Source organism: Suncus etruscus, chromosome 6 (genome assembly GCF_024139225.1).
Source record: "Suncus etruscus isolate mSunEtr1 chromosome 6, mSunEtr1.pri.cur, whole genome shotgun sequence".
Classification (NCBI taxonomy): domain Eukaryota; kingdom Metazoa; phylum Chordata; class Mammalia; order Eulipotyphla; family Soricidae; genus Suncus; species Suncus etruscus.
In genome coordinates this window covers 30,576,494-30,648,582 of record NC_064853.1, presented here as the reverse complement: position 1 = coordinate 30,648,582, position 72,089 = coordinate 30,576,494, and the positions used below count along the sequence as shown (strand labels likewise).

The 72,089-nt window shown below is 39.9% G+C and overlaps 2 protein-coding genes and 1 pseudogene across 2 annotated transcripts; all 3 read right to left on the bottom strand.

The window, feature by feature from the left end:
• Positions 1 to 11,749: 11,749 nt before the first annotated feature.
• LOC126011411 (cytochrome P450 4A11-like) lies at positions 11,750 to 22,333 on the bottom strand. Its single transcript, XM_049775181.1, has 12 exons — positions 22,073 to 22,333; positions 18,716 to 18,857; positions 17,948 to 17,992; positions 17,444 to 17,571; positions 17,045 to 17,166; positions 16,584 to 16,738; positions 16,081 to 16,187; positions 15,651 to 15,841; positions 15,432 to 15,565; positions 12,636 to 12,700; positions 12,435 to 12,511; positions 11,750 to 11,934 (listed from the first exon to the last, which is right to left on the bottom strand). The coding sequence occupies exons 1-12, from the start codon at positions 22,265 to 22,267 to the stop codon at positions 11,766 to 11,768; spliced, it is 1,530 nt and encodes a 509-aa protein (XP_049631138.1). The 5' UTR covers positions 22,268 to 22,333; the 3' UTR covers positions 11,750 to 11,765.
• A 16,134-nt stretch (positions 22,334 to 38,467) lies between these two features.
• LOC126011674 (pyridoxal phosphate phosphatase PHOSPHO2-like) lies at positions 38,468 to 42,141 on the bottom strand (annotated as a pseudogene).
• Positions 42,142 to 48,802: 6,661 nt separating this feature from the next.
• On the bottom strand, positions 48,803 to 60,213 carry LOC126011413 (cytochrome P450 4A11-like). Its single transcript, XM_049775183.1, has 12 exons — positions 59,983 to 60,213; positions 56,901 to 57,042; positions 56,167 to 56,211; positions 55,397 to 55,524; positions 54,100 to 54,221; positions 53,639 to 53,793; positions 53,135 to 53,241; positions 52,661 to 52,851; positions 52,441 to 52,574; positions 49,710 to 49,774; positions 49,519 to 49,595; positions 48,803 to 48,986 (listed from the first exon to the last, which is right to left on the bottom strand). Exons 1-12 carry the CDS (start codon positions 60,175 to 60,177, stop codon positions 48,818 to 48,820), a joined length of 1,530 nt encoding a protein of 509 aa, XP_049631140.1. The 5' UTR covers positions 60,178 to 60,213; the 3' UTR covers positions 48,803 to 48,817.
• Between the last annotated feature and the right edge of the window lie 11,876 nt (positions 60,214 to 72,089).

Sequence of the window (72,089 nt, the reverse complement as noted above, 5' to 3'; positions counted from 1 at the left end):
TCTGCCCAGAATCAAACCCATTGTATCTGGGCGGTGGGGAGGTCCCACTATGCCTGTGTGTAACATATAAGGGCATTCTCCTGGGTAAATTGTAATGTCCACTGGGCAAGTTATATCAAGCCCAGCACTGCCCACAGTGGCATGTGTTAATTCATTAATTGAGATTAATCTTCTTAGGCTGGGCTGGGGAGAATTATGGTTTGATGTCTTTGTCCCTGTTTTGTAAGGGCCTGGGGATTGGCCCTGTAGGCATTTCCCTGTTTTCTAATTGTAGATCCTGGAGGAACTGAATTTAACAAAAGACGGCAATTCCTTTTAATATGCCCTTGTTTTCCACAATGGTAACAGGCAAATTGTCTCCTAGGGTTTGTATTAAAACCTCTTCCTATGTTATTATTAGGGGGATTTCCAGATCTACAGTCTTTTGCCCAGTGGTAACCCTTATTACATTTTGGGCAGAGACCTGGTTTTCTGGCAAGTTTTTGTCCCTTTTGGTAAAGAGGTATAGTTCCTTTAGTAATTGCAAAGGTTTGCACCTGATCTGAATTTGCTAATGAATGGGGTATATCATAAACATTCCTACAAGTATATAAAAATTCATTTAAATCAGCTTTTTCCTGCAACAGAGCCAATACCAATTTGCAAGCTGAATTAGCATTATGATAAGCCAAACATTTTTCTAGAAATTTCTTCACCTCATCATTTTTAGCTTGTATTTTTAAAGCATCTTTGAGTTTAGCCACAAATTCTACATAAGGCTCTTGGGGACCTTGGATGATTCTTAAAAAGGTTCCCTCACTAGTACTGTTAGTATCAATTCTTTCCCATGCAGATAATACAATGTCCTTAATTATTTTTGAGATTTCCTTTGGTAAAGCCGCTTGTGTCTGTATATCTGAATATTGATTTTCTCCCATTAATAATTCATATGAGAGATTAACCCCTGCCACTCGTTTTTTGGTTTCATCTGGACTATATAGTTTGGATTTCACACCCTCTGCATATAACATTTCCCATTCAGTTCGCTGCTTAGATGGTAGGCATATTTCAGCAAGTTTTTTAAAGTCATGCAGAGTCCAAATTGATTTTCGACACCACATGCTTAGTACCTCCTGACAATATGGAGAGGTAGCCCCAAATTCTTCACATGCTTTCTTAAACCGTTCCACATCCTCCATTTCAAGAGGTTCATAATTTGAAACATATACTGTTTGAAATGGAGTTGAGGCTGGATTAGCAGAAGTACCTTGCACAGGACTCTGATGCCTGAGGTGTGGAATACTAGAATGTGGTTCATTGTCTGAGTTGGCACTAATATGTGAGTCCATACTGTGAACAGAATCAGGACACTCTTGTGGACTTAGCACTGGAGGCTGGTCATCAGTGTCAAGATCTTGATTTGGATTATGAGTATCTAAATTACGTGTCCGAGTTGATTTTTTTACCGGCAAAAATACCTATACTTTTGCTACCAGTGTTAGATTTATCAGCCTGTATCTTAGTCTGAATTTTCGTAGGAAAAAATTTTTTTATTGTCCATACTGGTCATCACTTTACAATTTCCACATTGTCTATTTCCTAACCACCAGCCAATGCCTATGCATATGATAGTCATATTAGCCAACACAGAAATTCCACAAACTATGACTAATGGAGACCACTCAAGCAATGCAAATATTGAAGTAGAAATTTTTGATTGAATTGTAAGCAGCAACTATCCAACGACAATGATATTTACTAATATCAAACCAAGTGGTTTATATCCAAGCAGAGTAATGCACTTGAGTAATGCCAAACCGATGTATTTAATAACAGATGGCATAGTGAGCGTGAGTATCCATAATAACCAGCCAACGACCTCCAGAGGTAATTTCCAATAAAACATGTCACTTACAGTTCCAGAGGGTCCAGATTCACCTGTTCCGGGCGCCAAATGTGGGGGAAGGTCAAACCCCTTGTTGATGGTCTGCAAGTCTAAGAACGACTCCCAGAAAGATAAATTGAATCCCATTCTTCTGTCCCCCTTTTTGGAGGAGACTTTGATAATAATATCCGGAGTAAATAATCAACGAATGCAAAAGATTAGGGGACCAAAGGTTCAGCAAAAGGAGTTTTTTGTCAGTTGCAGCCAGCTCCAAAAAGCAAACCGAACAAGGATGCTCCCTTGAATGTAATTTCCCTTTTTGATCTTGCTGTTTTCAGAATTCTGTCTCTATCTGTGGGATTCATCATTGTGACTAGGATGTGTCTTGGGGTATTTTTTCTGGGGTCTCTTTTGGTTGGTACTCTTCGAGCATGCAGGATTTGATCACATATATACTTTAACTCTGGAAGTTTCTATTTAATGATGTTCTTTTTTTTTTTTTTTTTTTTTTTTTTGGTTTTTGGGACACACCCGGCGGTGCTCAGGGGTTACTCCTGGCTGTCTGCTCAGAAATAGCTCCTGGCAGGCACGGGGGACCATATGGGACACCGGGATTCGAACCAACTACCTTTGGTCCTGGATCGGCTGCTTGCAAGGCAAACGCCGCTGTGCTATCTCTCTGGGCCCATAATGATGTTCTTGACCGTTGATTCTTCCTGGAAATTTTCTTTCTGGATCTCTGGGACTCTGATGATTCTTAAGTTGTTTCTGTTGAGCTTATCATAGACTTCTATTTCCATCTCTTCCCATTCTTTAACTAATTTTTCCTTTGTCTGTTCATTTGCTTTAAGTTTTTTTTTCCAATCTCTCCTGCTGTATGGAATTGTTATTTATTTCATCTTCCACAGCACCAAGTCTATTCTCAGCTTCTGATACTCTGTCCCAGAGCTTATCCACTTTGTCATTCACTTTGTTTACTGAGTTTTTCAGGCCTGTTAGTTGACATGTTATTTCAGTTTGGAGTTTTGTGATTTCTGTCTTCATATTTTCTTGGTTCTTATTAGTGTTCTGTTCAACTCGATCCATGGTTTCTTTGAGTTCGTTGAGCATCTTCCATATTGCTAATCTAAGGTCCTTATCTGAGAGATTGATTAGTTGGTTGGTCATTATCTGGTTATCAGAATTATCATCTTCATTCTCTATGTCTGAGGCTGGCCTGCGTTGTTTCCCCATTGTCACACTTGTATTGTGGGTTTTTCTACGTGTTGTGATGGTATTCATTGGCTAAATGATGCAGGCTCACTCCTCTGGCTCCGCCCTTTCTGGATGGGTGAACTTGCCTCCAAGGGAGGGGAGTCCTCTGTGGATGAAGCCTCACATAGGATCAAATCTTAGGCCCGAGCACGCAGCAGAGAAGATAGTCTGGAGAGAAATGCTGGGCTTCAGTAATCCAGCACAGTTCTTAGTGTAATTTTTTTTCTTCTTGTTGTGATGGTGTTCTTTTCTTAGAAAGAGCGCATGGTCTCTTGAGCTGGAGGCTAGCTCTAGCTGGCATGGGGTTGGAGGAGAACCCATGTGGAAAGCCTTCTCCCTATCTAGGGTGCGCTGGGATCCTTGATAGGCTTCCAGCCTTCCCCTCTTCTGCCCCCGGCCTCCAGGCCTTCTGGGGTGGCAGCCCAGGCCGCCAGACAAGGTGGTGTTGGGGGGTCCCTCCTGGATGGGGTCCCAAGCTTTCCCCGCCCTTTCCTCAGCTCTAGGGAGGGAAGGGCACAGGGGGTATGGCGGGCAGCTCCTGGCTTCCGGCTCTCTCTCGATCCTCTCTTGAGCTGGAGGCTAGCTCTAGCTGGCATGGGGTTGGGGGAGACCCCATGTGGAAGGCCTTCTCCCTATCTGGGGTGTGCTGGGAGCCTTGATAGGCTGGGGTGGCAGCCCAGGCGGCCAGACAAGGTGGGTGTCAGGGGGTCTCTCCTGGATGGGGTCCCAAACTTTCCTCGCCCTTCCCTCAGCACCTACTTTTCATCATCAGCACAGAGACCAGATTAGGCTGATTTTTGAAGTCATAAAGCTTGAGTTTTAATTCTGGTTGTATATTTTTCTCTCTTAGTCTTAAGTTTCTTCCTTATAGTTGTGTTTATAATACTGACAATAACAAACACTAATACTTTATATGTCTTAAGTACTCCATAAATAAATTTATTGTTTTGTGTTACTTTATAAAAAATTATTTTTTAATTCTTGTACTCTGTGCAAATACTAAAATAAAAAGAGTTCATCTACCTTCTGGCTCACCCTAATTGTAAATGGTACATTCAGCATTCAAGTCCAGGCAGTCAGCTCTGGAGATCTGGTTGCTGACTATGACTATAAAGATGATTGTTGGTTGATAGGTTTAGGCTTCTAGCCATACATATATGTCCCCAAACTTTTTGGGCATCTTATCCTGTTTACACCGTTTTGCCCTTGTATCCAAGGAGTAGAAGTATTTCAGGGTATCATCATCACATGCTGGCATAAACAAGCCACCTAGTTTTTGAGAGAAAGTGTTAATTAAGCCATTTATGTAAAGAGTTTGAAAATATTTTAATGATATAAGAAAGGTTCGGCCCCAAGACCTCTAATCATTCACTTTACCAGATAAAACTGTGTGGGTGGTTGTTGTGAGCCAATTCTGTTGCAGTCTTCAGCACCTGCAAACAGATCCTTCGTGAAGTTCGGGAAAAAATTCCACGGGGAGAGAGTGGGTACACGAAATGGCGAATGACGGAACAATATTGTAGAAATGAAAATGAGACCACACAGAATGTATGGGGACTTACGTCTGAAAAGACGAAGACAAATTTATTTTTTGAGCTGGCTGACTTTTAAAGGTTTGAGGCTTGGAAAGCAGGGTGCAAATTCTTGACATCTAAGGAACTGGGAAAAGAATGAAGGACCCTGGCTTAAATTAGCATATGAAAGAACCGATACTGAAGGTGAAAAGAAGTTTTGTTTTGGGTTCGCTTTGTTTTGGGTAAGCAGAAGGGAAACAGGTAATTTTCAGGGAAGTGGGAAGAGAGAGAAATGTTTTAGAGTTTTGGGGGAAAACTGAAAATTACCTTGTTTTGAGTAAACAGGGGAAAACTGAAAATTGCTTTACTATGAGACAAATTTTGGGAAAAACCTGATCTTGGCGCCAAAGTAGCAAAAATTACAGGGAGCTGTTAAGTGGGAGACTTTTGGCGGGATTTGTACTGTCCTCCTTTGTTAGAAAGAATTTACTAAGGCCTGATTTTTAATATAGGTTAAAAATAGAGAGATAGTTACAGCCACTTTTGGAATTATGGCCAAACAATCCACGCAAAGGGTCAACTGATTTTGACTGCTCTAAGCGGGCCTTTTTGGCAAATAATTCCTTTTCAGGAGAGCACTATACCATCTGGTGTGTGCCCCTCCTGAGTGGAATGTGGCAAGTGGTCGTGCGAGAGCACCAGCTATCCTGAGGGAAACTTCAGAGGGAACCAGCTACTAGATGGTTTGATTAGGCTTTCACTCCTATACCCAGGTCGGATGATTGATTTGCACATCAGGACCGCTACGGACCTCCACCACAGTTTCCTCTGGCTTCGCCCTGCCCAGACATAGTTCACCATATTTTGGGTCCTTCCTGTTCAGCTCCACTTCTTTGCTCAGCTCATGTTGACATGGCTGACAGAGGTGTCATCCCTCCATTTCAACTGCCACATCCTCAAGGCTAAGTCCTATGATAGCCTATTGTCACCCTTCTGCCACTGCACCTCTTACCCCCCAGATCCCAATCACCATCAGTGTTTTATTCAGAGATACTTCAGTGCCCAGAACCCAGAAAGCAGCAGGAACAGGAGCAGCCAACAACCTTCTCACAACAGAGTGAAAAAAGAAGAATTAACAAAGCCAGTGCTGCTTCCTGACACTGAATTATTGGAGAGAGGAATGATCATTCAAGCTGAATTTCATTCTCTTAGCCAGGACATGGCTCATAGAAAAAGGCTTAAGACATAATTTTTAAACTGAACAAAATCAACAGAATTGAAAAATAATTTCAGGGTTAAATAAAATTAAGAACTGAATCATGAAACCAAATCCTTGGTTTTCCCTTTTCTTTTCCTGCAGCCACATGTCCAGTAGTAGAAACCTGAAGAAAACTCAAACTTGAAAGAAACAAAACCTAGAGATAATTCTGAAAGAACAGTTTATTTAAAGCATTGTTTGTAGACATAGACTCTTCTGAATGGCTAAAAACAAAGAGAAAGATGAATTCCTTAAACCAATAAGGAAGAAAAAAGACCTCAAGCACAAATCAAGGAAAATAAGAATCAAACCAGATCTCCCATTTGAAACTATTCAAGCAAAAAGACAGTGGAATGACATGTTTAAACTATTGAATGAAAGAAACTTATAACCTAGAGTCCACTACCCGGCAAAACTCTCATTCATATTGAAGGGAAGACTAAAAATATTCTCAGACAAAGAACAACTCACACTCTTTGTGCTAATCAAACAATCTCTAAATGAACTACTCAGAGATGAATTACAAAATCCAAACATGCAGTTGTAAAAACAACAGTCCTACACAATTAAAATGACACAAAAACCCTCTCTGTCAATAATGTCCTTAAATGTCAATGGACTAAACTCCTCCATTAAAAGACACAGAGAAAATGGTTGGATCAGAAAACAAAAACCTGAGGTGAATCATCCCTCCCACAGATAGTGAAATTAGCTGATTTCTCCTGTGTGTCAGAAGCATGGCAAGCATGTTGTACCTTTTCTGCTTTCATGTGGCCTGAGAATTTAATTCTCTTCGGCATTCTTCCTGAGGGATCGCCTTCTTCAGAGGTGAGTCGTCCAGCCCACAAAGGGTAAAGCCAGAGGAGTGTGACTGCTCCACTTCACTTCGCAACAGCAGCGTGCATCTTCTAGCTAATGAATGTCACCATAACACATAGAAAAATCAACAATACAAGCATGACAATGGGGAAACAACATAAGCCAACACCAGGCATAGAGAATGAAGATGACCTGAAAATAGCCAACTACCTAGTTAGTCTCTTGGATATGGAATTTAGAGAAAAAATATGGAAGATGTTCACAGAACTCAAAGAAAGCGTAGATCGAGTTGAATGGAACACTAATAAGAATCAAGAAGATATGAAGATAGAAATCAGAAATCTCCAAACTGAAATAACAGGTCTGAAAAACTCAGTACACGAATTGAAAAACCTTAATAGAAAGCCTCTCCAACAGGGTAACAGTAGCTGAGGACAGAATCAGTGAGCTGGAAAATAAGATGAATAACAACTCTATACAGCACAAGAGATTAGGAAAAAGCCTTAAAGTGAATGATCAGACAATGGAAAAATTACTCAAAGAATGAGAACACATAATAATAGAAATTTTTGATAAGGTCAACAGAAACAACATAAGAATTATTGGAGTCCAGGAGACACAGGAAGAAAATCCCCAGGAAGAATCAACAGTCATCATGATAGAAAAACTATCAGAGCTAAATAGTGCATGCAACCAAATCTTATATGCCCAAAAAGTACCAGCTAAAAGAGGCCCAAGGAAAAGCACCCCAAAACCCAAACTAGTCACAATGATGAGTCCTACAGATAGGGATAGAAAATTAAAAGCAGCTAGATCTGAAAGGGAAATTACATTCAAAGGAGCATCCTTAAAATTTACAGACCTGTCACAAGAAACCCTCAAGGCCAGAAGGTAGTGGTGGGATATAGTGACAAAACTCAATAAAATAAATGCTTTGCCTAGAGTATAACACCTAGCCCAACTCACATTCAAGTTTGAAGGAAGGATACATAGCTTCACGGATAAAGAACAGCTCAGAAACTTTGCAGACTCAAAACAAGCCTTAAAAGAAAAACTGAAAGGTCTACTTTAAGACAAGAATGACCAACAGACACACCAAACTTCTACACAAAGATGGCACTAAATTCCAGGACAATTATCTCTCTCAATGTCAATGGACTAAATGCAGCAGTTAAGAGACACAGAGTGGCAGAATGGATCAAAATACTGAATCCAACTTTCTACTGCCTACAAGACTCACCTGAATAGTCAGAACAAACATAGACTCAAAATCAAAGGCTGGAGGAAAACCATCCAAGCAAACAACACCCTTAAAAAAGTTAGAGTGCCATACTCATATCAGATGACACAACTTTAGACTCAGAAAAGTTATAAGGGACAAAGATGGACATTACATACTATCAAGGGATATGTACAACAGGAAGAAATCACACACCTAAACATATACGAACACAATGAGAGACCAGCAAAGTATTTAATACAATTATTGACATCTGAAAAAGGATATTAATAGCAACACAATAATTGTGGGAGACCTAAACACTGTATGAAATGAAAACAAATGAAAATAAAGACACAAATGTAGCAAAATAGCAAAAACTGTCCTAAGAGGAAAATGTATAGCTTTGCAAACACTTATCAGGAAGAAAGAAGAGGCTTACATGAATAGCTTACTGACACAGCTTATAAAATTAGAAAATGATCAACAAACGGAACCAAAAATAGGTAGGCAGAAGGAAATAACAAAGTTTAGAACAGAAATCAATGATGTGGAAATCCATAAAACAATTAGAAAGATCAACGGAAGCAAGATTTGGTTCTTTGAAAAAAAATAAACAAGATTGATAGACCACTGGCAAAACTCACAAAGAAAGAGAGAGAAACTTGATAACCTGTATTCAAATTGAAAAGGGGGAGATCACTACACACATTTTAGAGATTCAAAGGCTATTCAGAGACTACTTGAGAAACTCTATGCCATGAAACATGAGAACCTGGAAGAAATGGGTAAATTCTTGGACTCTTATAACCTTCCAGAGTTGAATAAGGATGAGGTAGCAGATCTAAACAGCCACATCAATATTGAGGAAATTAAAATGGTGAACAAAAATCTTTCCCAAAACAAAAGCCCAGGCCCAGATGGGTTCACTAATGAATTTTTTTTTCAAACCTTTCAAGAGGAACTTCTACCAATCCTTTTCAGGATCTTTTATAAAATTGAAGAAATAGGAACACTTCCTAACAGTTTCTATGAAGCCAACATCACCATGATACCAAAACCAGACAGAGATGCTGCCAAAAAAGAAAATTACAGACCAACATCCCTGATGAATACAGATGCAAAGATACTCAACAAAATTCTGGCAAATAGAATTCAATACGTCATCAAGAAGGTCATTCACTATGACCAAGTCAATTTCATCCCAGGAATGCAAGGATGGTTTAACATCTGTAAATCAATCAGCATAACACACCATATCAAGAAAAATAAAAATAGGGGCCAGAGAGATAGCAAGGAGGTAAGGCGTTTGCCTTTAATGCAGAAGGTCATCGGTTCGAATCCCGGCATCCCATATGGTCCCCCGTGCCTGCCAGGATCAATTTCTGAGCATGAAGCCAGGAGTAACCCCTGAGCACTGCCGGGTGTGACCCAAAAACCACCAAAAAAAAAAAAAGAAAGAAAAAGAAAAACCACACGATCATATCAATAGATGCAGAGAAAGCACTGATAAGGTCCAAAACTCATTCTTGATTTTAAAAAACCCTCATCAAAATGGGAATGAAAGAAACTTTTGTCAATATCGTCAAGACTATCTACCACAAGTCAATGGTAAATATTATTATCAATGAAAATAAAGTAAAACCCTTTCCCCTAAAATATGGTACAGGACAAGGTTGCCATTGCTCTCTCCACTTCTATTTAACATAGTACTGGAATACTAATACTATAGCAATTGGGCAAGAAAAAGATATCAAGGGCATCCAGATAGGTACGGAATAAGTCAATTTCTCACTCTTTGCAGATGACATGATACTATATTTAGAAAACCCTAAAGACTATGCCAAAAAGCTTCTAGAAACAATAAATTCATATAGCAAAGTGGCAGTCTACAAAATTAACACGCAAAAGCCAATGGCCTTCTTATACACCAATAATGATAGAGAAGAAATGGACATTAAAAAACAATTCCATTCACATTAGTGTCACACAAATACAAATATCTTGGAGTCAACTTGACTAAAGACATGAAGGATCTATACAAAAAAAATACAAAAATCTGCTTCAAGAAATAAGAAAGGAACAAGAAAATGGAGACACATGCTCATGGATTGGCAGGATTAATATAATTAAAATGGCAATACTCCCCAAAGCATTGTACAGATTTAATGCAATCTCTCTCAAGACACCCATGACATTCTTCAAAGAAGTGGATCAAACACTCCTGAAATTCATTTGCAACAATAAACATCCACGAATAGCTAAAGCAATCCTTGGGAAAAGGAATATGGGAGGCATTACTTTCCCCAATTTTAAACAGTATTACAAAGCAATAGTTATCAAAATAGCATGATACTAAAATAAAGACAAATCCTCAGATCAGGGAAATAGACTTGAGTATTCAGAGAATGTACCCCAGACATACAATCAACTAATCTTTGATAAAGGGACAAGAAATCCAAAATGGAGCCTCTTCAACAAGTGATGTTGGCACAGCTGGTTAGCCACTTACAAAAAAGTGAATTCATACTCCCATCTAACACCATGCACAAAGATTAAATCCAAATAAATTAAATATCTTGATATGAGGCCTGAAACTATAAGGTATATAGAACAACAGGTGGTTAAAACACTTTATGACATTGAGGCTAAAGGCATCTTCAAGGAGGAAACAGCACTCTTCAAACAAGTGGAAGCAGAGATAAACAGATGGGAATGTATTAAGCTGAGAAGCTTCTGCACGTCAAAGGAAATAGTGCCTAAGATACAAAAGCCACCCACAGAATGGGACAAACTACTTACCCAATAATCATCAGACAAGGGGCTAATATCCAAAATATACAAGGTACTGAAATAACTTAATAAGAATAAAACATATCTCCATCAAAAAATGGGGAGAATAAATGTACAGACACTTCCTCAAAGAAGAAATACAAATGGCCAAGAGACACATAAAAATTGTTCCACATCACTAATCATCAGGGAGATGTAAATCAAAACAATGAGATACCATATCATGCCACAGAGACTGGCACACAACATAAAGAACAAGAACAATCATTGCTGGTGGGGATGTGGAGAGAAAGGAAAGACATTCCTGTAATAATCCCAGAGACAATAAAGTTAAGTGCTGGAAGGACTGGCTTACAATATACAGCTCACCACAAAGAGTGGTGAATGCTGGTAAGGAAATAAATACACGAACAACTAGCATGACAATGTTAATGAATGAAAGAAGTATAATGCTTGTATTGAATACAGGCAGGGGTGGGGGAGGAGGGAGATTGGGGGCATTGGTGGTAGGAATGTTGCACTGGTGAAGGGGGATGTTCTGTCTATGACTGAAACCCAACTACAATCATGCTTGTAATTATGGTGCTTAAGTAAAGATTTTATTTTTTTAAAAAAATGAAAAAGAAAAATTCTAGAGGGTAGAAAAGGCTATCTCCTTGCCCTCCACTATCACCTAAAAGTATTCCTTTAAGCCATTCCCATGTGGATTTCTGGATCCTAAATTGTAGGAGTATAGATTGGTTTCACTGTAAGACTATACATTTGAATAATTTGGTACAGCACCAAAAGAGACTTATAGAATGACAGGCAGGCAGGCAGAAAAATTGTAAATGCCAAGAGAGTGGTGGGACAGGCAGGTGGACAGTAGTTCCATGAGTAGTGAGAAAATGAGAGTACAAAGGCAGGGAAACAGTCAAACACATAGGGAATGGGAACAGTGAGAGCATGCAGTTTGAAAAGATCTCAAGAAAGACAATAAGTGGACAAGAGTAGAGCAAGAGTAGGTGGCAGTAGACTGGGTGGTAGGCATTCCTGTCACCATACTTAGGTGAGTTTCTTGAGGTACAGGTGGATTCCATTCTTTGAATTCAGCACAAGTTTGGCATTGGGAATGGGAACTCTGGAGGGGTCAGGAGCCAGTTCAAAGCGGAGCAAGGTCAGTGCCACAGCCACCTTCATCTCATTCATGGCAAACTGCTTCCCAATGCAGTTTCTATGAGAAAGAATAACCATGTGAGAAAGAATCTCAGAGCCAGTTCTGAACAGTCAGTCATCAGGCCTGATTTTTTGGGACCTGAAACCAGGGCCTCCAAGTTCTCTGGTTCTCCCCTGCCCTTCCCTGGCAGCCTCCTGGAAGTGGCTAGTGGAAGCCTAGAGGAAAGACACCATAGGTATAAATTCTCCCCAAAATATCCTGAGAGCTTCCTGTAGGGCTCCCAGTGTAATTGCGACACACCCAACATCACTGATCTCTGATGAGTGGGCACAAGCCACCTGAGGCTCTGAGGAAAAAAGCAATTAACTGGAGGTTGATCTGAAAGGGGAAATGCCAAAATACATGGGTTAGTTCTGCTGCTGCCAGACTGCTTTGCCTGTTCAGTGGTCACTGTCAAAAAAATTATTGGTGCCAATTCAGGGACACATATACATAGGAGGTCATCTGCATGTGGGTACACTCAGTGATGTTCCTCCAACCAACTCTGAAAAGCTCACCTGGAGCCCCCTGAGAAGGGCAGGAATGCATGGCTGTGCCGAGAAGCACTTGGAGCAAACCGGGAAGGATCAAACACCTGCAGAGAAGCACAGAAACAGACAAGGGGGTCAAGACATCTGCAGTCTAAGAGGGACAAGCCCCAACAGAGGAAAGAGTGAGAGTGAGGAGACCTTGGCCAGCCCGCTGTTCCCACATCATACCTCTGGGTCAGGCCACACTTTTGGGTTATGATGAAGTGCATAAAAGGAGAGCACCACTGAGAGACCTAGGGGCAGGGGAGAGAGAGAAGGCTGAGTATATCCCCTACCATGGGCCCCAGTCTTCCAGCCTGTAGTTGCATGTGCCCTTAAGTGCCATGTGTTACCTTGTGACATCTCTGCCTGGCAGATCCTATGTAAGATGGGAAGTGAGAGTAAGGCAGTCTGGGGAATCCCCTGTGTTCGGATCAGGAGGAGACAGGATCAGGAGAAGGGAGCAAGCTTTTCTTTTGGAAAACTCAAGCAACATTCACTTTTCAGATTATTCCCTAAGCCTTTAGGGACCAAGCATTAATTCACTTTTTCCTCAGAAGAGCCTCGAAGAAGGACAAATCTTCATTCTGTTGAGGCTGCTGAGCTCAGAGGAGGCTGAACAACTTGCCACCTAACTCACAGCTTGTTTGGCAATGGAGGGTTCAGCCCCATGTATGTGTGTGTTAGGTGGGAGTGGAAAGGGGAAAGGTACCTCCTTTTATTAGAGGGATCTCAGGTCTGTCCCTCCCTTTATCTTTCTCTGTCCACCCAGATCTTTCATATTAGGAAACAAATATTTTGGAGCTGAATTCCTGAGGCTACACTTAGAGGCCAGAACTTGTTTTGATTGAGCTTTCCTGGGATAGGAGCTGTGATGGCATTTATAGACATTATCTTCACTGAAGTTTTGGTTTCTTGAGGGGAAGCAGCCCACAGAGACTGGGCCCTTAGACCATCTAGCAAATTCCTGCTCCCTCCTTGCCTTGGGGTCCAAAAGAAGAGGACCACATGCCACATCAGGAAAAAGATACTTTGAGTTATTTGATGCAGTCCTGTGGGGAATGCTATTACGAGCTCTGTGCTTGTGTTGGTTACTCAGTGCTGTGTTTAGAGGACCATGTGGTATCAGGGTTTGAACTTAGGTTTTCCCCATGCAAAGCAAGCAACATAACCCCTATGCTATATCTGGTCTTAGAAACTTTTCTACATATTATTTCTTTTCTCTTTTTAAGTTTTATAATTACTTTATTTAAGCACGATGGTTACAAAGTTGTTCACGATTGAGTTTCTGTCATAGAATATACACCACCCTTCACCAGTGCACTTTTCTCACCACCAATGTCCCCCATTTCCCTCCCACCTGCCTGCCTCTGGGGCAAGTATTTTACTCCCCCTGTTCCTTTTCAACACTGTACTTTGCACGATTGTTAATGAAGGGTACCATATACATCATTTTATTCCATTTCAATACCCAATTCTCTTTTTTTTTTTTTTTTTTTTTTTTGTTTTTTTGGGCCACACCTGTTTGACACTCAGGGGTTACTCCTGGCTATGCACTCAGAAATCGCCCCTGGCTTGGGGGTCCATATGGGACACCGGGGGATCGAACTGCTGTCCATCCTACGCTAGCGCTTGCAAGGCAGACACGTTACCTCTAGCGCCACCTTCCTGGCCCCAACACCCAATTCTTTTATTTATTTTTTCTTTTTTTTTTTATGGGAGAGGCAAATCTGGTGACACTCAGAGGGTTACTCCTGGCTATGTGCTCAGAAATCACTTCTGGCTTGGGGACCATATGGGATGCCAGGGGATTGAACCATGGTCAGTCATAGGTCAGCATGAGCAAGGCAAATGCCCTACTCCTGTGCCACCACTCTGCCCCAAACAGCACCTATTTTTTTGTCCAGAGTGATCAATTCCAACTATCATTGTCATAAAGGACCCTTCTCTACCCTAACTGCATTCACTGCTCTTTGTGGCAAGCTTCCTACCATTGACTGGTCTTCCTGCCTTCATCTCAATTGTCTTTGGATATTATTACCATACTATCTTTTATTTTTTCTTATATCCCATCAGTGATATTATTCTCTGACTATCCCTCTCCCTGACTCATTTCATTTAGTATAAAAATATCCATATCCATCCATGTGTTAGCAAATTTCATCACTTCATTTTTCTTAACAGCTGTGCAGTATTACATTGTGTAGATGTACCACAGTTTCTTTATCTATTCATCTGTTCTTGGGCTCTTGGGTTGTTTCCTGATTTTGGTTATTGTAAACAGTACTGCAATGAACTTAGACGTGCAGAGGGCTTTTCTATATTGTGTTCCTAGGGTGATATTGTTGGATAGTACGGAAGCTCAATTTCTTTGTGGTTTTTTTGTTTGTTTGGTTGGTTTTTGGGCACATCTGGCAGGTTAGGGGACACTATGGGATGCTGGGAATCATATAGGTCCATCCCAGGTTAGCCTCATGCAAGGTAAAGGTCCTACTTCTGTATTATTACTTAGCCCCTCAATTTCTATTTTTGAGGAATATCCATACAAATGGTTTTAAAAAATAAAACCATAGAAATGGTTTTAAAGTTGAATTGCTGAGGCCACACTTAGAGGCAGGTATTTGTTGATTAAATTTTTGTGGGATAAGTACTTTGGCAGTGTTTTATAGACTTATCCTAATTATAGAGAATTGATAATTTTTGGTGGTGGTCCTTTGGTTGTGAGCATTATGACAGTGCTCAAGATCTATTTTGGCCTTTTTCTCAAGCTTTCCAAGAGGCTTGGGAAATGATACCTAGTAAACCCTAACCCTACTTCTAACCTTGTGCAAGGCAAGTGCCCTATCTACTGAACTATATTTCTGGCACCTGAAGTATTTATTCTCGAGGGAAAGCACCCCAAAGAGTTCAGGACTGTCGTTGGCCCTGTGGCCTGCTCCTCTTTTAGTAAACAGCAGCGTAGTGACCATGCCAGGTTTAGCTTACCTTTGGGTAAGGAGCGCCCATCAGGGAAGGTGACTGGTGTGCTGAGCTCTCTGCTCACACTGGGCACTGGAGGGTACATTCGCATTGCCTCCTTGATGCACATGGTGGTGTAGGGCATCTTGTCCATGTGGTTCCTGAGTAGAGGCCCAGACCGAGGGTGAGCGAAGCTGCTCAGGCTCTTCTTCTGATTGGCCAGTTTCCTCCAGGCCTGGCACTTACCAGGTGATGGAGGTGCCATCTCCCAGAAGGCTTTGCAACTCCTCCCTGCACAGCTGCTGGTGCTCAGGGTTTAAGGCCAGAGCATAAAGGATCCAGGAGATGCCACTGGCTGTGGTGTCATGACCTTCAAACATGAAAGTGTCCACTTCTGCCCTCAGGTCCTTGTCAGACAGGCTGCTCCCCTTCTCTGTCTGCAGGCATGAGAGAGAGAGAGAGAAAGAGTCAGCATCCTCCTTTGGTCATATGGGCACAGCTGCAGTCCCCTCCACCCTCATTTCATTATGATTACCCTCCTTCATACTCACCCCATTTACACTTACCATTCTTTAAACTCTTCCCTGTAACACTCAACTCCTCTCTCCACACTTTTTCCTTCCACAGTTACAACCTTATTCAACCGCTCTACCCTCACCCTTCCACACACACACACCTTGGCAAAGAGCAGGATGTCCAGGAAATCCAGGTATCTCTTCTTCTTAATCTTTTCTAGCTCGCCCTCATTCTGCAGTTGTGTCTTCCTCTGCTGGATCACGTGGTCTATCAAGAAAGAATGCTCAGACACAGCTAAGAAGTATAGGGGCCCATGTCAAAGTCCATAATAGCCCCAGCTACACATCCCTCAAGAGTATGGGTATAGTGGACCAGAGGAATGTGGGAGTGAGGGTACACAGTAAGCAGGAACTCCATGATGCTTGTTCAGGTCTCCCCACAGTGCTGAATCCGGGGACATTGCTGAGCCCTGCTAGGGGAAGGATTCTTTCAATACTCCCTGATGAGGAAATACTTGTAATATCCTTATAGACCAGCACTTTAGACCCTCACATCCTCTTTCCTGAGTGGCCAGCAAGGTTACAGCTGTACCAAGGACATCTCTGTGGATCCCTTAGATATCACCGATGACAGAGGGGAGCATTCCAGATGTGGGAGTCTCACCTGTGTGCTCGTGGGCAACCTCACAAACCTTGGAGTTACTACGACCATTAAAGGACAGGCTGTATAGGAAGTCATTCTGGTGGAAGGCATTCCTCACTCGGGAATAGAAGAAGCCCTTCAGTTTCTCGATGGCCTGAATATAGGACTGGAACTTCCTGCAGGGAGATAGGGCAGAGTGATATGAGAGGATTCTGGCATTGGAGTGGGGATCTGGATATAGGCTTTCACAAACAACAGGGAGAGATTTTTTTTCTGTCTGTGCTGAGGAACTTGTATTTTAGACAAGACTTGAGAAGCCAGGGATCAGGTTCAGGAACTAGAATCACACTGTGGTCTTTTTCCCTGACCAAGACTCCCGAGAGCCTCTCTGTTTGTACTGGTTCATATACAAACTGCCCTGCTGGCCTCAAAGTTAGGTCCAGACCTGGGCAGAGCAGGTCCTGAATGTGGTAGCCATTGACCTGTCAGTCTGCATGCTGCTGCGATGGCTGAAGGCACACTTCATGATGGTGTCCAGTGTCATCAAGGAGATAGATTCAACGATCTCAATGGGGTCACTTCCATGGAACTTTGCCCATTTGTCCTGAAGGAGGGAAATAGTTTTTGTGCCCCCAGAAGGTCTCAACTGACAGGCTATGTCTTTCCTGTCTCTAAATATTATGATGGCTCTTTTCTATTTTTCTAAAACAGCTAAGTTTTGGTAAAATGTGTGCATATAATATCTTCTAGGTAATGTGATAATTATTTACTGAAAATGTCTACTAAATAATTGTACTTTTTACAGTTTTCTTTGTACTGTGTGTGAGGGTAGACTCTGAACTGTGATTGAAGGTGAGCAGGTAAGAGAAGGACAGACTTACCAGCATCACTCGCACAGAGTCAGCTGTAATTCCCACATAGGGCTTGAGGATGTCATAGTGGAAGGCTGGAGTCAGCATGCGCCGGTGCTGGAACCAGGTCTGCCCATTCAATAGGAGCAAACCATAACCTGGAACAGCCAGTGGTGTGCACATGGATAGAAGAGATGTGATTAGAAGGACTAGGGACACTTTGGACAAAACCAAGACTGGCACATCATGAGGGATAAAGGCTCAAATAATATTGTGTGTCAGTTCAGACAAGAACTTGAACAAAAATTGGGCTAAGATGTTGGAGAGGATTGAACATGATGTGGAAAAACTAAACTCGCAGAATGCTAAGGTACCTTAGAAATGTGATGATTTTATTAGAAGATGGAAATTAGATTTGATTTAGAAAAATGGGTGCTGTCAAGGTACATAACATCTGCTGTTGTCTTGAGTCAGAGAGAGTTCTAACATCTGACCAGTGAGAAGCTTCTATTTCTAAAAGTTAGATGCACTTACCAATCCAGGGAGCAATGAATCTATAGGGAATAGTAGACTTAGGATCTGAAAGGTAAGGAAAAATATTATAAGTTACCTAAGGTACCAGCTAAGCAGGAGTTCCAGACAGAGTTGGGGTTCAGACTAGAGGTTTGTGCACTCCCAATGACTAGGCTACAATGTCTTAGGCTACACCCAGTACCCCTAATGCTTCTTCCCTGGTGCCTGTAGTGCCTGGAACTCAGACTCCATTTAATATCAGAACACTCTGGACAAGAGGTGACTCAGAAAAAGCATATCCTCTCCTCAATTCCCCCACCCCAAATAAAAACACAACATTGTGGTTTTCATATAAGTTGTGGTGGCTTTGCCATCATGACTAATTATGTCCTAATTTTCAGATCAAGGTTCCTAATTTATATAATAAATGATGTCACTTTGGTTAAACAAGAAAGGAAAGAAAATAGTAAACTGCCACTCAAATTATATTATATTTAAGTAATGTTGTTGGTTTAGGCAGCCTAGGATTATGGTTTAGAAGGTTCAGGCTCTATTTACTGATCCTCTACTATTTTCTGGAATTCCAGGTTATGAACACACGTGATTTTGCTAGTACACTTGCCTGTAATCAGGGTTATTCCTGTTGGTTTGGGGATTATATGGTGCAGGGATCAAACCAGAATTAGCAATGTTCAAGTCAACATTAACCCCCTTACTATCTCTTCAACCCCAGGCACCTATGTAAGAGAAACTACATTAGTTGTGAAAAGAGGATTTGCTCTCTCTCACCTGATCGCCCCAGAATCACCTTCATGTAGTCAGGGTCATAGATAATAAACTGGACCCTTGTGCCCCATAGCCAGCGAGGAGAGGCACACGGAAACTTCTCTATCCTTTTCAATATCTGTGACAGCTCTTCCTCCTCTGAGAACTGTCAAAGATAAACCAAAGAAAAATGTATAGTTCTCTATAACTGTAGGGAGAATAGTGAAATGAACCACAAAGGAGATAGTTTTGTATCGATCAGAAGAACATAACAGTACAGCTGCTTCTTTATGACTCGGGTCAATACTTGATGGTTGTTCAAGGCTTAACATATTGAATCTTCTTGTTGGGGACAAAATTGGGTAGACATATACCTTAGTAACTGACTTTCTGGTATACAAAAGTTTGGAAGCCATAACTACAGCATTTGCACGAACAATTTGACCCCTTGAATCACCTGGGAAGCAGTTTTGTCATAATTTATGTTTACTTAGAGGTAAGGTAGATAATGAAAAAAATCAACTTTGCAATTAGTTTTGTTTTACCATTCTGGTTATTATTTGTTTGAAATACTATCAAGCATACGTCTAAGGGAAAACTGTATGAAATATATAGGGAATAGACAAAACAAGCCTTTGTAAGTCTTACCTTCTGGTACATGGCCTCAGTTCAAGCCCTGCCAGTTCTTAAGGAACTTTTATTCTCCTCCTAACTGGCAGGCAAGAAAATTGGGGGGATGCCTCGGAATCAGTTTAGGGAATGAGAATCCTTTTAGGGCTTGAAGTTTAGGAACAGGAGTTCTTGTCTTTGGGATACGGGCTTCAGTTTCTTTTCAGCAGGCTGTTGATTTGATTTGTATACTTTAATTTACTCTGTAATTTGCATTTGGGAATATTGCATTTGAAGGTACAGAGAAGAAGAATTTTCAGATCTTTTAACTAGAATAAAAGGAGCCATTTCCTTAGGTCATGAAGCCTAAGTTTCAGTATCGAGTGCATGAGGCCAGCAATTGTGCAGACCAGACCAGAGCAGCTGAACACAGAGCTGTGCTCTTCACCATGTTCCTCATTCATGCTTGCAAAAGGAAACCTGATCTCAAAACCTGTGTTTTCCTATGTACTCAGGATATAGGAAGCATAACACCTGTCTAAAACAAATCATTGCCACCTTTGAATTCTTTACTTGGCTTATCACTGTTCCATATTAGAGATTATTCATGAGTTAGTTCCACACTTCTATAGGTTCATTCTAGTTAAAGTGTTTACTTAATGTTTATTTGGTGTCCAAAGCTGGTATTGCTCAGGGATCACTCCTAGTGGTGATGGGGCGGGGGGGGGGGCATATGTGGTGCTGAATATTAAATCAGGGCCAACTATGGGCAAGGCTTAACACCTATACTATCTCCAACTTTAAGTGATAACATTCATGGGAGTTTTTCCTCAAATGAAAGCAGCACATAAGCTGGCTCCACCCAGCGAAAATGGAGAACAACTCTTCAGAACTATGTGTAGGGTTCAGGGGTCATATTTAAGAGTGCACAGGTATAATTTGGGTTGTAAGGAATTAAACTGGGGTTGACCAATGGAAAGCAAGAGCTTTAGCCCCTTGACTATCCTCTCTGATTTTGAATAGATGAATTTCTTTTGTTTTATCCACACAGCAGTGATTATCTCCAATAACATGGTTCTCCTGAGTGCTGTGATCCCAAAGAAGTTAGCAAATCCAGTAAATCTGGGAAGCTGTCATGGTAACTCTGGCTTACATTCAGTTGCACAGAAGCACAAAAAAGCCAGCAGGACTGTTGACTGGCATCTGAAGTCAAGGGGTTTTTTTTGGGGGGGGGGGGCCACACCCGGTAACGCTCAGGGGTTACTCCTGGCTATGTGCTCAGGAGTTGCTCCTGGCTTGGGGGACCATATGGGACACTGGGGGATCGAACCGCAGTCCGTCCAAGGCTAGCGCAGGCAAGGCAGGCACCTTACCTTTAGCGCCACCGCCCTGCCCCTGGCATCTGAAGTCAAGGGTAGTTGTGCGAAGCTGAACCAACCCTCACTTGATGGAAACTGATGCTGGCTCTGAGTGGACACAGTCTGAGTAGAGTTGGGTTAGCAATGTGACGCAGTGTTAAATGGCATGCTCTGCATATATGACACCAGCTCAATTCCCAGAAACACACACAGTGAAAATCATACACACCCAAATAAAAGCAGGGGGTCATGCTAAGTGAGAAGAATAAAGACACATGATGGTACAGAAAGAAGCAAAGCAGGGACAAGTGAAGCCATAAACAATCCTTGGACTCAGTTCACAGAATTTAGGTGAGGGCAGGAAGTGCATCTCCTGTTTCAAAGACAGAGTCTGGTGAAAGAACCCTTGGAAGGAAACATTTTATTATACTGTATAATCAAATATTAGTCCTCCTCATCCAGGATAGTACTGGTACCTATCACTCATGTGTGGTCATAGTTTGGACAAAGAAACAGAAAATTCCTCAATTCCGTTGAAAGCCTCTATAAAGACTCTGCCCATTTTCAGCTTATTTAATTTTTTACCCCATTCTATTGCTTTTCTTTCCTTCAAACAAAACCACATAACTCAAACTATCTAGCTCTGCCTGTCAAATAGATGGGGGGAAACAAAGGAGGGTTCCAGGGCCAAAAAGATATATGATCACTAGTAGAAAGCTAGACACAGAGGGGACCACTAACTCTAGCAGCCTGGGGGGGTGAGAGTGGGGGATATGGGTTGCAGGAAGGGAATGGGGGTGGAGGGAGGACAAATTTAGTGATGGGAATTCCCCTGATTCAAAGACAATATGTACCTAAAATACTACTGTGAAAGATATGTAAGCCAATATGGTCAAAATAAAAATTAAAAAAAAAAGATGAAATAAAAAAAAAAGAAAGAAAGAAAACTCCTCAATCCTTAGTACTGTCAAACAGGACTAGTGGGTTCCCTGGCCTGTTAAGGCTCTGTTTTTGTTATTTGATACTTCCTTACACTGGGAACTCCACAATGCAGCAGTGACCGGTTTGATCTGGTATAGAGGATGGATTGAGTGACTGGTCAAGGAAGCATCAGAAGCCCTGTTGTGTGGAAACAGCTGAGGTTGCCCAACATGAGGAGGAGACTCAGGAAAACACAGCTGTTGCCTGGAAAGTACAGAACTACTAGTCTAATCCAGGAGGAAGAGTCCAGTGGACCTGAGCCACCAGCCCGTTTCCTGGAAGGAAGAAACTCTCTGGACCGAAGTGATGAGACCTAAAAAGTGAGCTGGCTTTCCCCCCTGAAACCCTGATCAAAACTTTCCCAATAGTTCACTGACTACCACCTTTTGAAGCCATCCCTGCCCTCCCACTATTCCTCTCTGCTCCTTCTTACCTCCTTGGAGTGCCCAAAGAACCAGTGGGAAGGAGGCGATGGGAACTGCTGGACAGCTTTGAGCAGCCACTGCCTGTGCAGGTAGAGCTGGACAGCCTTGATCAGCAGCAGCACCAGGCCAAGCAGAGAGACCACTTGCAGGAACCCAGAGATACTGCCCAGGGGCCTGGTGATGCTCAGCACAGAGACACCCATAATGCTGTGACTGTAGGCTGGCTGGGTCAGCCCGACTCTCCCTGACTGTCTCTGACCACTCAGCCCACTTCAGTCTCATGGCAAGGTGACCACACCTACCTTGGGGAGGTGACTGCAGGGGTCAAAGCTTACAGGCTGGCAAAGGTAATTTTGTCTTATTGTCAGGACTGGGAACTGGGGTCAAGAGAGGGAGCTAGAGAAGAGCCTCCTTAAGGAGGCTTATGTGCCATTCTGAGCGATTCTTATGTGCCATTCCATAAGAATGGCACAACACTTTTGTGCTGGGCATGGTACAGTGCAAGGGAAGTATAAACAGTAATATTGGTTCTGTTGCAAATTGTTGTACTCAGCAACAAAATTGGAAGATCGGGGCCGGAGAGTTAGCACAGAGGCGTTTGACTCGCAAGCAACGGACCCAGGACCTAAGGTGGTTGGTTCGAATCCCGGCGTTCCATATTGTCCCCCGTGCCTGCCAGGAGCTATTTCTGAGAAGATAGCCAGGAGTAACCTGAGTGCCGCCGGGTGTGGTCCAAAAAACAAAAATAAACAAACAAAAACAAACAAAATTGGAAGATCTAACTGAGGAAAGATTGGAGGAGCTTTTCCAGTTGCAGTGACAATTGCCTGCACTCTCCTGACCCCTCTCCTGTCACTCAGCAGCTATTCTTTGAACCTCACTGTATGCTCCCCATTCTTTAATTATAACTGTAAGCAAAAACATTAAGGAATCCCGAATTCAAGAAATCCACAGTCTCATGACCAAAAATTTTGTAGGTATGTATGGTTTCATTATTACCTGCATTTCAGAGATGAGAAGTTACTTAAAAAGAAAGGAAAATAGTCATTGATATTCGTATGTGGACAAATCATTCACAATTACTACCATTTCTATGAAAAACAATATTACAGGGGCCAGATAGATCACACAGATCACATTAGAGAAATTGGTTTGCCTAAATAATCAGAGACTGATAATAAAGAGTACTGGTGTTTGTTTTTGATAAACATAGCATCTTTGTTTTCTAGGTATATCACATAAAGGTAAAAAAAAAAAAAGGCCTTATACAATTTGCTAACAACAGCAGAATAAAGGGTTTGGAGAGATAATACAGCAGGCAAGGCATTTGCTTTGCACATGACCAAACTGAGTTCAATCTCCTGTACCACATATGGTCCCATGAGCCCAACCAGCAGTGATTCTTGAGAGCAAAGTCAGGACTAAGTCCTGAGCACTGCCAAGTGTGGCCCCAAAAACAAACAAAAAAAGGTAGAATAAAGTCCGAAAACTTAGTCTTGTGAGAAAAAAAAATTAAATTTAAGGTTTGCCTTAAATTATTAAATATTAAATATTAAATATTAAATTATTAAATATTAAATTATCACTTATTTATTAAATATTATAATTATATATATAATTATATATATAATTTTTATATATATAAAAAATTAAATTTAAGGTTTGCCTTAAATTATTAAATATTAAATATTAAATATTAAATTATTAAATATTAAATTATCACTTATTTATTAAATATTATAATTATATATTATAATACTTATAATATTAAATATTAAATTATTAAATATTAAATTATCACTTATTTAGAGCTTATCTTTAAGATTCTTAGGGTATTATTATTCTACAATATTAGTCAGTTTGATTACACACAAAATTTCTTTTCTAAGATTCCTTTTCCATAAATTTTCTATGACTTCCCATTTAAAAATCTCACTTTTGTTCTAGGTCTTTAAATGCCAGCCTTATTAAACAACCAGCCTTACTTTAGGACATGATAGCTTTCTTTTCCATCAATAAAAACATGTCTCCATTCCTTACTCCTTTTTTTTTTTACCAAGGACACACATTTTATTTTCTTTGCATAAAGAAATATTTCTGTTGGCTTTCCTTAATTGATATAGTAATTATAATTCTTAACCCTTGAAAATTTTAATTTCTAGTGAAAACTGAAGCAATTAGAACTGTCTGTTATATCAGTCTTCTATTTGGGGGAAGGGGTGCTCCCAAGCACTCCTCTGAGGCCTGAGTCCTCTTCCAGCTATTCTCAACTAATTGGTTCAGCAGTTCAATGTGAGGGCCTAAGGATGTTGTGGTTCTGGCCCTGTGGGAATGGGAATTATGTGGAACACCTAGTGGTCCTTGGAGGCCTCTAGGACTGCACCCAGTGATGCTTGAAATAGCATGTAGTGCTAGGGATCAAACCTGGGTTGACCACATGCAAGACATGTATTGTAGTGGCCAAATCGATAGCACAGCGGTAGGGCTTTTGCCTTACACACAGCTGACCCAGGACAGACCTGGGATCAATTTCTTGCATCCCATGTGGCAGGGGTCCTCAAACTTTTTAAACAGGAGGCCAGTTCACTGTCCCTCAGACCATTGGAGGGTCTGACTATAGTAAAAACAAAACTTATGAACGAATTCTTTTTTTTTTAGTTGAACACCTTGATTATATACATGTTTGTGTTTGGGTTTCAGTCATGTAAAGAACACCACCCATCACCAGTGCAACATTCCCATCACCAATGTCCCAAATCTCCCTCCTCCCCACCCGACCCCTGCCTGTACTCTAAACAGGCTCTCCATTTTATGAATGAATTCTTATGCACACTGCATATATCTTATTTTGCAATGAAGAAACAAAACAGATACAAATACAATATGTGGCCAGCGGGCCATAGTTTGAGGACCACTGCATGTGGTCACCTGAACCAGGAATGATTTCTGAGCGCATAACCAGGTAACCCTTAGCATTACCGGGTGTGGCCAAACAAAATAAAACAAAACAAACAAACAAACAAACAAAAATGGTATTTTAAACCTCATACTATTTCTTATCCCCTTCTCTCCTGATCGTAGTTCTGAAAGTTCTGCCTCCTGGTTCAGTCCCAAGTAAGCTGGAAAGATTGATCACTTTTCAAAGATTGATCACTTCCAAAAACCAAAAAGGTTACTTGTCTGTTTAAATTCAATGATCATAATGCTATTTTCAAAACTATTTAGATTAGTTTCTATGTATCTGAAAGTTTTAGGAATTGTCAATTTATATTAAAAGTTTACTTTTTTAAAACGATTAAATAGAACTCTTACAAATTAATTTTAGCAACACCATCTAGGATGGAAAAATCATCACATTTATAATATACTTGCATATAGAAACAGACAAAAAACAGTTCTTTAAAGTTTTTGTTTTATGAAGGAATCAGGTACAAAAATTCGTGTGGGCTAGATTAGGAACAAGGAATCATTGTGTTCTGACTCACCTATTTGAGAAATACATGTTCCTTATCTAGGAAAGTTTGAGGTCTCTTCCATCCCACTCCATTAACCCCTATAGTCTTTAGTAGAGGTAGAGGTTTGCTGGGTGTTTTATTCCACTGATATGTTTTGTTTGATATGATGTGCCAAGTGATATATGCTGTGATTTGGAGTCTAGACTGTTCTTTTCATGCTTGTCTTGATTTGCTGTGATATATAAGCTCTTTTTTTTTTTTTCCTGTTCATTAGGAACGCCAAAAGTGACAAGTATTATAGATCTGGAAAGTTGCTCTGGCTCCAAAGCTTAACTTAAGCTGTTAAAATGTTGAGTTTTCCCTTTGTTTCATTTTATGACAAGTGAACTTTGGATCGATTTGAGTAACAACAACAACATTTATTGACTTGTTGGATTACCACTAAGTTAAAAGATCTCTCAGCTGATTAATGGGTCTGTGAGGGGAAATAGAAGTTTTTCATCTAAATTATTGAGAAAGAGATTAAATGGGTTTAAAGGGTAAAAAAAGAAAGTAAGAATACCATTGCTATATGTTTAACAATTGTGATCTGATCAGATCTTACTGCTTTCATGTTTATGAGGAACTCTTTTTTATTTATTTATTTATTTTGGTTTTTCAGGCCACACCCATTTGATGCTCAGGGGTTACTCCTGGCTAAGCACTCAGAAATTGCCCCTGGCTTGGGGGGACCATATGGGACGCAGGGGGATCGAACCCGCGGTCACAATCTTTCCTTGGCTAGCGCTTGCAAGGCAGACACCTTACCTCTAGCGCCACCTCGCCAGCCCCTATGAGGAACTCTTGAATCATGAAAATTATGTTAAATTTAAAACCACAGACTTAAAGAAAAGAAAATGAAATGGGTGATTAGATTTAAGCATTATGTGAAGTAAGACAAGAGATCTTGCTATCTTCTGTGCACCTAAAATATCCTTTCTGCCCTTCATGAAAGAAAAATTATGATAATGTGTTAAGGGTCTTTTAATTTTATTCAGTTTTTTATTTTTAGGCTACACCAAATTTTCTCAGGACTTGCTCCTGGCTCTGTGTTTAGGATAGGGTTGGAGTATTGTATAGGGTGATGGGAATCAAACTGATCTCAGTCAAATGCAAGACAAGTTTCTTGACCCACTGTACTATCTCTCTGACTCCAAGGTATATTTTTTATTATCTGGAATAAACATATAGTATCTTGATCTCAAAAACTACACACATTCATGCATTCTCTTTAGAATTAGTATTCTTTCTTTTTTCTCTCTCTAATTCCTTTTATTTTTTTAACATAATTTTTATTTTGATCATAGTGGCTTACATATTGTTGACAATAATATTTTAGGTACATATTTACATAAAATCAGGGGGGATTCCTATCACCGGTTTGTCTTCCCTACTCCTCCGTTTTTGTCCTACCTTCCATATCCTCTTCCCTCACCCCCAGGGCTGCTAGAATATGTGGTCCCCTCTGTACCTATCCTGTTTCTTCGTAGTCTTACACCTGTTTGGTCCTGATGCCTCCTTTATTTCCCCCTCTAATTGGGGGGCAGGACTAGCTAGTTCAAGTTATGTGGTTTTGTTTGAAGAGGAGAAAAATGATAAACTGGGGTAAAAGTCTAATACGCCGGGAATAAGCAGAATTCTTCTAGAGGCTCTCGCCATTAGTATTCTTTCTTAATAAAACTCTTTTACTTTACTATTTTTACTTTTATTTTTTACTTTACTATTTTACTTGATTGTCTTTTCTGTGACAAAAGACAAAGAGTTCAAATTTTGTTGAGGCAAGGGTTGATTTTTCTTTTCCTGCAAAAAGCTTAACTCTGTCCTCAGAGCAATGACTTCCTAAAAATTTGAGTGGTAGAGACCAGTTTCTATGCTGTGCTGATCAAGCAGATGTTGACCTACACAATATGACTGGTGTCTTTATAAACAAAAGGGGGAGATTTGGATACACTGATGGTCATTTATAGAGATATAACAATATGTAGAAACACAGGGAGAGGTTATTTTTTTAAATTTTTTTTAATGTTTTTGGTTTGGGGGCCACACCTGGTGGCTCTCAGAGGTAATTTCTGGCTCTGCATTCAGAAATCATCCCTGACAGGCTCTGGGGAGTATATGGAATAACAGGAATCAAACTCTGGTTTGTCCCAAGTCAGCCAAGTGCAAGGTAAACACTCTACTGCTAGGCTATTGCTCAAGCCTGAGAAGGTTATATTTGGGGGAGGAAGGGACATCCAGCAATGCTCAGAGATTACTCTTGGCTCTGCACTCAGGAATTACTCCTAGTGATATAGGGGACCATATGGAATACTGGGGATCCAGCCTGGAGCAGCCACATGTAAGGCAAATACTTTACCCACTCTATTATCTCTCCAGCCCCAAAATTATTCTTTTCTAGTCAAAAGAACTGCCTAGGGTCCGGAGAGATAGCATGGAGGCAGGGTGTTTGCCTTGCATGCAGAAGGACAGTGGTTTGAATCCCAACATACCATATGATCCCCCGAACATGCCAGGAACAATTTCTGAGCATAGAGCCAGGAGTAGCCCCTGAGCGCTGCTGGGTGTGACACCTTCTCCAAAAAAAAAAGGGGGGGGGGAACAGCCTAGAATTGAATATTCACAGTTTTTGGAAAGAACACACTTATCAAAAATCTAGAAGATTTTGTACCTTCATCTCCAGACACTATTGACACTAGATTTCTGTTGATTTAACCACTGTTTGTGATATTCTGTTATGGTAATCCTCACAAACTAATACAATTATGTAATGCTTAGAGCACACCTATAATTTAAAGGGATTATTACTTAACTTGTTACTAAAGAATGAGGAAATCCACATTGAAAGATATACCCAGAAGTGATGCATTTGAACTAAAGCCTACTGGCCCCATACTTTCCTTTTCTGGGATTGCCAAAATCTCTGGATATCTCCATTATCATGTTTCAACTCAGTGGGTTCAACTGCTGGCACTGTGTTGGTAAAACTTCCATTTAATATCTGTTTTCTCTCTTTCTTTTTTTAAAAATAATTTTTATGACCAATGTGGGTTACAAACTTTCACAGTTATATTTATGGTTCCCAGTGACAGTAAATGAGGGCCATTCCCCACCAACAGTGTTGTCTTCCTTCTATCTCTGTTCCCAGTATTCATCCCTCTTTGCCCCCTGAACTGCTACTGTAACAGATCTCCTTTGTAGATTGGGTGTCGATTTTGTTGTCGTTGACTTTGGGTTTGGTGTTTAGGTCTGATTTCTTCTTTTTATTTCCATTCAATGTTCATGCAACTGTTTGCTCCTGGTACCATCCACTTTCCCCCTCTCAATTTGTGAGGTAGAACCAGATGCTTCAAGTTCTGTGGTTTTGTTGAAAATAGAAAAAGAAAAAAAGAAATCTGGGAGAAGTCTGCCTAGAAGCTGTAAATATCAATTTAAAAGGAGAGTAGAAATTAAAAACAAAACAAGCAATGACAAAAAACTCAACAGCAACAAAAACCAACATCAAAACAACAACAAGAAAGTAAAAGAAAAGAAAAGAAAAAAAGTAAGGTTTTGTGGTTCTTTTTTATTTTGCAGAGGCACAGTAAGTACTGGGGAAATTAGAAAGGGAATTCCCTTGGCCTAAGAGACACGGGGTTTCTCCACCCTTGAAGCATATTGTCTTGGGAACAACTACAAGCTTTGGACATGCTCATTGCCGAACCCCAAGGTTTTTTTTATGGTGCCAGGAAACGTTCTGCTCAGTTGTGGATTACAAAATCATTCATCTTAAGTTAAAGATCTTGATATTTGCACAGGTCATAGGACTAAGTCTATGGTTTCTTTATGGGTCTAACAGTTATGCTCCATCACGGTTGTTATGATCAGTCTTCCGTAATTAATGATCTCAGTTTTGCACAGATCCTAGGATGAAGCCTAGAAAAGAGTTTTTCCTTATGGTTCCAGAAGTTCTGCTCAGTCGCCATTGTCAAAGTCAGACCTCTAGAATTAGAGATCTTGTTTTTTGTACAAATCCTAGGCCAACGCCTAGTCTAGTGTCTTTGTTATTGGTCTCAGGCAAAGTTCTGCCTGCTCGTGGTTGTCAAAGTCAGTCTTCTGTAATTAGTGATCTTGGTTTTTGCCCAGATCAAAGGATGAAGTATCTTCTGATTTTGTCTTACTGTTAGGTGATGAGGTAGGGCACCTGCTCTTAGATCAAGTTGTTGCTGTTTCCTTGTCGTCAGGATGTTGTATCAACCTGGAGCAAAGTTGGTGCCGAGTGGTATTTGGGACTCCCTGGTGGGAGGTTGGTTCCTGGTGCTGTTGCAGGAAACTGTGTCAATTCTATGGTTGGGATCAGGAGTTCTGGGTTGGACGGTTGCTGTCCATCATATGGAGTCTAAGTTGAGTCACCATGACACATGTTCAGGGTGGGAGGTGCCCCTGTACTATAAAATTTATGGTGTGGGTGGAGGAATATGGGGTTCATTGGTGGTGGGAATGTTACACTGATGAAGGGGGTGTTCTTTTTGTGACTAAAACCCAATTAAAGTCATGTTTGTAATCATGGTATTTAAATAAAACTAAAAAATATTGTTTTGGGTTTTTTTGGTGGTGGTGGTGGTGGTGGTGGTGGTGGTGGTGGTGATGGTGGTGGGGGATGAAAATTATGGGTTCTTATCCCTAGAAGATAAGAGCTTATTTATGTGCATAAGATTTCCCCTATTTTATTTATTTATTTATTTATTATTTATTTATTTATTTTTGGCTTTTTAGTCACACCCAGCAGCGTTGGCTCTGCACTCAGAAGTTGCTCCTGGCAGGCTCAGGGACCATATGAGATGCTGGGATTCGAACCAGGGTTCATCCTGTATTGGCCACATGCAAATGCTTACTGTTGTGCTATCACTTTATCTCTGATTTCCCCTTTTTTAGTAGGCCTATGCAAAAGGGAATGGTGCCATAGTATATTGCTGATGCATTTGGGGGTAAGAATGACAGGCTATACAATCTCTGTGCCCTGGTTTTGACCTTAGCTTTTATTCCAAGCAAGACTTTTTTTTCTAGAATTTCATACCGAGCAGAACCCAAAACAGCAAAATTTTAAAAATTTATATATGGGGGCCAGAGCAATAGTGCAGTGGTAGGGCATTTGCCTTGCATGCAGCTGACCCAGGAAGGACCTGGGTTCAATGCCTGGCGTGGCATATGGTCTCCCAAGTCAGGAGCTATTTCTGAGCTCAAGGCAGGAATAACCCCTGAGCGTCACCAGGTGTGGCCCAACCCCCCCCCCCCGCAAAAGTTATATACGGGTATATAGAAATTTTAAAAAATAAACAAATAAAAATTAAAAACTAAAATAATTTAAAGAAAATGGATGGAGGAGGCCACCTTACATTTGGAAATAAATACACTAAGAGGTATAAATATTCAGGTATTAAACATACAAAGAAAATATAGATGTCCCCTTTAAGTCTTTTGAGATATTCTTTGGTGGGGGCACATTTTTGTTTCACATCATGGTTTTGAGAAATCATTTGCAGTAGTAAGGGATAGTGTCCTTGAGCTGAGGGTCTTTCTGGATTTGAATCAGTTAAAATGCAACAGTCCACATTTGGGGATGAGAAGAAGGGTCACATAAAATGAATAAGCAGGGGTGATTGTTGCAGCTTTTTGTCAGGGGACTAGATATGGGACTGAGAGGGTGTCCTTTCACTTTGGGAGCTGGGCAGTGGCTTATTGGGGCAGATGGTCGGTCTTGGTACCTAATGAGTTAAGAACTGAGGATAAAGAGGGTTAAATATAGAAGGATAACAAATCAGGATTGGGTGGCAAGAGGATATGAGTTCTGAAGGGGGGAGGGATAATATAGAAGAGGGGCTATATACAATATAGGCATGGATTGTTTGCAGTATAGGTTGGGCAGATAAAGAGGAGTCTATTGTATACAAACTAATGTTCACTTGTAGACAGACACTAGAGATCTATTCATAAGTTGTAGGAGGCCTTATCCTCACAGGATGGGTCTGAGCACTTAAAAATTATTGAATTAAGAAAAGATAAATAGATAGCTAAAATTTAGATTAGGAGAGAAAGAAAAATTAAGAGGGAAAAATAAAGAAGAAATAATTTTAAAAAATATTGGGCTGGTGCTTTGGAGTGGGAAGATTTTCCAATTTCTAGGAGCTTCATCAATGACGGGGTGAACTTTGCTAAATGAAGCTTTCAGGGTTAGATTGTGGCTGGAGCATTTTAAGGTAAGTGTTAAGTTTCACATCTAGAGTACTAAGCAATATGGTAGTGATCATATGTAATGAGACACTTTTAAGAGGTGTTTACCCTATGTAGTCTCATCTGCCATGTCCTGTGCATCAAGGTTTTTTTTCCTAAAAAGAAATTGTCAGCATGGGCTTTATGATATAAAAGTAACATGTTGTATAGAAGGAGGAGGAGGAGAAGAGGAGGAGAAGAATAAGAAGAAAAGATAAAAACGGGGAAAGGGAAAGGGATAATAGTAATCTGCATAAATGTACTTGATGAGTGGGACCTGTAACATAAGTCTGTGGTGCGCAGTTGTCTGTTCCAGTGGTCTCAATGGTCGTATGCTTTAGGTCCTAATAGAAGACATAAGCAAAAGGAAATGGCTAAATTAGAGCATTTTATCAAGACATTGTCATAATGAGCATATGTGGCACTAGGTTGCAAAATGAGGGTGCCCACCCTATATCTTCAAGAACCACTGTGGACAAAGAAACTGGAGTTATTTAATACCTAATAAAATTAAGGCATTAAAACATATTGATAGTAAGAACTGCAGCAGGAGTCCCTGGCTTCCACTCATATTCTGCACCTGGCTCTTTGGATAAATACATTAGAACATTATTATAGGCCTTTATAGTGAGGGGTTGATTGAACATCTGTTTGCTCCATTGTTGTCTCTTTCTTTATGGTGTAAAAGATAGTCGATGTTTTGTGTTTTCCCCTTTCTGCTTGATTTGATTGCTTCTCCTCACTATACCCTGGTACCTAAGGCATGTTGTGTTTTTTCATGGAGTATTGTATGTATATATGGTATACATTCTAGGTACCTCAAATAAGTGTTATCATTCTGTATTTATCATTCTTTTTCTGGCTTACTTTATTTAACATAATATTTTCTAATTCCATCCATGTTGCTGCAAAATCCATGATTGTATTGTTTCTTACTGCTATGTAGTATTCCATTGTGTATCATTTCTTACTACTCTGCAGTATTTCATTGTGTATAAGTACCACATCTTCGTGATCCACTCATCTGTTGTTGAACATCTAGATTGATTCCAAATCTTGGCAATTGTGCTGGGTGCTGCAATGAATAGTGGTGTGCATACATATTTTTGGATGAATGTCTTTCTATCTTGGGTTAGATATACCCAGGAGTGCAATTGCTGGGTCATATGGCAGCTCAATTCTGAGTTTACTGAACACCCGCCATACTGTTTTCCAGAGAGGTTGAACCAGGCAGCATTCCCACCTACAGAGAATGAGAGTCGCTTTCTTGCCACATCCCCACTAACAGAGATTGGACCCAGTATTTTTGGTTTTTGTTATTGCTGTTTTATCTTCTTTTCCTGTTTTTTTTTGTTTTTGTTTGTTTGTTTGGGCCACACCCATTTGACACTCGGGGATTATTCCTGGATATGCACTCAGAAATCATCCCTGGCTTGGGGGGACTATATGGAATGCCGGGGGATTGAACCTCGGTCTGTCATAGGCTAGCACTTGCAAGGCAGATGCCTTACCTCTAGCCCCATCTCTCTGACCCCAGACGCATTATTTTTGATGTGTGCCATCCTCACTGGTGTAAGGGGGTACTTCTTAGTTGTCTTGATTTAAATTTCCCTAATGATGAGTTATGGTGAACAAATTTTCATGTATCTATTAACCATCTGTTGGTATTCCTCAGAGAAGTATCTATTCATTTCTTCTCCCCATTTTTCTATGGATTTATTAGGTTTTGTGACACTAATCTTTCTGACTGCTTTGTATATCCTAGATATCAACCCTTTATCTGATATGTTGAGTTCAAATTTTTTTCCCATTCCATTAGCTGTCTTCTAGTTTTAACCAGTGTTTCTTTGGCCATACAGAAACTTTTTAGTTTGATGTAGTCCCATTTATTTAGGTTTGATGCTATAGCTCTTGCTATTGGCATTCTATCATGAAAGACTTTTTTGAGGTATAAGTCTTAAAGTGTTCTGCCTGTTTTTTCCTCAATAAACTTTATAAATTCAGTTCTGATTTCAAGATTTTTAATTCATTTTGAGTTGACTTTTATGTAAGGTGTGAGGTATGAATCAATCTTTAGTTTCTTACAGGTGGTTATCCAGTTATTCCAAAACAATGTTTTAAAGAGAATGTCTTTGTTCCATTTCAAGTTCTTGGCTTCTTTGTCAAATATTAGTTAACTGTATATTTAGGGGGTATGTCACTGGATATTCTATTCTGACCCATTGGTCTGAGATTCTATCATTGTTCTAGTACCATGCTGTTTTGCTGTTTTGATCATTATGGCTTTATAGTAAAGCTTCAGGTTAGGTAAAGAAATGCCACCCAGTTTGTTGTTTTCAGTATAGATTTGGCTAGTCTGGGTCTCTTGTGGTTCCATATGAATTTTTTAATTATTTTATTGATTGTTCTAATTCCTTAAAAAAAATGATGGCTGAATTTGGATAGGGATTGCATTGAATCTCTATAGTAGTTTAGGTAAGATGGTCATTTTGATGATGCTGATTCTTCCTACCCATGAGCATGAAATGTTCTTTCAATTTCTTAGGTCCTCTTTAATTTCTTTATGAAGTGTTTTGAAGTTTTCATGATATAGGCCCTTCACTTCTCTTGTTAGGTTGATTCCTAGGTACTTGATATTTTTGAATACTATTTTAAATGAGATTGATTCCTTAATCTCTTTATCCTCTGCTTCATTATTTGTATAGAGGAATGCTACTGTCTTTTGTGTATTGACTTTGTAGCCGACCCACTTTGCTGTACTGCTTTATTGTTTCTATTATTACTTTATTGTTTCTATTATTGCTATTCTATTATTATTTATATTATTACTTTTTAGGGTTTCAATGAGTATCATCATATCAAAAATAGATAGTTTGACTTCCTCTTTCCCTATTTGGATTTCTTTGATTCCCTTCTCTTGTCTGATTGCTAATGCTATTGCTGATTGCTATTGCAAGGACCTGAATAAGAATGGAGACAGTGGACAGCCTTTCCTAGTACCTAAACTTACTGCAAATGTTTTCAGTTTTTAGCCATCAAGGATAATGTTGCCTGTGGGCTTTTTATACATAGCTGTGATTATCTTGGGGAACGTTCCTTCCAACCCTATTTTACTGAGTGTTTTTCATCATGAATGGGTGTTAGATTTTGTCAAATGCCTTCTCTGCATCAAATAATATAATCATGTGATTTTTGTCTTTTATTTTTTTTATTTTCATCTCTCTTATTGTTGATGTGGTGTATGATGTTAATTGATTTGCCTATGGTGAGCCATGCTTGCATCCCTGGGATGAAACCTACTTGATCATGCTGTATAATCTTTTTGATGTGTTGTTGGATTTGGTTTGCTTTTTTTGAGAATTTTTGCATCCATGTTTATTAGTGAGATTGGTCTGTAGTTTTCTTTCTTGGTGGTGTCTTTGCCAGCTTTGGAAATTAATGTGATATTAACTCTTAAAAGGAGTTAAGAGATTTCTGTTTTTCGATGTTTTGGAAAAGCCTGTGGATCCATGGTAGTAATTTTTCTCTGAATGTTTGATAGAGTTAACTGTGTAATCATCTGGTCCTGGACTTTTGTTCTTGGGGAGTTTCTTAATTACTATTTCAATTTCCTTAGATGTGATTGTTCTATTTAAGCTTGGTCTGATATAAGAATGACTGCCCCAGCTTTTTTTCTCCATTGGCTTGAATAATTGATTTCCATTCTTTTATTCTAAGCCTGTGTCTATCTGGTTCTTTTATGCATTTCTTGCAGGCAGCAGATATCTGGTACTTGTTTTCTGATACAACCCTGTGTCTTTTAATGAGGAGTTTAGTCCGTTGACATTTAAGGAAATTATTGATAAAGAGGGTTGCTGTGCTATTATATTGTGTAGGATTGTTGTTGTTACAATTGGATTTTTGGGTCGTGTAATTCATATCTGAGTAATTCATTTAGGGTCAGTTTGGTTGGTGCAAATAGTGTGAGTTCTTTTTAGTCTGAGAATGTTTTTAGTCCTCCCTCTCATATAAATGAGAGTTTTGCCGGGTAGTGGACTCTAGGTTGAAAGTTTCTCATTCAGTAGTTTAAATATGTCATTCTACTGTTTTCTTGCTTGAATTGTTTCAAATGGGAGATCTGGTTTGATTTTTATGTTCCTTCCTTTGTACTTGAGGGTTTTTTCTCCTTTATTGCTTTAAAGAATTCATCTTTCTCTTTGGTCTTTTGTTTTTGTTTTTATTTTTGCCATCTTGATTACTATATGTCTTGGTCTTGGTCTATTAGGGTTTATTTTATTTGAAACTCTTTTTGTCTTTTAGATTTGTACAGGTGCCTCTTTTCAGAGGGTGAGAAAAATTTTTGCTATTTTTTCCCTCACTACTTGGTCTTCTACTTTCCCTTTTTTCCTCCACTTCTGGTATTCAATAGATTCATAGATTATTTCTTTTGTCTTTGTTCTTTAAGTACCTTACATTTTCTTTCCTTTTTTTTTTTAAACACCACCCCCTTCACCCGTGTAACATTCCCATCACCAGTGTTCTCAATCACCCTCCTTCCACCACCACCCCCAGCCTGTATTCCAGACAGGCATTCTAATTCTTTCATTCATTGACATTATCACCATAATTGTCAGTGTAGTTATTTCTCTAACTGCACTCACCATTCGTCGTGGTGAGCTTTATATCATGAGCCAGTCCTACCAACCCCCATCTTTATTGTCTCTGGGAATTATTACAATAATGTCTTTTATTTTTCTTAAAACCCATAGATGAGTGAGAACATTCTGTATCTATCTCTCTCCCTCTAACTAATTTCACTCAGCATAATAGATTCCATATACATCCATGTATAGGAAAATTTCATGACCATCTCTCCTAACAGTTGCATAATAATCCATTGTGTACATATACCACAATTTCTTTTATTAATATCTTTATTTATACTTTTTGATTACAAACATGATTGTAGCTGGGATTAAGTCATAAAAGTATGCCCCCTTTCACCAGTGCAACATTCCCATCACCAATGCCCCAAATCTCCCACCTCCTTATCTTCCCCCCGCCCTGCCTGTATTTGAGACAGGCTTTCTACTTCCCTCATTCATTCACATTGTTATATTAGTTGTCAGTGTAGTTGTTTTCTAATTGTACTTACCACTCTTTTTGGTGAACTTCACATCGTGAGCTGGACCTCCCAGCCCTCATGTCTATTGTCTCTGAGAATTATTACAAAAATGTCTTTTATTTTTCTTAAAACCCATAGATGAATGATACTATTCTGTGTCTATATCTTTCCCTCTGACTGTTTTCACTCAGCATAATAAATTTCGTGTGCATCCATGTATAGGAAAATTTCATGACTTCATTTCTCCTGACAGCTGCATTATATTCCATTATTCCATTGTGTATATGTTCCCCCCATCACTATTGATGAAATTAAAATGGTAATCAAATATCTGCCCAAAAACAAAATCCCAGGCCTAAATGGATTTACTAATAAATTCTTCCAAATCTTTCAAGAGGAACTACTACCAATTTTTGCCAGGCCCTTTCATGAAATTGAAAAAACAGGTACCACAATTTCTTTAGTCATTTCTTTTTTGAAAGGCATCTTGGTTGTTCCCAGAATCTGGCTATTGTAAATAGCACTGCAATGAATATAGGTGTGAGTAAATATTTTTGTTTTTTAGTTTTTTTTTAAATTCTTTTTATTTATTTATTTTAATAAAAAGCACATGTTTATATTTTAAAATACACATCTTCCATCATATCTCATTACATCAAAAAGTGTAGATCAAAGTTTTTTCACTCATTTAAAATGCAGTAAAATATCTCCATACAGATTCATCACAATTGTTCATGTATCTATAATTCTTTGTCAATACATTTAGTATAGTTCAAATTATACTTATAATCTTATATAACACATATTACATATATATCATACAATACCATAACAGACAAAATATTTTTGAATCTTATTTTTTTGTGTTCCTAGGGCAGTGTTTTTTAACCTTTTTGTGCAAAGGCACACTTTTACCTGATAAAAAAATCAGGAGGCACACCACCATTAGAAAACGTTTAAAAAATTTAACTCTGTGCTTATATTAACTATATATAAAGTAATTCTCTTATATAGGAATCAAATAAACACAAATAAATTATTTTATAATTGCTTTATTATAAAATAATGAACTATTTTATACTTGTTCATATTTCTGTTTACTTACTCGGTGCAAAACATGGGCCTGTTTGACTGAACACAGAGCTGATGTTCTGGCAGGAATTGAAGAAAGACATACATGTAGTTCTTCGTCAACAGTTCTCAGTCTCTCTCTCTCTGTTTGTCTTTAGCTTTTAATAGTCTGTAACATGTACTTTGGCTTTTGATAGATACAGAATTAGGAGATGGCAAACATACTCAGTCTCAAGGAACACACCATGCAAACTGCAAGAAAAAAAGTCCAGAGACTAATAGACTACTTATGACACAAGTAGCACAAAAATCAATACCCTTAATTAAAGGCTATTGTGGCTGTCTGATTTATCATGTTTGTTTTTCTGGCAAGTCACAGTGGAACACTCAAAGTTGGGCATTCCATAAAATCCTTCAGTTTCTGGCAAGCTGGGTAGTTTGATCCCCTACACTGAACCTTACTCAAGACTCCACTTCAAGTGTGAGTCTCATTTCCTATGATGGGACAGACTGGACACCTTAGATTTCTCTTTATGTCTTCTTAGACTGAGCCGCCCAGGGCAGAAATGCATCACATCAGTTTTCTCAGAACCTGACAAGAGACCAGGAAGCAAATAAAAGTCCTGTTTTCACCTGAAACGCAATCATGAATACTTTGTAACTGTGTCAGCTTCTTTCAGCCATCTCTCCTCCAACCTCCATCCATGCAAATTCTCCTTTTTTACCCTTGAGGCCAAACCTTTTATAACCTCCCCAAGACCCCTCCCAGAAATGGGAGGGTCTTTTTTGTAGGTAGGCTTACACAAAGAATAGGGGTAGGGTAACACAACAGAATATTCCATAAGTTCAAAATTTTGAGACATCATGCTAAGAGTTTTCTGTAGAGTATATCCAATCTTAGGCATGGCAATATCATTCTTCTTTAAAAAGGTGACTGGACAGACATCATTTCCATCTCCTATAACAATGTGGGTATAGTTCACTCCCGCTTTAACTGTTTACCTATAAGTTCTTCCTACATTTTTGCAAAGATTGTTTGGGCACCTTTTGCATCAATGAGCATAATTTTCCACAATGAGATAACCATTACTATTAAAAACTGCTAGATTTATAAATACTTTATCAAACGCATCAAGAAAACCTGCAGCTTCTAAAGCCCAATATATAAAGACTGAATTTGAATGTGAAATAATGATACAATCAAAATTATCCTTATTCTTTCTTATAAAGTTAAAAAGTTTCACCTTCAGGGGCCAGTGAAGTGGCACTAGAGGTAAGGTGTCTGCCTTGCAAGCGCTAGCCAAGGAAGGACTGCGGTTCAATCCCCCTGCATCCCATATGGTCCCCCCAAGCCAAGGGCAATTTCTGAGCACTTAGCCAGGAGTAACCCCTGAGCATCAAACATGTGTGCCCCCCCCAAAAAAAAAAGCTCCACCCTCCCTGGAGTAAAAGATATTGATGTCACTGCTCTTTTCATTTCATCTTCTCTTATACTTTGATCTCCAAATATTTAAAGACTCTACTCATAAATTCTGTTTAAATTCCCTTTTCATAAGACTTTTGTAGGTCAATAAGAAGTTTTTTTTCCTCTGGAGCACACTGTACAATCCAGGTGTCACTATTGTCGATTAGAATGATATTGTCAAAGTCAAAAGCGAGTAAAATGTTTATGGTTTCAGAAAGATTTGTCTTATCTCAGCTTAATATCTACACAACAATTGAGCTTATATTAGCATAGAGTTTAGGTTAAACTATTATACGAATCTTCAGTTTTAAACCCAAGCGTTTCTAAACATTACTCCTACTCTATAGGTAGGGAGCAAAGACTTCTTGTATGGAGCAAAGCTCTGTCGACCTCTTAACTCCAGTATTACTGCAGTGGAACATCTGATGTAAAACCTGCCGAATCTTGCCCCCAAGGGGAGCTCCCGGATCCAGCTGGGGTTCAATCCATGTGAGAAGTGCCTCGAGTGAGAAGAGCAGTACCAGATCTCGGGAGCTTCTCACCAAACCAGGAAAGCAACAGTCCTACAAGGCTTCAGAGGAGCGGACTCGCCATGTGCCAGCCCCTTCCGCCTGAAAGATTTCTTTCTATACTTAAGATTTCCCCATTTTACTGTGCCTAGGAAAAAAGGAACAATGCCACATGATACTACTGGTGCATATGGGGGTAAAAATAACAATCTCTATAATATGCTTCTAACATGAAATCAGAACCCAAGAGTAACTCACCTACTAGAATTTCTTAATAAACAGAAAAGGAATGGGAAAAACTACCTCAACATAAGGAAATACACAATAAGAATTATACTTAGTAAGAAAATACATCTAAAGAAATATAAGAAGGAAATATATATCCCCTTTAAATTTTTTCAAATAGTTGGGGTGGGGGTAAATAAAATCTGGAGCACAATTTCAGCCTGCTATGTGGTCATGCAAAGTCTGAAAAACAGCTTACAGCAGTCATGGATCAGGAAATGTCCTCGAGCTTGGGGGATCTCAAAAACAGAATCTGGTACAGAATCTAGTAGGGAACAACAACAGTGAAGAGAAGTGGGGTGAAGGGAAGCGCCTATAAGAACAAATCAGCAGCAATGGTGCTAGCAGCTTCTTCCCAAACTGAGGCAAGGTGGGCTAGGAAGCTGTCTTTTCACTTTATGTACTCATTGGCAGCTAGTTGGGGTGTGAGGAACGTTCTGGTTCCTGAGGAGTTAAGAACTGAGGGTAAAAGTGTTAAATAGGGAGAAATAACATATCAGGTGTGAGAGAGTGAAGGGATAGAAAATGATTTGTAAAATGGTACGCAGGGGGAGGAAGGGTTATATATAACAGGGGGAAGGACTATATGGACTATATGCAATATAAATAGACATTATGTACACTACAGACGGACATTAGACAGATATAGAGGAGGCCAACATATTCACTCACGTACACATATAGACAGACAATGAAATAAATTCATTGGTTGCAGTTGAAAAGCTGATCCAGGTGGAATAGTTCAGACACTTAAAAATATAAAGCTGAAAAAATATATAAAGCTGGCAAGTCAGATAGAAAGGTTTTCTATTTTCTGGGCAATTCATCATTGATGAGGATAAACTTTATTGAAAGGCTTCCTGGGTTTGATTGTGTAGAGAGCAGTGTATACAGTGTATACTATATGTAGAAAGAGCAATGTATCATTGTGTATATGATACTTTTTTTTTTTGGTTTTTGGGTCACACCAGGCAGTGCTCAGGGGTTACTCCTGGCTCTATGCTCAGAAATCACTCCTGGCAGGCTTAGGGGACCATATGGGATGCCAGGATTTGAACCACTGACCTTCTGCATGCAAGGCAAATGCTTAACCTCCATGCTATCTCTCTGGCCCCATGTATATGATTCTTAAGACAATCATAATTTTCAAGCCTGTAAAAAAGTCTACACCATGAACTATCTCTCTGCATCTCCCTGATGATTAGTGATGTGGAGAATTTTTTCATGTGCTTTTTGGCCATTTGTATTTCTTCTTGGAGGAAGTGTCTGTCCATTTCTTCTCCCCATTTATTGATGGGATTAGATTTTTTTCTTGATAAATTCTGTCAGTACCTTGTATATTTTAGATATTATCCTCTTTTCTAATGGGTATTGGGTGAACAGTTTCTCCCATTCTGTGGGTAGCCTTTGTATTTATTCCTACTCATTATTTCCTTTGAGGTGCAGAAGCTTCTCAGTTTTCTGTTGTCCCATTTGTTCATCTCTGCTTCCAACTTCTTTGAACAGTGGTGTTTCCTCCTTGAAAATGCCTTTTGCCTCAACATCATGGAGTGTTTACCTATGTTTTCTTCTATATACCTTATGATTCTTGGTCTGATATCAAGATCTTTAATCCATTTGGATTTGACCTTTGTATCTGGTGTTAGATGGAGGTCCTTGTTCACCTTTTTGCATGTGGTTGACCAGATGTCCCAACACTACTTATTGATGAGACTTTCCTTGCTCTATTTTGCATTTCTTGTCCCTTTATCAAAGACTAATTGATTGTATGTCTAGGAAACATTCTCTGGAAATTCAAATCTATTCCATTGATCTGAGGATCTGTCTTTATACCAATACCATGATGTTTTAATGACCATTTCTTTGTAATACAATTAAAGTTGGGAAAATTATTACCTGCCATCTTCTTTTTCTTAAGGGTTGCTTTAGCTATTTGTGGGTGTTTATTGTTCCAAATAAATTTCAGGAGTGTTTGATCCACTTTTTTGAAGAATGTCATGGGTATCCTTAGAGAGATGGTATTAAATCTGTACAATGCCTTGGGAGTATTGCAATTGCCTCTGCTCCTGCCCTTTACTGGGAGAGAATTCTGGCCAGCAGCTTTCTCTCAACCAGGACAGAAGGCAAAAGGCAACTACAAATAATTCGCAAGTGTTAAGCTCTTTTGTGAACACCTAGAAAATTAAGCTGTAGAAGTTAGTAAAAGGCTCAGGGTGACGTGTGTGCCAGTAGAGAGACTTTATTGAGGGGAGAGCAGGGTTTTTATGCCCTGCTCCAGTGGGAGGAGTAGTAACATAGGATTGAAACATAAGCCAATCAGATTTGTACAAGTACAACAATTTTAACCAATGGGAGCATAAATTCTTTTTTTGGTTTAGTGCGCATACTGCACATACACATTTTGATGGCGGGAAGGATAAGGAGGAACCTGGCAGGATGAGGGGAGGGGAAGCAAATTCTTAAACAAATAGCTAATTGATATTTACGCAAATACAATTTTTTGTTTAGCCTATTTTCCATTTTGATCTTTCTTTTGTGCAAGCAATAAGGATCACAATTTAAACTTTACAAAAACATATCTATAACTATATGCTTGAGAGCAGGCACAAAAACAGATTCCATGGAAAGGTTAAGGAATCTGGTTAAGCCAGATTCTGTGTGCTGAGCTAAATTTATTTGCAGAGTTTCCTGTTGGCTCGGAGCTATGCAAACTTTGTGGCTATCAGGCAGGCGGTGGAAAATTCATCCAGAGTTCCATTAATATGTGGGGTGCACGGTTGCCCACAGAGTATTACCATTTTAATTATGTTAATCCTCCCAATACATTAACAGGGTCTGTATTTCACTTTTCTTGTGTCCTTTTTTGTTCTTAATTCAGTAAAACTCAACATCTTTTGAGTTCACAGATTAGCACAAGAAACCAATAAAAAAATAAATATCTATGTAAAATATAATAAATAATAAACTGAATGAATAATTCACCTAGGGTAAAAATAATATCAATTAAGAGCTCATTTGTATTGCATAAAATTTGCAAGTTGTAATATGCTATAAAAACGAAACAGTATTTAGTAATACTTGAACATAACACACAAGGCAGACCAAAGAATGGAGACCAATTCAACTTAAATTCACTATTCCTCTTATTGTTTGCATGATTGTCTTTTTCAGGACCTTCTCCAAGGATCAAAATTCATAGAGAAAATGTAAATTTCAGAAAGAATTTTTGAGTAGGTAATCTTCCAAGAGATCCCTCTTTGTCCTGACATTTGCCCATGTATCTAACCTTGTACTCCTTAAACTTCTCCTTTGCATCATTTATAGTGAAGCTTCATTACACAATTCCTGTAGTCAGAGGCCTTTTATTTCAATGTAAATCCTGGGTTTCTTTCCAGGCCAGAGGGTAGAAGCATGCAATCATTAACAGTCATGCATGGTAAGGGTAGACTATATTTCAGAGAGGCTTTATGGAATAGATTGTGTATGGGGCCTTTCTAGAAAAAAAATCATAGTATTTGAGTGAAATAGGAATGAGCACTTATGTGGAGTCAATACCATGAACTAGACATATGTCACAGAGGACATTGGTCACACATTGGTATGGCAAAGAGATTAACTCATGCACTTAAATCAGCATACCCTGAGGATAAATCCATTGGTTACAGTTGAAAAACTGACTCAGGTACAGTGAGAAAGAACACTTTTTTGAAAGGAAAGAGTCAATAAGATAAAATAAAATAAAAAGAGAGAAAATAGATAAATATATATGTAGTGGTTTTCCATTTTCTAAACCAATCATGGTTAGTGATGATAAACTTTACTGAAGGGAGGCTTAATGGATTAGATAGTCTATAGAGCATTTTCAAAAACATTCATAATTTTCAAGTCTAGAAAGCTAAGTGATATGGTAGTAGATCCTGTGTGTAGAGTTTATACCATGAAATACTGTCCAGTGGGTCTTAAGCATATTGTTTCCTTTTCTAAAAGTATTCTAAGATTATGAGCCCTATGGTATACAGTTAAACTATCTATAAATTATGCACAGGGGCATAAATTAACCCCATTTAAGCTTGGTTGAAGGCATTCCCCATACGGGCAGACTTCGGTTCCCAGAACAAAAAGAGAGTTCAGCACTGAACTGGAAGTTTCCAGCCACTTCCCCAAGCCGATCCCTCTTGTGCTGGATGGGGGGGTGGGGTGGGGGGTGGGAAGGCCTGCGTTCCCCATGAAGTCTTCCCCGGCATCCACCTCAATGAACCCCCAAGTTGGGAGCCAAGGGATGGTCCTGGAGTCCGAGAGAAAGAAGAGTGGGGAGCTGTTGTGGGAACAGAGGCCCAGGAGCCCCATTTAAGCTTGGTTGAAGGCATTCGGTTGGAAGCCTTTCAGATTCTCATGCCAGCAGACTCCAGTTCCCCATCTCCCTTTTTTTTAATAATAAGTACTAATTATGTAAATTGGTTCCGGTTTTTTTTGGCATCAGTCTTTTCTATCATTAGTTGAAAAAGCATTAATGATTCTCTAGACAATGACAAAGAGAACACTGAAGTCCAGGACATGATATGACAAAAGGATTAATAAAACATTGCTGCTGAAAGTTTTCATAAAATTCTTAAAAACTCCAGGTTCTGTTGAACATCTATTTAGTACTTAGAAATATTTAGACAAGCTAAGACTATAATAAGATAATAAAATGACTAGTTGCATAGTAGAAAGTAGGAAAGGGAAGAATAATATCACTAGAACTCTCAAATGCATACAAATGACTCCAAAGTTTCTATGTCTGGCCTATAAGAAACCTGTTTTATAGCAATAAGGCTAAACCAGGATTAGTTTCTGAAAACTAAACCCAGGGTCTCATACTTCTATTGTCTTAGTTTTCTTGTAAATTAAAATCCTAAATGGCTACTGACTTCCATTAAAATGATAGCATTATTTGAGAAAAAAAAAAAGGAGAGTCTGACCATTAGAAAGAGCTCTTGGGAGATTTTAATCAAGCAGGGGATAATCAAGCCCCTAAATTCTGGTAAGTCTTCTTTGTCAATTGTTGACTGCATTTATTACAATCTTATATATTAGAGCCCAGAAAAAGCATCTCAGATTTCATTGGGTATGAAGCACCAACAGGTAGTAATGATTTGGAGGTAGGGTTAGAGGGTTAGTAAGAGAGAGAGAGAGGGAGGGAGAATAAGAGAGAGAGCACTCAATAGGCTAAGCAGGTTATTTGCTCAGGGGATGCTGAAATTTGATCACTTCTCTGCATGTTTCTTCAGTGTTACTGTGAATGACCCCTGAAGTATAAAGCTCCAGAGCACCAGTTGAAAGTATCCATTCCTTTCCTTTGCTCTCCAACCCAGAAGATTTGCAGGAGGCTTTATTTGCTATATATCAATGCCCAATATGTGAAGCTATTTGCTTTGTATCTGGGATGCATTGTCTAGGAATCAAAGGATGAGAAAGGGTGTGGCAAGACTATTGATTATCAGTATTGATCCTACTAGAAATTATTTTGCTAATGTTTTGCTCTCTTGGTCTAGAGGCCTTAGTTTCAAATTGACTTAATGACTGCATTGCATTAGATGTGCAATGAATCACTGAATCACACTTGAATCAACTGTGTAATACGTCTGACTCAAAAGTAATCATTCTACTGGATTGGTCAAACTGTTGATTACGTAGTTTACCAGCCAATAAAGATAAAGGAGCTACTGTGGTGCAACTTATAGTACTACTTCGCTATTCTTAGAGAAAATTTAGTCTAATTCAGACAACAATGGTCCAGATTCTTTCAAATGATGGGCTGAATGTTTATACTAAGCAGAGAACCATAACTAGATCAAGTATTTTCTGAGGACAGAGACTATGGATGGGTAGTTAATGGTAGTTCTAAATGTTCACTTAAGTCAGAGGGAGAAGGATGAATACCAGGGTATTTCAGTCATCTGTGGCATAGAGAGACAGTCAAGAGATATCATCATTTAATATTAAACAGTGACAAACCCTTGACCTTGGATTACAAACCTCAGACTGGAAGGCAATGGAGGACGAGGTAGAGAGTGAATGAAGACCTGTAGAAGAGGTAACAGAGAGACAGTGGTGGAAGGTCTTGGACACTTTGGAGGTGATGAGGTACAGAAACCTAGTATATGACTGTTGAAAAATATTCCTGGATGGTAATGGATGTTGGTGAGATGGTTGGAGGGTGAGGTCTTTCTCTGCCGGCCCAGGCCATGCGCCTGCAACTACCTCCTTCCAGCAGGCAGGTCTAAGGGTGAGGGTGAGGAAATGATCCACAGACAGTCAGGTTTCAGGAGACATCAGCTTTATTCAAGGCCCTAGCCACCTCCTAGGCTAGCCTTTTAAGCAGCCTATTCCAGCTGCCCTCTTAACATGTTTCTTCTCCCTCCATCCTGCCAGCTCTCCTTCTCCTGTTTCTTCCTCTATCTCACCCGGAATCTTTGAATCAATCCCCTTCCTGCCCCTGAGGCAAGATTTTGTTACCTTCCAAAGACCCCTCCCAGGAATGGGCAGGTCTTACCATCAAGTAAGGTTATGTAAAAGATGGGGGTGGGGTGACATATGACCATAAATATTAACACTACATAACCATGTTACACCAATTATAATAAAATTAATTATATTAAAAAGAAAATGTCACTTTAAGTGTTTAATTAGTAAATACATAACAACTTAAACCATGTGATCAGTGGCAGAATCCAAGCAGTAGTGTTCATATTAATTCCATATTCATAATAAAAAGGTTTGGGTGAGAGTCCAATTTAGCTCTTCATGTATAAAAGAATACTTCATTTATTTTGGTGATGCGGGGTCATCTCTCATTTCCCAATTCAGTGCTGAGGACTTGCTTTTGGAAGTGCTTGAGAGACCATGAGGTATTGGAGATAGAGCCTTGGACCCCTGCAGGCAAGCATGCTCTCTGGCCCATTGAGCTATCCCTTCAGGCCATGAGATCATATATGTTAATGGCAGTTATCTTAATGTATCACAGCATTTAAGTAGCAGCATAATAGGGGAAGTGCACATCATTAAGCAATTCAACCCTATCTTCAGGGGGAAGGACAACACTTTTTTTTCTTTCTTAAATGATATGTGTTAAAAAAAAAAATACAGTAGTAGTAGTAAAGATGTGAAAGTGGCAATCGCTATTGTTTGCATAGGCCCAGCAAAATATGTGGAAATGGGGGGAGGGGGAAGGAGAATCCTTGGCCTGATTACAAGAAGGCCTCACCCCAGAAGTTTATTGGCATAACACTGACTCTAGGCTCCAGGCATACCAGTCATTCTCATGGTCCCTGGGTGAAACTTTTTGGCACTTTAGCTGTTGTTGGTGTCAGGTTCCTATATTTAAAGATTCTGGATTCTGTGCATTTCCTTCATTGAAGTCATGCTGATGTGGAGCACCCTCTAGTTTCACCTCACCATTAGATGCAGAGAGACCTGCCCTGCAAGCAGGTTGTTGCTAAGTCTTCTGGGTGTTGAGAGCACTCTTTGGAGTAAGTCAATGCCAAAGCAGTGGTACGGTCTTCCCTGGTAGAGGTTTGCATCCTGGTAATGTTATAGACAATTGTGGTTGTTTCCATAGATGGTCTCCATTGTTCAGGGGTATATGGACAATGCCCATTCTTCTGAGGTCTAAGCCAAATCATTATGCCAACGTGGAGCACACACTTTCAACTATTTATGTAATACATGACCATTGGTTGGCAAAAGAATGATGTTGTAAACCTCTTTATTTGAAGGTTTAGTGAATGTGAATGGAAGACATATGAATGCCAACCTGACAAGGGGTGAATAGTGATGGTAGTCATCATATGGATTGGCTACAGGACTCAGGAATTCAGTGAAACACTAGTTCAGATCATTGTGAATGTTTGGAAATGGGATTATTTAACATATAAATTCAGTGGATTTAAGATAAAGAGATTTGGGCCCAGAGTGATGGGGTAACTGGTAGATTTGTCTTGCACCTGCTAACCAAGGACAGACCACAGTTTGATCCCATGGTGTCCCATATGGTCCCCCAAGCCAGGAATGATTTTTCAGCACATAGCCAGGTGTAACCTCTGAGCATCACTGGGTGTGGCCCCAAAAATAAAAAAAAGAAAAAGAAAAAGAGATTCCTGGGATAATCTGGGAGACTTCTAGTCTAAGCATGAAAAAGTTCTAGAAGGCTAGAAAAGGCAATCTCCTTATCCCTAAAAATATTTCTCTCAGAAATTCCCAGTGTGGATTTCTGGTTCCTAAGTTATAAGAGTATAGATTTGTGTCACTGTAAGACTGTCATTGTAAGACATTTGGATAATTTGTTATAGCAGCAGAAGAGACTTATAGAATGACAGGCAGGCAGACAGAAAAATTAAAAATGCAAAGAAAGAGGTGGGACAGGCAGGTGGTCAATAGTTCCATGAGTAAAGAGAGGGAGAGAGTATAAAAGCAGGGAAACAGTCAAACAAATGTGAAATGGGAAACAGTGAGAGTATGCAGTGTGAGCAGGTGTCAAGAAGGTCAACAAGGGGACAGGAGCAGGACAAAATTAGGTGACAGTATTCCTATCACCATACTTAGGTAAGTTTTTTGAGGTACAGGTGGATTCCATTCTTTGAATTCAGCACAAGTTTGTTGTTGGGAATAGGGACCCTGGAAGGGTCAGGAGCCAGTTCAAAGCGGAGCAGGGTCAGTGCCACAGCGACCTTCAACTCATTCATGGCAAACTGCTTCCCAATGCAGTTTCTGTGAGAGGGAATAACTATGTGAGAAGGGATCTCAGAGCCAGTTCTGAACAGTGAGTCATCAGGCCTGATGACTTTCTGGGACCTGCATACAGGGCCTCCAAGTTCTCTGGTTCTCCCCTGCCCTTCTCTTGCAGCACATGGAAGTGGCTAGTGGAAGCCTAGAGGAAAGACACCATAGGATAAATTCCCCAAAATTTCCTCGGAGCTTCCTCTAAGGCTCCCAGGGTAATCTAACACACCCAACATCACTGATATCTGATGAGTGGGCATGAGTTACCTAGTTACCTGAGGCTCTGGGCAAAGTGTATCATCATGATGGAAAAAAGCAATTAACTAGAGGTTAATCTGAAATAGAGGAAACTGCCAAAATACATAGGGTCAGTTCTGCTGCTGCCATACTGCTTTGTCTATTCATGGTCATTGTAAAAAACTCACTGGGGCCAACTCAGGGGCACATACAGGTAGGAGGTCGCCTGCATGTGAGCGCACCCAGTAATGTTCATCCCCCCCACCAACTTTGAAAAGCTCACCTGGAGCCCCCTGAGAAGGGCAGGTAAGTGTGGCTGTGCCAAGAAGCACCTGGTGCAAACCGGGAAGGATCAAACACCTGTAGAGGAGCACAGGATCAGGACATCTGCAGTCTAGATGGAACCAGCCTCAACAGAAAGAGAAGGAGTGAGGGTAAGGAGATCTTGGCCAGCCCATTGTCCCCACATCATACCTCTGGGTCAGGCCACACGTTTGGGTTATGGTGAAGGCCATAAATGGAGAGCGTCACTGAGAGACCTAGGGGCAGGAAAGAGAGAGAAGGCTGAGTATATCCCCTACCATGGGGCCCCAGTTCCCCAGCCTGTAGTTGCATGTACCTTGAAGTGCCATGTGTTACCTTGTGACATTTCTGCCTCAAAGCTCCTATGTAAGATGGTGAGTTGGGTGAGGCAGTCTGGTGAATCCCTGTGTTCAGATCAAGAGGAGACCAGGACCAGGAGAGGGAGCAAGCTTTTCTTTTGGAAAACTCAAGCAACATTCACTTTTCAGATTATTCCCTAAGCCTTTAGGGACCAAGCATTAATTCACTTTTTCCTCAGAAGAGCCTCGAAGAAGGACAAATCTTCATTCTGATGAGGCTGCTGAGCTCAGAAGAGACTGAACAACTTGCCACCTAATTCACAGCTTGTTTGGCAATGGTGGGTTCAGCCCCATGTATGTGTGTGTGTTAGGTGGGAGTGGAAAGGGGAAAGGTACCTCCTTTTATTAGAGGGATCTCAGTCTGTCCCTCCCTTTAGCTTTCTCTGTCCACCCAGCTTTTTAGGATTTGGAAACAAATATTTTGAAGTTGAATTCCTGAGGCCACACTTAGGGGCCAGAACTTGTTTTGATTGAGCTTTCCTGGAACAGGAGCTATGGTGGCATTTCATAGACATTATCTTCACTGAAGTTTTGATTTCTGAGGGGAAGCAGCCCACAGAGACTGGGCCCTTGGACTATGCAGCAAATTCCTGCTCCCTCACTGCCTTGGGGCTCAGGAGAAGAGAACCACATGCCAGATCAGGAAAAGGCTAATTTGATTTATTTGGTGCAGTCCTGTATTGAATGTGATTACCAGCTCTGTGTTTGTGTTGATTACTCAGGGCTGTGTTCAGAGGATCATGTGGTATTAAGGTTTGAACTCAGGTTGTCCTTATGCAAAGCAAGCAGTATAACCCCTATGCTATAACTGGTCCTAGAAATTTTCTACATCTTAACATTTTCTTTTATTTTTTAAAGTTTTATAATTGCTTTATTTAAGCACTGTGGTTACAAATTTGTTGAGTTTATGTCATAGAATATACACCACCCTTTTTACACTGTATACTTTTGTTAATGAAGGAATACTATGCATATCATTTTATCCTCTTTCAGCACCCAGTTCTGTCCAGAGTGATCAATTCCAACTATCTATCATTGTCATAAAGGACCCTTCTCTACCCTAACTGCATTCACTGCTCTTTGTGGCAAGCTCTCTTCCATGGACTGGTTCTCCTGCCTTCATCTCAATTATCTTTGGATATTATTACCATACTACCTTTTTTTATATTCTACAAATGAGTGATATTATTCTCTGTTTATCCCTCTCTCTGACTCATTTCACTCAGCATAAAAATCTCTATGTCCATGCATGTATTAGCAAATTTTATGACTTTCTTTTTCTTTTTCTTTTTCTTTTTTTTTTTTTTTTTGGTTTTTGGGTCACACCTGGCGTTGCTCAGGGGTAACTCCTGGCTGTCTGCTCAGAAATAGCTCCTGGCAGGCACGGGGGACCATATGGGACACCGGGATTCGAACCAACCACCTTTGGTCCTGGATCGGCTGCTTGCAAGGCAAATGCCGCTGTGCTATCTCTCTGGGCCCGACTTTATTTTTCTTAACAGCTGTGTGGTATTACATTGTGTAGATGTACCACAGTTTCTTTATCCATTCATCTGTTCTTGGGTTCTTGGTTTGTTTCCTGAATTTGATTATTGTAAACAGTGCTGCAATGAACATAGAAGTGCAGAAGGCTTTTCTGTATTGTGTTCCTAGGGTGGTATTGATGAATCATATGGAAGCCCAACTTCTTGGTTTAGTTTAGTTTAGTTTAGTTTAGTTTAGTTTAGTTTGTTGTTGGCCACACCTGACAGTGGTGCTCAGGGATTTTTCCAGTTGCTATGCTCAGAAGTTGCTCCTGGCAGGCTGGGTGACCATATGGGATGCTGGGATCAAACTGGATCTGTCCCAGGTCAGCCATGTGCAAGGTAAAGGCCCAACCACTGTGTTATCACTCCATCCCCTCAACTTGTATTTTTGAGGAACATCCATATTGTTTGGAAATAGTTTTATTTTATTTTGTTTTTGTTTTTGGACCACACCCAGTGATGCTCAGGGGTTACTCCTTGCTATGCACTCAAAAATTGCTCTGGGCTTGGGGGACCATATGCTACACCGGGGGATCAAACTGTGTTCCATACTAGGCTGGCACATGCAAGGTAGACACCCTACTGGTTGCACCACCACTCCAGCTCCTGGGAATGGTTTTAAAGTTGAATTGCTGAGACCACACTTAGAGGCAGGAACTTGTTGATTAAATTGTTGTGGAATAAATATTTTTGCAATGTTTTATGGACATACTAACTATAGAGTATTGATGGTGGTTGTCCTTGGTGGTGAGCATTATGGCAGTGCTGAGATATATTCTGGCTCTGTTCTCAAGCTCCACTCCTATAAAGGCTTAGGAAATGATACATAGTAAACCCTAACCCCAACTCTAACCCTGTGAAAGGCAAGTGCTCTATCCACTTAACTATATTTCTGGTGCCCGAAGTATTTATTCTAGAGAGGAAGCACCTCAAAGAGTTTGGGGCTGTCTTTGACCCTGTGGCCTGCTCCTCTTTCAATAAACATCGACTTAGTGAGCATGCCAGGTATAGGCTTACCTTTGGGTAAGGAGCGCCCATCAGGGAAGGTGATTGGCGTGCTGAGCTCTCTGCTCACACTGGGCACTGGCGGGTACATGCGCATTGCCTCCTTGATGCACATGGTGGTGTAGGGCATCTTGTCCATGTGGTCCCTGAGTAGAGGCCCAGACCGAGGGTAAGTGAAGCTGCTCAGGCTCTTCTTCTGATCGGCCAGGGGTTCCCTATGACTGGCACTCACCAGGTGATGGAGGTGCCATCTCCCAGAAGGCTTTGCAACTCCTCCCTGCACAGCTGCTGGTGCTCAGGGTTCAAGGCCAGAGCATAGAGGATCCAGGAGATGCCACTGGCTGTGGTGTCATGACCCTCAAACATGAAAGTGTCCACTTCTGCCCGCAGGTCCTTGTCAGACAGGCTGCTCCCCTTCTCTGTCTGCAGACATTGAGAGAGAGAGAGAGAGAGAGAGAGAGAGAGAGAGAGAGAGAGAGAGAGAGAGAGAGAGAGAGAGAGTCGGCATTTTCCTTTTGGCATGTGGGCATAGCTGCTACATCCTCCATCCTCATTTCATCCCGATTACCCTCCTCCACACTCACCCCATCCACATTTACCTCTCTCCAAACTAATCCATGCAACACTCGCCCCTACCTCTACACTTATTCCTTCCATATGTATCTCTTTTTATTCAATCCCTTTACACTCATCTCTCCTCACACACCCTGGAAAAGAGCAGGATGTCCAGGAAATCCAGGTGTCTCTTCTTCTTAATCTTTTCTAGCTCGCCCTCATTCTGCAGTTGCATCTTCCTCTGCTGGATCACGTGGTCTATCAAGATAGAATGTTCAGACACAGCTGGGAAGTATAGAGGCCCATGCCAATGTCCATGATAGCCCCAGCTACCCATCCTTTAAGTGTCTGGGAAGAGTGGACCAGAAGGAAGGTGGGAGTGAGGGTACACAGTAAGCAAGAACTCCATGACGCTTGCTCAGGTCTTCCCACAGTGCTCAATCCAGGGACATTGCTGAGCCCTGCTAGGGGCACAACTCTTTCAATACTCCTTGATGAGAAGACACTTGTAATATCCTCACAGCCCAGCACTTTACACCCTTACATCCTCTTTCCTGAGTGGCCAGCCAAGTTCCAGCTGTACTGGGGACATCATTGTGGGTCCCTTAGATGTGGTTGATGACAGAGGAGAGCATTCCAGATGTGGGGGTCTCACCTGTGTGTTCGTGGGCAACCTCACAAACCTTGGAGTTACTGCGACCATTAAAGGACAGGCTGTATAGGAAGTCATTCTGGTGGAAGGCGTTTCTCACCCGGGAATAGAAGAATTTCTTCAGTTTCTCGATGGCCTGAGTGTAGGACTGCGACTTCCTGCAGGAAGATGGGGCAGAATGATGGGAAAAGAACTGTCATTGGAGTGTAGATCTGGATGTAGGCTTTCACAGACAATAGGGAGACACTGATTTATCTGTCTGTGCTGAAGAACTTGTATTTTAGACAAGACTTAAGCAGCCAGGGATCAGGATCAGGAACTAGAGTTGTGCTGTGGTCCTTGACCCTGACCAAGACTCCTGAGAGCCTCTCTATTAGTGCTGGTTCATATAAAAAGTGTCCTGCTGTTCTCAAAAATAGGTTCCAGAGCTGGGCAGAGCAGGTCCTGACTAGGTGGCCACTGACCTGTCAGTCTGCATGCTGCTGCGATGGCTGAAGGCACACTTCATGATGGTGTCCAGTGTCATCAAGGAGATAGATTCAACAATCTCAATAGGGTCACTTCCATCAAACTTTGCCCATTTGTCCTGGAAGAGGGAAATAGCTTTTGTGTCCCAGAAGATCTCTACTGACAGGAAACATCTTTCTTGTCCATAAATATTATGATGACTCTTTTCTATTTCTCTAAAGCAGGTAAGTTTTGGTAAAATGTGTGCACATGATATGTGCTTGGTAATGTGATAATTATTTGCTGAAGCTGTCTATCAAATAATTGTACTTTCTTACAGTTTTCTTTGAAGTCTAAAACCAAGTTATTGTGGTCTACAGAAACTAGGCAATGGTATAGTTGGTATAAAATAATGGCCAACTTTTGGCCTTGGGTTATATAACTGAGAATGCCAAGTAAGGTAGGCAGTGATTGCTGGGGGGAAATAGTGACATGAACTGGATATAACTTATGGAGATTGAAGTAGGATCTTGAGCATTTTGTGGTGGTAAGATAAGATAACTGTGTTCATGAAATCATAAATATTAACAGAGTTAAAATATATGAAAATTTATAACACTTATATTCAATTTTTTATTTGAAAAGAACACAAATGATGACCCATAACTTTTGTTGATTGGAGGTCAAAAGGAAAATATTCTCTGACCTGAGAGCTAAGCTTGATGGAAAAAGGAACAAGTTAAGTAAACTCAGCTCTCTGGGGAAAAGAAAGTGGTGGATTCAATTCCTTTTTTCATCTATTGTTGGTTGCTCTTGTGCATAAGAATCCAGGGTCACTGGGAAGAGTCTCTATCACAGGGTGGCTATGAGATACACACTGAAGCTGCCCATGGTCCTTCATGGAAAACTTTGTGCCTTGAAAAGCTTTAGGCCCAGACAGAGCCTCATGCAAATCATCCTATGATGGTGCAACCATCCACTGAAGGTGACCACACCCAGGCCAGTTCAGGTTAATATGTCTAGTTGTCCAGAGATAGACAATCACCAGTCCATCAAGTCAAAAATGAGGAAGAGCAGGAGAAAAGCACTTTTCTTCATGATGAACCTTGCAGGTGAGGAACCAAGTGTTTTTCCAAGTTGGTGTCTGAGTTATTTCCCAACTCATTCAGTTTAGGTAATAACCAACTCACATGGGCTTTTTTTTTCTGCATGGATGTGTCTAAGGCATGACTAAGGGAAATGTAAGGTACTATGTATGAGGGTAGACTCTGAACTGTGGTTGAAGGTGAGCAGGTGAGAGAAGGACAGACTTACCAGCATCACTCGCACAGAGTCAGCTGTAATTCCCACATAGGGCTTGAGGATGTCATAGTGGAAGGCTGGGGTCAGCATGCGCCTGTGCTGGAACCAGGTTTGCTCATTCAAGAGGAGTAAGCCATACCCTGTAACAGACAGGGGTGGATGCATGGATAGAAGAGATGTGATTAGTAAGACTAGGGACACTTTGGACAGAACCAAGGGTTTTCCAAGAAGGCACACATCTTGAGGAATAAAGGCTCAAATGGAATTATGTGTCAGGTCAGACAAGAATTTGAACAAAAATTAGGCTAATGATGTTGGAGAGGATTGAGGGAGATGTAGAAAAATTAAACTTGCAGAATGCTAAGGTATCCTAGAAGTGTAAGGGGGGTTTTTGTCTATTGTTTTTGTTTGTTTATGTTTTTTGGGTTTTTTTTGTTTTTGTTTTTGTTTTTGTTTTTGTTTTTTTTTGCTTTTTGGGCCACACCAGTGACACTCAGGGGTTATTCCTGACTATGCACTCAGAAATCACTCCTGGCTTGGGGGACTATATAGGACCACAGGGGATTAAATCGCGGTCCATCCTAGGTCAGTGAGTGCAAGGCAAATGCCCTACCGCTTGCGCCACAGCTCTGGCCACAAGTGTGAGGGTTTTATTAAAAGTTGGAAAGGAGGTTTGATTTAGAGAATTGGGTGCTGTCAATTTTGCTGTTCTTTTGAGTCAGAGAGAGTTCTAGCACCTGACTAGCAAGAGGACTGTATTTCTGAAAGTTAGATGTACTTACCAATCCAGGGAGCCAAGAATCTGTAGGGAATAGTAGACTTTGGATCTGAAAGGTAAGGAAGAGCATTATGTTTCCTAAGGTAGCAACAAATCAGGAGTTCCAGACAGAGTTGGGGTTCAGACTAGAGGTTTGTGTACTCCCAATGACTGTCTTGGGCTATACCTATCACCCCTAATGTTCCTGTCCTGCTACCTACAGTGCCAGGAACTCAGACTAAATTTAGCATCAGAACACTATGGACAAGAGATAAATCAGACAAAGCATATGCTCTCCTCAATACCCCCCAAAAGACACAAGGTTGTGGGTTTTTTATAATTTGTGGTGGCTCTGCCATCGTGACTAGTTATTTCCTAATTTTCAGATCAAGATTCCTAATTTACATAATAAGTGATGTCATTTTAATTAAACAAGAAAGAAAATAGTAAACTGCCACTCAAATTATATTTCATTTAAGTAAATATTGTTGGTTTATGCAGACTTGGAGGATGGTTTATAGAAGGTTCAGGCTCTATAAACTGTACCTCTACTATTTCCTGGAATTTCAGGGTTATGAACACACATGATTTTGCTAAACGCACTGTCTCTGATCAGGAGTCTCCAGGATTATATGCTGCAGGGATTAAACCGGAATCAGAAACATTTAAGTCAACACTAACCCCTGTACTAGCTCTTCAACCCCATGCACCTAGGGAGGAGCTGCATAAATTGTGAAAAGGGTATTTTCTCTCTCTTACCTGATCGCCCCAGAATCACCTTCATGTAATCAGGGTCATAGACAATAAACTGGATCCTTGTGCCCCATAGCCAGCGAGGAGAGGCACATGGAAACCTCTCTGTCCTTTTTACTATCTGTGACAGTTCTTCCTCCTCTGGGAACTGTCAAAGATAAACCAAAGAAAATAGTATAGTTCTCTATAGTCAGAGAGGGAATACTGATATGGACCACAAAGGAGGTAGTTTTGGATTGATCAGCAAAACTAAATAGTACAAGTGCTTCTTTATGACTCTGCTCAACACTTGATGGTTGTTCAAGGCTTAACATATTGAGTCTTGTTGGGGACAAAACTGAGCAGACATATACCTTAGGAACTGACTTTCTGGTATACAAAATTTTGGAAGTCATAACTACAGCATTTGCATGAACAATTTGACCCCTTGAATTACCTGGGAAGCAGTTTTGTAATATTCTATGTTTGCTTAGAGGTAAGGTAGATAATGAAAAATATTCAAATTAGCAATAAGTTTTATTCTATTATTCTGGCTATTATTTGTTTGCAATACTATCAAGCATACATCTAAGTAACTTGATAACAGAGAACTGCATGGGGTATATAGGGAATACTCAAGTCTTTGCAAACTTGCTTGCAAAGAAAGGCTCTTTGTACATGGCCTCAGTCTAGGCCCTGCAAGTTCTTTTTTTTTTTTTTTTTTTTTTTGTGGTTTTTGGGTCACACCCGGCAGTGCTCAGGGGTTATTCCTGGCTCCAGGCTCAGAAATTGCTCCTGGCAGGCACGGGGGACCATATGGGGCGCCGGGATTCGAACCGATGACCTCCTGCATGAAAGGCAAACGCCTTACCTCCATGCAATCTCTCCGGCCCCATGCCCTGCAAGTTCTTAAGAAACTTTTATCCCACCTCTAACTGACAGGAAAGAAAATTGTGGGTATGCTTCAGAATCAGGTTAGGGAATGAGAGCCCTTTCAGGGTTTGAAGTTTAGGGATAGAAGTTCTTGTCTTTGGTCATGGGCTTCAGTTTCTTTTCAGTAAGCTGTTGATTTGATTTGTATCCTTTAAAATTCCTTGCAATTTGCATTTGGGAATATTGCATTTGAGGGTACAGAGAAGATGAATTGGTAGATCTTTTAAGTACAATAAAAGGACCCATTTCTTTAGGCCATGGAGCCTAAGTTTCAGTGCCTAGTGCATGAGGCCAGCAATATGCAGACCACACAAAGCAGCCAAACACAGAGCTGTGCTCTTCACCATGCTCCTCACTCATACCTGCAAGATTAAATCTGATCTCAAAACCTGTGTTTTCCCATGTAGTCAGAATACAGAAAACATAATGTCTGAGCCAAAGAGGTATTATAGTGGTAGGGCATTTGCCTTGCAAGCAGCTGACCCAGGACGAAAGGTCGGTAGAATTCCGGCATCCCATATGGTCCCCCAAGCCTGCCAGGAGCTATTTTTTGGGCACAAAGCCAGGAATAACCCTGGAGCACCACCAGGAGTGCTCCCTCCAAAAGAAAACATAATGTTTGTCCAAAACAAATCCTTGCCACTTTTGAATTCTTTAGTTGGCTTATCACTGTTTTCCATATTAGAGAATATCCACAATTTAGATCTACACTTTATACATGCATGCTAGTTAAAGTGTTTACTTATTGATTATTTGGGGTCCAAAGCTGGTATTGCTCAGAGATCACTCCTAGGGGTGATTTGGGAGGGGAATATGTAGTGCTGAATATTAAATAAGGGTCAATCATATGCAAGGCAATCACCTTAACCCCTGTATTATCTCCAGCTTTAAGTGATTACCTTCATGGGTATTTTTCCTCAAATGAAAGCAGCATATAAGCTGGCTCCACCCAGAGAAAAATGGAGAGCAATTATTTAGAACTATATGCAGGGTTTAGGGGTCATTTCCAGCAGTGCACGGATAAAATTTGGGGTGCCGAGAATTGAACTGGGGTTGGCCAATGGAAAGCAAGAGCTTTAGCCCCTTGACTATCCTCTCTGATTCTGAAAAGATGAATTTCTTTTCTTTTATCCACACAGCAGTGATTATCTTCAGTAACATGATTCTCCTGATTGCTATGATCCCAATGAAATTAGCAAATTCACTAAACCTGGGAAGCTGTCATGGCAACTTCTGACTTGCATTCAGTTGCTCAAAAGCACAAAACCAACTGGACTGGTGACTGGCATCTGAAGTCAAGGTCAGTTGTGGGAAGCTGAACCAACCCTCCCTTGATGGAATCTGATGCTGGCTCTGAGTGGACAGAGTCTGAGTAGAGTTAGGTTAGCAATGTGATGCAGTGGTAGATGCCATGTTCTGCATATATGACACCAGCTCAATCCCCAGAAACACACACATTGAAAATAACACACACCCAAATAAAAGCAGGGGGTCATGTTAAGTGAGCTCATCAGAAGAATAGAGAGAAGCAAAGCAGGGACAAGTGAAGCCATAACAAAAAAAATCCTTGGACTCAGTTGACAGAATTTAGGTGAGGGTGGGGAGTGTACCATCTGTTTCAAATACAGAGTCTGGTGAATGAACCCTGGGAAATAAACAATTTATTATACTGTGTAATCAAATATTAGCCCTCCTCATCCTGGCAATACTAGTGCCCTATCCCTCATGTGTGGTCATAGGTTGGACAAAGAAAAAGAAAACACCTCAATTCCTAGTACTGTCAAACAAAACTAGTGGGTTCCCTGGCCTGGTAAGTCTCTGTTTCTGTTACTTGATACTTCCTTACACTGGGAACTCCACAGTATAGCAATGACTGGTTTGATCTGGTTTAGAGGATGGATTGAGTGGCTGGTCAGGGAAGCATCTAGAAGCTCTGTTTTGTGGAAACAGCTGAGGTTGTATAGCAGGAGGAAGAAATTCAGGATGGCACAACTGTATCTGAGCCACCAGCCCATTTTCTGGAAGAAGGAATCTCTCTGGACTGAGGTGATGAGACTTGAGAGGTGAGCTGGATTCCCTCTGAAAACCCCTCTAAAAAACTGTCCCAATAGTTCACTGACTGCCACCTTCTGAAGCCACCCCTGGCCCTCCCTTAACCCTCCCTGCTCCTTCCTACCTCCTTGGAGTGCCCAAAGAACCAGTGGGAGGGAGGCGATGGGAACTGCTGGACAGCTTTGAGCAGCCACTGCCTGTGCAGGTAGAGCTGGACAGCCTTGATCAGCAGCAGCACCAGGCCGAGCAGAGAGACCACTTGCAGGAACCCAGAGATACTGCCCAGGGGCTTGGTGATGCTCAGCACAGAGACACCCATGATGCTGTGGCTGTAGGCTGGCTGGGTCAGTCTGACTCTCCCTGACTGTCTCTGACCACTCAGCCTACTTCAGTCACTCGTGGCAAGGTGACCACACCTACCTTGGGGAGGTGACTGCAGGGAGCAAAGATCACAGGCTGGCAAAGGTAATTTTGTCTTATTGTCAGAACTAGGAACTGAGGCCAAGAGAGAGAGCTAGAGAAGAGCCTCAGGGACAATGGTAGAAGACTTTGGTGTTGGGCATGGTACAATGCAAGGGATGTATAAACAGTAATATTGGTTCTGTTGCAAATTGCTATACTCAGCAACAAAATTGGAAGATCTAGCTGAGAAAAGAGTGGAGGAGTTTTTTCAGTTGCAGTGATAATTGCCTGCACTCTCCTGACCCCTCTCATGTCACTCAGCAGCTATTCCTTGAACCTCACTGTGTGCTCCCCATTCTTCTAGAGGTCTGATTACAGCTGTAAGCAAAAACAGTCAGGCATCCTGAACTCAATAAATTCAGTCTCACTGACCAAAAAATTTTTAGATATGTGTAATTTCATTATTACACGCATTTCAGAGATGAGAAGTTATCTAAAAAGAAAGGAAAATAGTCATTGATATTCCTATGTGGACAAATCATTCCCAATTACTGCCATTTCTATGAAAAACAATGATACAAGGGCCAACGAGATCACACAGCTGGTAGGGCATTTGTACACAGCTGACCCGGGTTCAATCCCTAGTATCCTATGTGGTCCCCTGAACCTGCCAGGAGTGATTCTTTTTATAAATATATTTATTTAATCATCATGATTACAAGCATGTTTGTAGTTGGGTTTTAGTTTTATATATATATATATATATATATATATATATATATGTGTGTGTGTATATATATATGTGTGTATATATATATATATATATATATATATATATATATATATATATATATAACAAAAAGAACAGGTGTTCTGCCATTAAAGTTTCCTTGGGCCTTCTCAATATTACCCTTATTTACCTATGTTTCTCATGTAATTTATCATATCAAATATACCCAATGAATCTCATCATCCTTTTAATAAGGAAAGAAAAAAATTGTTATCTTCCAAGGATCCATTAAAAAAGTTTAAAATTAGTTTTAAGGAATCAGAGGAGAGAAAGTATAGAGGATAGACTTTATTTTACCTTTTGGGTTGTTTTTTTTTTGTGCCTAATCCTGGATTTGATCCCCCCTATACTACATGACTACTTGAGTGTTGCCAGATAGAGTCTTGGAGTTCTCCAAGAATCACTGAGGTGGCCCCTCTGGGTCGAGTCATCATAAGACCTAAGCAACACCACATCTTTGGGCCTTAGCATTCAACTGGTGGGTAAAGTATCACCTGGAGTGGTTCCAGACCCCTCCAAGTAATAATTTAAAATAATATTTTATTTAAGGCTGTTGAGACAGCTTAGAGGTTGGAAGACTTGACTGACATGTATGAGGCCCAAATTTGGTTCTCAGTTCCATATTAACCCCTGAGCAGGACTGGATGGCCCTGATGGCATCCACTACCACGAGCTCGAGTTGCACCTAGCCTGAGCATTGAAACATCAAGCCCATACAGCCAAGCCCTGGATTATCAGATTGGACGCACCACCACCACCAAAAAAACAACCAAACAAAAAAACAACCGACCAACTTCATTTAGAATTAAATTTCAAGAACTTTGTGAAAAATAACAAAAGAAGAAAAAAGAAATCAAAATGTTTTTAAACTACTTGGTCAAAGGATCACAATCACTGTGAAGCAATACCTATAGTTAACCTCTTAATCAAAATGACAAAATTTCCAAGGCAAATGTAGAAGTCTACACAGTGATGAAAAAAACCTTAGTTCTTTTAACATTAGAGAATTTGGTTTGCCTAAATAATCAGAGACTGATGATAAAGAGTACTGGTGATTGTTTTGATAAAACTTAACATCTTTGAGGCCAGTGTGATAGCGTAGTAGTAGGGCATTTACCTTGCATGCTGCTGACCCAAGATAGACCTGGCTTTACTCCCTGGCATTCCATATGGTCCCCCAAAGCTAAGAGTGATTTCTGCATTCATAAGTAGGAGTAGCCCCTGAGCATCACAGGGTATGACCGCCCCCCCAAAAAAAAAAAAAAACAAAGACATGTATTTTAACCCTCATACTATCTCTTAATCCCTTGTCTCCTGATTTCAGTTCAGAAATTTCTGCATCCTGGTTCAGTCCCAAGCTGGAAGAATTGATCACCTACCTCAAACATGGCAGTTTACTACAGAGTTTGAGAAGAGAGAGCCATAAAAGAATCTAAGATGACCCCAAAACAAAACAAAAAGGTTACATCTCTGTATAAATCCAATGATAATAATGCTAATTTCATAACTATTTAAATTAGTTTCTATATATCTGAAAGTTATAGGAATTGTCAATTTACATTAAAAGTTTACTTTCTACAATGATTGAATAGAACTCATATAAATTAATTTTAGCAACACCATCTAGGATAAAAAAATTATCACATTTATAACATACTTGCATATAGAAACAGACACAAACCAGTTCTTAAAGTTTTTTGTTTTATGCAGGAATCAGGTACAAAAATTTGTGTGGGCTAGATTAGGAACAAGGAATCATTTGGTTCAGTTCTTAAAATAACTTCCTGGTATTTTTATGTAAAATGGAGGACCCAGATAGGAAATCAGGTAGAATAATTGATGGGGAAAGAATTCAAATTCTTCCAAGAAAGTCTTTGAACTAAGCAGATTCTCTAACTTTAAAATATTTGTAAATTTGTAATTTCCCATACTCTAATAATATCTAAAAAATTATCTGTTTTAGCAAAGTACATTTTTTTCTATTTTGTTTATATTAGGGTGATTTCCAACTTACAATGAAATAAAAATACTTTTAAATTTCAAGAGTTTGGTGTTTGTATAAGATGAAATAAAGAATTTATTTGCATGCCATCCTGCCATAAGCCTTCCTGGAGTAAGGAAAAGTGGGGCAGGATCTCAAGACTTCAGAGAAATAGAAAGGACTTCAGAAGATGAGAAACTAAATGTTTAAAACCAATAAATGTTTGCTAGACCATGCAAAGTCTAGCAAGTTCATCTCTTTAATTCATTAATAGAAACAGTGAAACACAGAAATGAACTTAAACAGGATTTGCTAAACTTCCTCCTCCAGTCTTAGTGCCCAACCTTTGTCAAGATCTCTCATAATCTCTTCCTGGATAATCAGGAGACATTCTTTCAGATGAATCCTTATAAATCACAATAATTTTCTCTTTATATGTAAGTACTTCTTACAAAGGAAAAGTTGTTCATTTTCAGAGCATTTTATATGTCTTATATTTTTTAGATATATCAAACCAATAATCCTATGCCAAAGAAGCAAATTTTGGAGGGGCACACTCTATTCACTTTTATGGATAACACATAGGAGAAATTCAAGAGCAAAGGCCCATGAGTAAGAACTAGTACGCTGTGCTAGTGGACACACAGCCTGGTCCCTGGAAACTCAGCCCAGGGAGTCTGCTGAATACTGCTTCGGAACAAGGGAGGGTCTCACTCTGATGAGGAAACACTTGTAACCCTTGATCAGCCCAATACCTGACACCCTCCCATCCCATTTCCTATCCCTGCACTATGAAAGTACAAACTTGCGCTGGTCAAAGCTCCCAAAGGATCTGGGTTGGACTCTGTTGAGGAATCAATGCTGTCAAAACTTTTTTTCAACTTTGCCACCCACCATGCACCTGATCCCCGAATTTGGAAGGCCTCTCTGGGACTAGGAAAAACTAAAACAGGACTGAGGTTTGTCATTTGGAGGGTAAGAAACTTCTTACCAGGAAAAGATTCCCCATTGCATTTTGGGGGGTTCTTTATGAACACTTCTGCATTGATAAGGACCCAGACATCTGGCCACTACTGAACTACACAATGGAGTCCTCTCAACATGTAATCTCCCTCTTTATTGTCACACTAAATATGCTTCCAATGGCATTTCCCTGCCATTTTTCTGTACATGTGATGTATGTTCATTGTGTGTGTTCCTCAATTGTGAATGTGTACCTTTCTCCCTCATGAATATGTATGAGTTTCCTGAAAAGACTACTAGAATATGTATCTGTTGTTATGCCCACACTCTGCTGGGCATAAATAGACTTCTCTCTCTCTCTTTCTCTCTCTCTCTCTCTCTCTTCAAAGTTGCTCATAAGTCCTGCTTGTGAACTTCCTTGCTGACTTATTTTTATGTCAATCAAGTTCCTCTTTTCTCTGTAATTGTTCTTGTGCTTTTTCAGATAACAATGCAAAAGATTGCCCACAATTTTTGGTGGTCTGGCCACTCTATGACTCAGGACTGTAAATTATTAGAAGTCAAGTTGGTGTGAAGAAGAAACTTTCCTCTACATCTTGAGTAAGATCTCAACTAGTTAAAAACAAAAAAAAAAAATCAGTTCTTTATAACTGTTTAATCAGTTTAAGTAAAGATTGTTGTTAGTAGGGTGGGAAAATAGCTGGAGACATCTCTTCTGCAATTTCACATACCTAAAGCATATAGTTATAATTTGGCAAGCTAGTCATTGTAGAGTTCACTAAGGTGACCTTAGATTGGGAAAATTTTGTTTGGGTAAGCCCATCTACTGGTAGAACCTTTACCAAGGACCTATGTACTCTGTTTCCCAGGCCAACACTGACTACCTTGAATGACATTTCCAGTGGTGTTATGCTAAGGATCTATTTTGCTGAGATAACCAACCATGTGTAGTGTGGCCATTCTGTGTCTGCAATTGGGGATGGTCACCTCTCCTTCATTTGGGAGCTGTTTCCCTCTGGACTTGGGCAATTCTGTGAGTCCACTCTAGAAGTGAGTATCATGGACTTTTACCAGATTTGTAACTTGATTCTCTTATCTGTATAACTACGTACAACTGTTATTTTCCAGGAAAAAAAAATAAAGTATGCTAAGAAGGAGAAATTTTTCTGTTAAAAGTTACTTATTACTTTGTGAGAACTCTGGAATATTAAAATTAGAACAGTCTGAAGTAACCATGAGGTTTTGATCTAATTTAACTTTTTAATGAACACAACAAACTGAATCATTGCTGGACAGTGTTATGAATCACCTATTTGACAAATAGATGTCCCTTCGCTAGGAAAGTTTGAGGTCTCCTTTAGCCTACTCCATGAATCCCCATAGTCTTTGGTAGAGGCTTGCTGTGTCACACCATTGATAGGAATTTCTATATTTCTATGAAGAGGATGAACAGAAGGCCCTCTAGGATGTCATATTTTTAGTGAGAATGCTTTTTTAAATATTCCCAAGGAACATTTCACCAGAAGGCTCCCTAGGATGCTTCTCCCCTGAGTGAATCACCAGTCTATTCCTTTAGAAATATTTTTGAGATTCGTGTTATGGTACTGACATTATATTTCCTTCACATATAATTGGTCTATACTTGATTCTCCCTTCTCATGTGTGTATTACAGGCAAATATTAATTAATTAAACTTCTTTTTACCTAGAAAATTTCAGCACCAAATTAAAGACACGTTGAAACAAATTTTTTCTCTGTCTTTAAAATGCCCTTGCAGTTTCTGCTTCTGGGGACATCTCTAAACTTGTTAACTTTCACCTCAGAATTTACATAGAAAAAAGTTTAGGCCAGGATGTAGAATTGGGCTGTCAAAACTTGTATCAGGTATAAAATCTGCATTTTTTTAGATATAGCTCTTCTGCCTCCTTCATTTCAACCTTTAAACAATGAAACCTCTCCCCTTATTCCCACTTCTCACTAATTCCATATCTTACATCTGAATCAAGTCTGCCAGGATTTGAGTTGAGATGTTAAAATTAACCTCCCTAGAACTTTTACTACCCTAGTCAGGTGAATTGTTTTACTATAAATCTCTATGTACTTTCTTTGTGAACATTCTTCTCATACCTGTGATTGGCGATTTACCTCATATATACTTGTCCCAGACAGACATCAAGGCTGAGATCACACTATTTCTTCCACATAGATTTTGTGTGGTTTCTCATTTTCTTCATATTTCACCACCCATGCATCCACTCTCCTCGAGGGAACTCAAACAAGTTTTCTAACACAACTAGACATCAAAACCTAGGCTGCAGCATTGCTGGGTGTTTTATTCAAGTAATATATTGTGCCAAGTGATATATGCTGTGATTTGGAGTCTAGAGAGTTTTTTTTTTCATGTTTATGTTTGCCTTTTCATGTTTGTCTTGTCATGTGTTGTGGTATATAAGTTCTTTTTAAGTTCATTAGGAAAGCCAAAAGAGACAAATATTATTGATCTGGCAAATTGTCTGGCTCCAAAAATCCAAAGCTTAACTTAAGCTGTTAAAAAGTTGAGTCTTTCCTTTGTCTCATTTTATGACTAGTGAACTTTGGATCAATTTGAGTAAAATAACAACAACATCTATTGACTTGTTGGATTACCACTAAGTTAAAAGATCTCTCAGCTGGTTAATGGGTCTGTGAGTTTGTTATTGAGAAAAAAGATTAAATGGGTTTAAAAGGTAAAAAAGAAAGTAAGAATACCATGGCTACCAAAGTGATATGTTTAACAATTGTAATCTGATCAGATCTTACTACTTCCATGGTTATGAAGAACTCTTGAGTCATGGAAATTATGTTAAATTTAAAACCACAGGCCTAAACAAAAGAAAATGGGATGGGTTGATTAGATTTAAGCACTATGTAAAGTAAGGTAAGAGATCTTGCTATCTTTCATGCACCTGAAATATGTTTTATGACCTTTATAAAAAGAAAATCATAATATTTTATTAAGAATCTTTTAATTATTTTTATTTAATTTTTTGTTTCTGGGCTACACAATTGGTCTCAAGACTTACTCCTTACTCTGTGCTCAGGGCAGGGTTGGAGTATTTTATAGGGTGCTGGTAATCAAACCAAGCTCAGCCAAATAAATGCAAGACAAGTTCCTTTACTCGCTGTACTCTCTCTCTTGTCCCAAGGTATTATTTTATTATCTGGTATAAACATATAATATCTTGAGCTCAAAAATTACACACACTCATGCTTTCTCTTTAGAATTAGTATCCTTTCTCAATAAAACTATTTTACTCTATTGCCTTTTCTGTGACAAAAGACAAAGAGCTCAAACCTTGCTTGAGGCTAGGACTGATTTTACTTTTTCTGCAAAAAGCTTAACTCTGTCCTAAGAGCAATGACTTCCTGAAATTTTGGGTTGTAGAGACCAGTTTCTATGCTGTACTGATCAAGTGGGTGGATGTTGTAGCTTAATGACTGCCTAAGTGAGATTGACAGGACCTAGGATCTTGGGCAGACTTGTATCATTTCTGACCTCCTTGGGTATTCAGCCCTACACATTAATGTGGAGATTTTAATACAATATGACATGTGTATTCATAAAAGAGAGGGAGATTTGGATACACTGATGGTCATTTATAGAGAGGTGACGATATGTAGAGACCCAAGGAGAAGGTTATTTGTTTAATTTTTCAATTTTTTTGGTTTAGGGGCCAAAGCTGTTGGCTCTCAGAGGTAACTTCTGGCTCTGCACTCAGAAATCTCCCCCTGGCAGGGTCTTGAGATCATATGGGATAACAGGAATCAAACTCTGGTTTGTCTCAAGTCAGTCAAGTGCAAGGTAAATGCATTACCACTGTGCTATCACTCCAGCCCAAGAAGGTTATTTTTTGTGGAGAGGGAGGGACACCCAGCGATGCTCAGAGATTTCTCCTGGCTCTTCACTCAGAAACTACTCTTGGTGATGCATGGGGGACCATATGGGATGCTGGAGATCAAGCCTGGGGCAGCCACATGTAAGGCTTACCCACTGTATGATCTCTCCAGTCCCAAGATTATTCTTTTCTAGTCAAAGAGAATAGCTTAGAATTGAATAGTCACAGTTTTTGGAAAGAACATACTTATCCTGTTCAAAATCTAGAGGATTTTGTACCTTCATCTTCAGACACTATCGACACTAGATTTCTGTTGCTTTTACCACTATTTGTGATGCTCTATTATGGTAGTCCTCACAAACTAATACAATTATGTAACGCTTAGAACATACCTATAATTTGAAGGGATTATTACTCAACTTCTTACTAAAGAATGAGGAAATCCACATTGAAAGATATACCCAGATGTGATGCATTTGAACTAAGGCCTGCTGACCCCACAGTGTCCTTTCCTGGGGTTGCCAAACTCTATTATCTATCTCTATTATCATATTTTAACTCAGTGGGTTAAGTCCTGGCACCGTTTTTTTTAAACTTCCATTTACTATCTGTTTTCTCTCTTTCTTAGAGGCACAAAATAGAGCACAGCTCATCAGCCCCCAGTAAGTATTCCTTGTTTTAATTTTTTTTGGGGGGTAAAGTAAAATATTTTTTGGTGTGTGGTCAGAGTGGTTGGTTTTGGTTTTGGATCATGCCTAGCAGTTTTCATGACCTACTTCTAGCTCTGGGCTCAGGATCACTCCTGGTGGTGCTCAGGAGTCATTTATGGTGCTGGGGATTAAACTGGGTCAGCTTTATACAAGGCAAATGCCTTAACCCCTGTATTACCTTTATGACCACCAAAGTAAAATTTCTTTATATAAAAAAAGAAAGAATAAATAGAAGAGGAAACTCCATAAAGTAAAAGAAAGGAACTGCAACCCCGAATTGTGATGAATAAACACATAAATGACATTATAGGAGACTGAATGAGCAAGTCTTGTGTAAAATCCTTATTGTATCTGGCAGTTTAAGTTAGCATAAAAATAAAAAGAACAAGGATAAAGCCGAGGACAAAGAATTAAGATTAAAAGACAAGGAGAAGGGCCCGGAGAGATAGCACAGCTGGGGATTGAACTGTCCTAGGCTGTCCTAGGCTAGCGCGGGCAAAGCAATTGCCTTACAGCTTGTGCCTTTGCTCCGGCCCCTTTCTTTCTATTATTTAATAACTTCACTTTCTGTCAACCCGAAACAAATGTATTATGATCAGTTATGTCAACTATGTGATACATTTTCTTTAAATAAATTAATTTTAAAAAATTTATGATGTTCTATCATATTAGATAAAGATTTCTTTTTATACTTAGTATTTCCCCTTTTTAATGTGCCTATGCAAAAAGGAACAATGCCACATAATACTACTGGTGTATAGGGGGTAAAAATAATAAGATAAACAAACCCAATAACATGCTTCTTCTAACATGAAATCAGAACCCAAGAGTAACTTACCTACTAGAATTTCTTAATAAACAGATTCAAAAAAGGGATAGTAAAACTAACTCTACATAAGGAAATACACAATAAGAATTATACCTATTAAGAAATACATCTGGGGCCGGGCGGTGGCGCTGGAGGTAAGGTGCCTGCCTTGCCTGCGCTAGCCTAGGACGGACCACGGTTCGATTCCCCGGCGTCCCATATGGTCCCCCAAGAAGCCAGGAGCAACTTCTGAGCGCATAGCCAGGAGTAACCCCTGAGCGTCACAGGGTGTGGCCCAAAAACCAAAAAAAAAAAAAAAAAAAAGAAATACATCTAGGACCCAGAGAGATAGCACAACGGCGTTTGCCTTGCAAGCAGCCAATTCAGGACCAAAGGCGGTTGGTTCGAATCCCGGTGTCCCATATGGTCCCCCGTTCCTGCCAGGAGCTATTTCTGAGCAGACAGCCAGGAGTAACCCCTGAGCACCACCTCGTGTGGCCCAAAAAAAAAAAAAAAGACAAGGATAAAGCTCCTAAAGCCCACGAACAGAAGGCAGGCAGGGTTGAAAGGGGCAGAACCAGGCGGAGTGCTACCAGGACTCAGGCCTGGTTCTTATTTTGTGTGTTCATACATTAATTTTCTTAACTAAGGTTTATTGAGAATCTCCTCTGCCAGACACTTCTAATGTCTAATGGCTATAATGAAGCTATAAATAAATGGACATTCCATATGATCCCCTGAGGCTATCAGAGGGGATCCTTGAGTCAGAGCCAGGAGTTAGCTCTGAGTACTGCTGGATGTGGCCCCCAAAGCAAATAAATAACTAAGATGTAATGATGAAAGCAAAAAGAGTTTTCTGAGTCCTCTAATTTGGAATATGTGAAACTTTTCTCTCAGAGCATCTACCTTGCTCAGTTTGTTTTGCTTTCTTTGGGAGATTTGTTAGTGTTTTTTCATTTTGGTAATTTTCTTTGGAAGGGACCACACCTGGAGGTTCTCAGGGCTTACTTCTGGCAGCACTGGGGTATGATAGAGGTGCCAAAGATCAAACTCAGGTCAACTTAGTACAAGGCAAGCACCCTTCAAATAGTATTTTCACTCTGGCCCCATTCTTTTGGCTTTGATGACCCTGAGAGAGATACTTACAACTTACAGATAAAATTACCAATAAGCCTCCAGACCCCCCCAACTAGACAGCATTAGTCAGTGCAGCCTTTACCTCCTGAACCTGCTGTCATATGTCTCCTTCTAGAGTAAAAAGCACACCCTTTTAGTTCATGCTGTTCCTCCATTTTCTGTTAATGTGATATTTATATTTGTGTTCATTACATATGCCTAGACTGCATGTTCTCATCTTTCCCTCTCACAAATAGACATGCTTTAGGGGGCTAGAGAGATAGTACAGTGTGTAGGGCACTTGCCTTGCATGTGACCAACCTGAGTTTGATCCCTAGTATACCACATGGTCCTTCAAGCACTGTCAAGAATAATTCTTGAGTGCAGAGCCAGGGTTACCTCCTGAGCATTGCCAGGTGTGGCTCCATTAAAACATACATACAAATAGATATATTTTTATTGAAAAACTCCTAAATAGATGCAGACTTTATGTCATTCTAACTCCCCTGCCTCCTTCATCTACAGACTTTGCTGGTTAGACATAAACCCAAATTAAGTAATCGTCTCACAGATAGGACCCTTTTCTATTCAATCACTTCCATGCTTTTGGATAACAGATGCAATCAATATATTGTGATCAAATAATCTATTCACCATAGTCAGTGAAAGAATTTATCTTAGAGAGCTAAACAGATATTTAAAAATGTTCCTCTTAGAGGAATGGGTCAATAAGGTGATATAGATAGATAGATAGATAGATAGATAGATAGATAGATAGATAGATAGATAGATAGATAGATAGATATACCATTGACCCATTCCTCTAAGAGGAACATATATATATATATATATATATATATACATATATATATACATGCACACAGTAGAATACTATGCAGCTCTAAGGGGAAAAATTATGCAATTTGCAGTAACATGGATGGAATTAGGGTATATCATGCTGAGTAAAGTTAGTCAGAAAGATAGAAATAGATACTGAATGATCTCTTTCATATGCAGGAATTAAAGATACACTGAAAGGAGTGCAACGAAGGTCTAAAGGCAACGTAATAGGAGAACTGACCCACACAATTGAGTTGGAGGAGGTTTGAGAGGATGGGTGTTGGGATCTTTGGGTAAAGGGTGTGGTTTTGGAATTATGTTCATGAGAAACCATTATTAATAGTATGGAAACCATAAAATGTCAATCAATATTTTTAATTTCAATTTGTAAATTTACAAATGAAATATATGAATGAGTGGACAACGGATATAAGCATTCATTTATTTATCACTTATCTGAAGACTATATATGGAGCACTTACATCTCAATTACAATACTCATAGCTACGTCAGTGCTCTCAGGCCAGCTCAGGACCTGACAAGAAGACCAGGAGGCAGATAAAAGTCCTGTTTTGGCTGAAACTCAATCATGAAAATACTTTGTAACTATAATTTATGGTGATTCAATTTAAAAAATTAATCCAGGTGGCCATTTCTGCATTCAGCCATTTCCATAGGTTTACTCTATTCTCAAAAGGTGTAAACCAAGCCATGAAAAAGTATGGGTATGCAGGCCACACAGCTGA

Coding starts and splice junctions, on each gene's coding strand:
- LOC126011413 (XM_049775183.1), bottom strand. CDS start 60,177: ATGGGTGTCTCTGTGCTGAGCATCACCAAGCCCCTGGGCAGTATCTCT. Junction 56,212..56,900: donor GGTGATTCTGGGGCGATCAG/GTAAGAGAGAGA, acceptor CTTACCTTTCAG/ATCCAAAGTCTACTATTCCC. Junction 53,794..54,099: donor AGCAGCATGCAGACTGACAG/GTCAGTGGCCAC, acceptor ATCTTCCTGCAG/GAAGTCGCAGTCCTACACTC.
- LOC126011411 (XM_049775181.1), bottom strand. CDS start 22,267: ATGGGTGTCTCTGTGCTGAGCATCACCAGGCCCCTGGGCAGTATCTCT. Junction 17,572..17,947: donor ATTCATTGCTCCCTGGATTG/GTAAGTGCATCT, acceptor TGGCTGTTCCAG/GTTATGGTTTGCTCCTATTG. Junction 15,842..16,080: donor ACATCCTGCTCTTTGCCAAG/GTGTGTGTGTGT, acceptor TCATGCCTGCAG/ACAGAGAAGGGGAGCAGCCT.